Below are 71,172 nucleotides of genomic sequence, written 5' to 3'. Positions count from 1 at the left end.
ATATATATAATAAAAGATCGGGTTGCCTCCCGCAAAGCACTTCATTTAAAGTCATAGAGCTCGACTATCTCATATACCTTCTAATTGATGCGAAGCCATGGTTCTTCATGTGAGAAACCGAAGTGTCCATGCAGCTTGATGTCGCCTCTTGTAATCCATCGTGGTTTGTTTGCAACATCTTCATTTGTCGAAAGTCGACCGCTTGTGCCTTCATTTGCCAATGTCATTGGGGTTCTTACTCTACTCCAAGCCTCTGAATTTTATCATGTACACTTGATGAAAGCATCGCCCAAGTTCCCCTTCATTGTTGTCATCGTCATCTTCTCTATCTTGTTCTCATCGCGTTGCTCCTGCCTCTTCTTCATGGAATCTCTCCTGTATACTCAATAGAACATATACCAAAATATAGATCTATTGAAATGTTTATGAAATTACCTTTCAAACGAGTGGTCATTCATCTTAAACCGAGTCCAAACGAGAGAGTTATGACCGTTTTACTTTAGCGCTGCGTGCTGTCCAGAAAATTTCAGAGTGCACGACCTTCGATGTTTTGGCCATAACTTCTTGTAGGAAACTTCGATCGACTTCATTCTTGATCCGTTGGAACCGGAACTTCATGGGGTTTTTGAATATCCAAAAATATGCCACTATTTGCTTCTGAGGTCGAGCTGGACATTGATGAGAATAATATATTCTTGTGAATTCATCCGAAGATGTCAATGATCTCGATCATGTGGTCTTTAGAGCATAGTGTCGTGCATCCCTAGGCTTCAAGTTCATCACCATTGATTACCAGAAAATATCGCAGCTTCAATAATGTGTCTTCTCCATTGTTCTTGCTTTACCCAAGGTGTCGGGATTAGAAGATGCTCCTGTGCTTCGTGTTGATGATCCGAATGGTTTTGTTCCTTGATAGCATCACTCGATTAAAAGTATATCGAGCATCCCACTGGAGAAGATAGGTGGTGTCGTGGTTCTTCTAATATTGTTGCCTCCAGCTTTGGTTAACTTCAAATCATCATCTTTTGTGTACACAGTCTTCCAATCATCCTTTGACATCATCATCACCTTCTTCGTCGGTTGCTACTGTCTCTGTCCTCGTTGAATTCCCCTTCATCCAGTGCAGAGAATGTACCAAACTTCTACTCCATTGCAAGGTGCATCAAATTATCTTTCCAATAAGTGGTTATTCGCCCCGAGTGGACTCCGGATAAAGAAGTTATGCTTATTTTAGCGCTGCAATCTGTCCACAGGGATTTCAGAACGCGCAGCGTTGAAAGATTTTATCATAACTCTTCACACCGATCTCCAAAGCTAATGGTTTTTGATCCGCTGGAAAGAAGACTTGATGGAGCTTCAAAATAATCTATTAATTTATCATGGTACTTCTCTAATCTTGGACGAAAAACTCATCACAACAGTAACACTTCATAGATGATGATGATCGCACAATTTTCTTCGCGGGCATGCTTCATACCTATTGCTTGAACAAACAATTCTTCCCAAAAACATCAGTCTTTAAAATCAATTGACACGGCGGCGTACCTTATTTATCATCTTTTGTTTTGGGGAGTGGGGACTCGATAGCGGATGCTGGGCCACTAACAAAAGTTAGCACCTACCACTAAAGAGCGAATCTTGATGTTGTTGCCGTCATGTCGATGTGGACGTTGTCGATGTTCCATATCGAGGTTCCTCGATCATCTTGTTGCCGATTGTTGAAATTTATTGAAATGGACTATGGACTTCTCAAAGTCCAAGCTTGGTGTCTAGTTTTTTCCACATGCTTTCAAGGACACAAACAAGAAAACAAGGGGATATGCAATAATAAAAATTAGGGTTAGTCCAAAAAAACTAGATAGATCGCCCTAGGGTTCGAGTTGCCGATCACCGGCAACGGCGCCAGAAAAGCTTATTGACGCTTTTTAAAGCGCCAATTTACGTACCGCAAGCGCACGGATCATGGTAGCTTTTCCCTTAGAGTACTCCCCCAAGGTTAATCATCCATGGATCGGAAGCGAACCGACTAGGGTTTACCATCTAATCTATCAAACCTATCCTAAACATGAAGCAAACATTGCATACAATTTGAACACTTGATAGATATGAATGAAGCATAAGTGTTCATCACACCCACAACCGTAGATGAGATAACACAACCAAGGAGTTAGGGCCTATCGTCTCTAGGTACGGTTCTAGTGAAAAAGATGATCAAAGCATAGATTGCATCTCAACTAAAGGTACACGAAATCATCTCCCAGAAAGGCAGCTCGCAAGCGGCCTAGTTTCCCAAGGTCGCCGGTGAGAGGTGCGTGTCGACGTCTAAGGTTTCCCAAAGCTTTACCCCAGACTCCCATGGTACTCACCATCGATCCTATTCCACATCATGTCGTCGCTAGAACTTTTCCCTCCGCCATGCTATCACCACCACACCAGGGTAATCAACCACTAGCTAAAATATGCTACCTCAACATATCCGCAAGATGTAGACTAATTACCATGAATAGATCTAATCTTACTATGAACATATGGATGCATTACATATGAGAAAGAAAGCATGCATTGAAGTAGACCAAAGTCGAGACAACTAGAATAAAGAGTAGATTGATATCACCATCGTGTGTGTACAAACCCCGACGAATGTTGGGTATGACTCTCGAACCCCACCATGGCACAACCTCGCAGGGAGGCCATGGCGGCTAGGGGTGGCATAAGTCATCTCCTAGGTACCCTCGAAGACTTGCGGCGGCCGTCGTCTCCCTCCGGTCTTAGCCCTAAGTTTTCGTCGAGTTCCGGGTGGATTGGATCCCCTCCCTTAGGCGCCTAGGGGGTTGTATTTATGCCCTTGGGGAGCCTTGGGGCGTGTTCCACCTTGCCTTGCACGAGATCTTCCTTGGGAGAGAAGCAAACTTGGTTTCCATAAAATCAGTCTTGTCCAGATTTTCCTGTTTCGCAGCCCTTCCTTGCCGACGCCATATCTCCTATGTCTGGACTCTAAATAATGCAAATTCGGTATCCAGATTGTGTGCCACGAAATTATCTCCAACTTTGGTATTCATTGCTTTCCTTGGAAACGAAGATAAGATCCCCATAACAGCCTCGGAAGAAAATCAATCTGATTTCGGACTTGTCTGCGCAGCAGGTATTTCGGGGGCCATATCTCCTAGCTCCATGACCCGAATTGGGCCTTCCATATGTCCAAATCGAAGCTCTCATCGAGGCCCACAACTTTGGTATTCAACATTTTTCCATTAGAGGCCGTTTACGTCTCTGAATCCGCACCGAAAGATCATGCTGTTTGCGCGAATATCTCTTGGGCTGAGTTGATCTCATGGGTGAACCTCCAAATCTCAAGTCCATCTTCCTCCATGTTGCTTTTCTCGACATTTTAACTTTCTTCACCTTTACATGTGGGCTTTAGACGTCATTATCTTCGCGATTTAGATAGGGGTGCTTGTCGTCCAAGCTCCAGCATCTTCTGTTTAAGTCCCCAGAGTTTTACGGCTTCGTGCTTTGGTCCTTGGGCTCTCTTGGAAGGTGGATGTGCATGAATGGGTTTCGAATCAACATGGGCTTTGGCCTTCGTCTCTCTCCGTGTTAGTGCTCGATCACATGCCTTATCATTTCATGCTCCAAAATAGGTCAAAAACCTGCAAAAACGAAGTTCCTCCAAAATATATGTGCAAATGTGAAAATGACCAATAATTAGGCCGGGGTTAGGACGATTAGTGACTTTTATATTGAATTCATGCCATTATCAAGGATAAATAAGGGATAAAAATGGTACTTAAGGAGCGCCAATGAGAACCACTTGGGCTTACACTCGATTACTTTATTGCTAAGTTTATAAGAAATATATTCTCTATCTTTCCATTGCCTAAGTTGGAGACCCGCACCTCCTACTACATCTAAGATGAATCTGTTGGGCTGTGGCTTCAAATGGAAAAGGTAGCGGAAGAGTTCAAAATGGGGCTCGATGCCCAGAAAAGCTTCACATAAATGCACGAAGATGGAAATATGAACAAAGAAATTTGGGGTCAGATGATGCAATTGGATCCTGTAATAGCGCAGGAGTCCAGAATAGAAAGAAGAGCAAGGAAACCCCAATCCTCGTTCCAAGTATGAGGTAAAAGCAATGATTTCCCCCCGTATTTTCGTACGGATGATCTTTCCCCAAGGCAAGACGCCATTGGATAACAGATCTGGAAACCTAAAGACCTTGCGACACCAGAGAATCTAAGTCAGATTGAGAACACTTACTTGTGTTCCAACCTTCATCATGGGTTGGCTCTGCAGCCACACCCTTCCCCATGGTCGCTTTCTTGGGGGCCATCCGGAAATCTACGGATCGCTTCACGTGCATACACTGGCGGAAACCCTAGGGCGAAAGCGGGGAGCAAAATGAAGCAAGAACTTTGGATCTGGGAGCTCGAGAGCGGAAAGACAGATCTAAAGCAGTAAAAACAAGTGGCGACGGCGGGGTAAAACCTAAGTCACCGTTTCATTTTATAATGACGGTGGCAAACATGGTAAAAACACCCAACGGGCCAACAGTCCGTTGCAAATCACGGAAAAAACGGGATTTAAAAGAGACATTCAATTTTCTGATATTACATTCTGGAAAAGAAAACACTCACATCCCTAGTCGACTACTCGACACTCTTTTCCTTAACTGGGATTATATTCCAAAATAAGGATAAGTACTCGACACAGTACAACTACTCGACATTATAATTCGAGTACTTTTTCCTAACTAAACTTTACAATGACTCGGACCTGCATGCCCATCGCCTGGATCTCTTGGAGCTTCTAGTCGACGTCTGCTGCAGCTAGATCGGCCCGAGGCCATGACAAAGTACAAACTTGTTATTCCCACTAAGGGAACAATGATACTCGTACTCTGGGAGAAAAGTTTCAAGAGTATGGAGGCAGATTACAGTAATCACCTCGCAAGTCCTCTTATAGCATCTTCTGGAGAAACTTCTCCTTCTCCCAACAGGCAACCCCAAGGATGTGACATAACAAGACTCAACCCAGCGACCCCAAATCTGCCTCATTGGAAGATATAAGGACATGATGTCCAGCATGGATCCGATGAGAACATTGGGGAAGCAGGAGGAGGCAGTAGAGACTTCTCTTGTCACTCGCAAGTTCTCTTCTAGCATCTTTTGCTGGGAAGAACTACACAAATCTCAGGAGGGCGAGAGCAAGAACACCAAGGAAAAGCCTGCTACACTTCGGTGCTTCTGCTAAGGGCCTCTCCTCTGCCTTTTATAGCCACAAGGGGGCTTACTGAGGAGAACCCGTGAATCAATAGTGCACGTTTCACGAACGCATTCATGGCTGCATTCACGGACGCAGTCAAAGATGCAATAATGCAAATTCTCCAAACAGTAACATCCCACGTGAGCACTGAATAGAGAGCTATACATCCCGGGCTTTATTCCTGAAGTTATCTCAGGTGCAATTAGTGTGGCGGATCCAATTGTATCATTTTTTTGGGATTTTACCCGAAAAAGAGGTCTTTTCGGATTTCGGATCTGCTGAATCCTGCAAATAATCTGAAGGATAAAATCTGATGCCACGACTTAAATCCTTAATTCCAAATCTACACTCGGGGGCTACTCGCAGCAAAAGGGATTTTGATTTAAGGCTCGGGGGCTGTTGGATATAGGCATCAGAGATTTATTTTTCAAATTTTTTTGAAAAAATAAGAAGTAAAAAACTGAAGTGACCCTCAGCCTGATTCTATGATTCAACCTAAGGCTCAGGGGCTACTCCATATGGAGCGCGAGAACTTCGCGCACCATATATGTTCAAGATTTCGGGGCTTGAGCACCTCACAGCCTCGAAGCAAACAGAAGTACTTGAAGGACTACTCGACGTACCTGAAGGAAGGACCAGAAGCAACCGAAAGGACGTTTTGACTACTTGAAGTACTCGAAGATGCCCAGCCAAGTACTCGACGCCTGCAAGACTCAGCTACGAAGAGCTCGGGGGCTTGTCAGACCCGGGACAGCGGGACTGCTTATAGATATAGAATGTTCTAGAGTAAGGGATAGCTCATGGATGTAACTTACCTCTTTTGTAACTACTCGAATAGGCGTAGGACTAGCTGCAGTATAAAGAAAACTACCCAATTGTGTTGTAGTAGGATTCCAACTGTACTCGGCTAGGACTTTACATGTAACCCTGTCCCCCTGAATACACAAGGGTGGGCAGGGACCCCCTCCAAACGATCATCAACACCTAAGGCAATATATACCACACAGGACGTAGGGTATTACGCAAACTCGCGGCCCGAACCTGTCTAAATCTTTGTGTTCCTTGCACCATCGAGTTCCAGAGCCATCGATCCCTACCTACAAACCCTACTGCTAAGGGTATCCCTGAGCAGGCTTGGCGGTAAACACCGACACTATCTGTCAGACCCGGGGTAGTGGGACTGCTCATAGGCATAGAATGTTCTAGAGTAAGGGATAGCTCATGGATGTACCTTACCTCATTTGTAATTATCCGAATAGGTGTAGAACTAGCTACAGTACAAGGAAACTACCCGATCGTGATGAAGTAGGACTCCAACTGTACTCGGCTAGGACTTTCCAGGTAACCCTGTTCCCCCGGATATATAAGGGCGGATAGGGACCCCCTCGAAACACATCTACACCAAAGGCAATACAAACCACCACACAGGACGTAGGGTATTGCGCAACTCGCGGCCCGAACCTGTCTAAATCTTTGTGTTCCTTGCACCATCGAGTTCCAGAGCCATCGATCCCTACCTACAAACCCTACTGCTAAGGGTATCCCTGAGCAGGCTTGGCGGTAAACACCGATAGCTGGCGCGCCAGGTAGGGGAATCGTCGAGTTCATCGGCGAGTTCGATGGCCACTTTCGCTTTCAGCACCATCATGCCTCCCAGAGGCGTCACCTTCATCTTTGGCTCCTGGGTCTGCGTCACCAATGGTTCAGGTGGCTTCGATAGCCACTTAACTAACTCTCCCACGCCGAAGAGCTCCACATCGGAAGACTCCAACAAGCTCGCCAGATCTCATGATCACGGCGTTATGTTGCTTCCCGACCATGCCAAGAAGATCGAGTCAAAACTCGAAATCAACTCGAGTTCTACTCGGACTCAGATTGATCTCAAACTGAAATTCACTCGGATTGGGACTCTTATCGCGCAACCCGTCTTTGGTTTGTGCAATTCATCATCTGTTTACAAACAGATGATTAGATCCTCCTATGAAAATAGCTTGGATTGCATACTTCACGTCGAAAACCAATCAGCCACCGCTAGCCGGGAGGCACCCGTTTTTGACGTCTATCCAGATCCAGTCAAGTCATCTCAAGATAGCCTGGATTTCATCACCAATGCGCTGGCTAAGATGCAACTCAAATCTTGCCGAGATCATACTCTAGCAGAGCTACTCGACAACCTGCGCGAAGTCGGCAGCATTGATGATCTCCCGTTCCAACACGGCACTCCCCTTGTAACCGAGAGGGAAACTGGCTTCGGTGGAACTGTCCTAGCTGATTACGGATTAGACCTGGAAATCTTCTCTCGCGAATGTTTGGTTCCGGTAATCATCCAGCACGGGGAAGCTCCAAGCCACCATGATCCAAATGAAGCCTTGGATCAGATCTCAGCTGACAACCTGACCCAAGACGCTCTAGCTGATGAAGACGAAGTCACTCGTACAGCCTGCAGGGAAAGGAATCAACGCAAAGAAGTGTGCAGGACTCGTGTGGCCGAATGTGCTCATCTCCCACCACGCAACCTCAACAACGAATTCAAAAATGTTGCGGATCCCATCTTCAGAACACCGATCGCCGCAATGACAGAAGCAACCCTGCGACTCATGACGATGCCCCAGAATCCAGAGTTGGAACGAATCATAAATCTCACCAAAAATGCTATTGAACAACTCGAGGAACAGAACCCCATGTCCTTGCTTCGCGGTACGCGATCAAGGGCTACCGCAACAGCAATACCTCAAGCAAGCCGTACCCCTGGAGGCCACCAGCGTCAACAGCAGCAGGAACAGCAGAACCGAAGAAACCAAGAGGATCAGGAAGTTGCGAGTAGTCATCGCCCCAGAGATGGCCAACCACAAGCAAATCAAGCTGCTGGCCCTCAGCCAAACCGCAACAACAACCGTGGGAACAACATGGAAGAGGTAGCCGATTCCATCGTGGACGCACGGGACATCATCAACGCAAGACGCAGAGCACAGCTTGCAGACAACTCCGGTCGTTTTCCCGCCCTCAACAGTGTCTTCGACAACGTCAAGTACCCACAGGATTTCAAGCCGACAAACATCCAGAAGTACGATGGTAAGCAAGACCCTGCTCAATGGTTACGTTTATATTCAACTGCTATTAGTGTTGCAGGGGGAGACACCAACACCAAGGTCCTCTACTTCCCGATGGCCCTGGAGCCCGCACCCCTCACGTGACTCGAAAGCTTGAAGCGCGAGTCCATTCACTCGTCGGATGACCTCAAGAAGGCCTTCATCAACAACTTCCAAGGGTCGCTACACCGTGTAACTACTCGACACGCCCTGACCATGTGCAAGCAAGAACAAGGCGAGTCGATCAGATCATACGTCAAGCGCTTCTTCGACACAAGAGCCACCGTTCCCAACGTCGCCGACGACGACGTCATCGACTACTTCCAGAGCGGCATCAATGTCCAATCACAATACCGCGACTTTGGGCGTAATTGGCCCAAAACAGTGGTAGATGAAGAGGAGCAAGAACGCAGCCGCTTTCCCCGCTGCAACAACGACAATAACGGGAAGCGCCACAACGACCGTGGAGGGCCCAGCAACTAGCGGGATCCTATGCATAAGCATAAGCCAGACGGCACTGTCGGCACCATGGATCGCACACCGCGTGGTAAGAAGGGCGACAAACCGCAGGACCAGTTCGACAAGATACTTCACAACAAAAGATGCCCAATCCACCCCAAGAGCAACCACTCGATGTGGGAGTGCACGATCCTGCGCAAATCCTTCCAGTCGGCACCTGAAACTACTCCAAAGAAAGAACAAGACAAAGATGATGAAGACGACAAGAAAGGCCGTGACGATTTCCAACAACAGCAAAACGTCGTCAATGTCATATTTGGAGGAGACTCTAGCTTTTCCAAGCGAGCTCAGAAGCTCCTACTCAGAGAGATCCTCTCAGTCGAACCAGCAATTCAGAGGCCACTCAAATATAGCGAGGTCCCCATTACCTTCTCCAGGGAGGATCAGTGGACCAGCTTCTCTGAACCTGGAAAGTTCCCGCTAGTACTCGATCTAGTCGTTCAAGGCTCCAAGCTTACTCGAGTACTCATCGACGGCGGAAGTGGGCTCAACCTAATCTTTGCAAGCACATTGGTAAAGATGGGCCTCAACTATATGAGCCTGCTTACTCCAAGCAAGGCTCCGTTCTACGGCATCATCCCCGGAAATTCCTCTACTCCAATTGGCTCGGTTACCCTCCCAGTCACATTTGGTACAAAACAGAACTTCCGGACAGAGTACATCAAATTCGAAGTAGCTGACTTCGAGTCCTCTTATCATGCTATCTTGGGAAGACCTGCACTAGCCAAGTTCATGGCAGTGCCACACTATGTCTACCTGCTCCTCAAGATGCCAGGCAACACAGGAGTCCTTTCACTACGGGGAGACCTCCTCAAATCCTTCGAGTGCGACAAGGAAGCAATAGATCATGCTTCTACTATCCAGATTCCTGGCTCTGTCAGTGAAATACTTGTCGCTGCTAAAGAACTCTCACTCAAGGAGTCCATGCCTTCCAAGAAGCCAAGCCAATCATCAGTTAAACCAACCAACGGTGTGGGCACTAAGACTATCCATCTACAAGAGGGAGACAACTCCAAAACAACTATCATCGGAGCAGGACTGGGTGACAAATAGGAACTCGAGCTCGTCAACTTCCTTAGGGCCAACCGAGACGTATTCGTGTGGAAACCAGTGGATATGCCAGGGGTGCCCAAGGAGTTGATCGAGCACACCTTGAAGGTCGACCCTAAAGCAACACTAAAAAAGCAACGGTTATGGTGGTTCTCACCGGACAAGCGAGAAGCCGTCAAGAAAGAGCTGGCAAAACTACTCGCAGGTGGGTTCATCAAGGAAGTCTACCACCCTGATTGGTTGGCCAACCCTGTGCTCGTCTAGAAGAAGAATAACAACGTGTGGAGGATGTGCGTCGACTACACTGATCTAAACAAGCATTGCCCGAAGGATCCTTTCGGGCTACCACGTATTGATCAAGTAATAGACTCGACAGCAGGATGTGTCCTGTTATGCTTCCTCGACTTCTACTCAGGGTATCATCGGATCGCCCTAAAAGAAGAAGACCAAATCAAGACGGCCTTCATCACCCCTTACGGGGCATACGCCTACAAGACCATGTCCTTCGGGTTGAAGAACGTTGGCGCTACTTACCAGTGCGCAATACAGCTGTACTTCTCCGACCAGCTACATCGCAATACGGAAGCTTATGTTGACGACGTCGTCGTCAAAACAAAGACCCAGGATCAATTCATTACTGACCTGGAAGAGACCTTCAACAGCCTCCAAAAATTCTGCTGGTAGCTCAACCCAACAAAGTGCGTCTTCGGTGTACCCTCTGAAAAACTACTCAGATTCATCATCAGTAACCGAGGAATTGAGGCTAATCCAGAGAAGATTAATGCCATCATGGCCGTGGATGCCCCAACTACCATCAAGGATGTCCAGAAGCTTACAGGCTGCATGGCAGCCTTAAATCAATTCTTGTACAGGCTTGGCGAATGGGGATTACCCTTCTTCAAACACCTAAAGTGACAAGATAAATTCGAGTGGACTACAGAAGCCGCGGAAGCACTCGAGAATCTCAAGCAATATCTCCAGTCACCGCCGATTCTAACAGCTCCACTGCCCGGTGAGGAATTACTCCTCTACATCGCTGCGACTACCCATGTAGTCAGTACGGCGATAGTAGTCGAACGCTCGGAGGAAGGCCATGCTTACGGTGTTCAGAGACCAGTCTACTTCATCAGCGAAGTACTCTCTGAATCAAAGGTTAGATACCCATCAATTTAGAAACTTCTGTATGGAATTCTAATCACCTCCAGGAAGCTCCGGCATTACTTCGACAAATACAAAATCTCAGTCATAACTGACTTCCCATTGGGGGATATACTCCACAATCGGGATGCCACTAGACGAATCTCAAAGTGGGCAGTTGAACTGGGAGCTTTAGAAATCAACTTCAAGCCAAGAACAACAATCAAGTCACAGGCACTAGTCGACTTCTTGGCTGAATGGCGGGAAAACCAAATTCCAGCACCCCAGAGCATTGGATGATGTATTTAGACGGCTCACTCAAGATCGATGGAGGCGGTGCAGGAGTTTTGTTCATCTCCCCCAAGGGAGAACAATTGAAGTATGTGTTCTAAATCTTGTTCAAGGTCTTCAACAATGAAGCTGAATACGAGACATTGCTACACGGCCTCCGACTAGCAGTATCTCTCGGCATCAAGCGACTACTCGTCTACGGCGATTCTCTACTCGTCGTTCAACAAGTCAATAAAGAATGGGACGTCAACAAGGATACAATGGACGCATACGTTGCAGAAATCAGAAAGCTCGAAAATAAGTTCTCAGGATTGGAAATCCACCAAGTCGATCGTAACAACAATGTGGGAGCTGATGTCCTCTCCAAACTTGGGTCCACTCGAGCAGCTGTTCCACCAGGAGTTTTCGTCCATGAACTTCACCACCCATCAGTCAAGTAACAAAGCCAACAAGCTACTGACACGAAGGCCCCGGCCACAGTCAGAGAAGTGCTGATGATTGAAGCAGACTTGCGGACTCAGTTTATCGACTTCATCAAGGAATTCAAGCTTCCACCACATGTCGATCACAAAAGCGCTGAAGCTGCCCACATCATCAGGCGTAGCAAGGGTTTCGTTCTCATCGGCGACAACCTATACAAGTGCTCTTCTTTTGGCATCCTCATGAAATGTGTTACCCTTGAAGAAGGCAAAGACATTCTCAGGGAGATACATGAAGGAGTTTGCGGCAATCACGCCGCGTCAAGGACACTAGTCGGCAAGGCTTACAGGTCAGGATTCTTTTGGCCAATAGCCGTTTCAGATGCAGAAGACCTTGTCAGACGATGCCCAGACTGCCAATTCTTTGGCAAAAGGACTCACGTTCCAGCACACAACCTGATAACAATCCCTCCATCATGGTCGTTCGCCTGTTGGAGTTTGGACATGATCGGACCATTAACCGTCGCTCCAGGAGGATTCAATCATGTGCTGGTAGCAGTCGATAAGTTCACCAAGTGGATCGAGTACAAGCCCATTGTCAAGATCTCATCAGATAGAGTAGTGGACTTCATCTCTGACATTATCCATCGGTTTGGTTTTCCTCACACAATTATTATAGATCTTGGCTCCAACTTCACGTCACAATCTTTTTGGGATTTCTGTGACAATTCCTGCATCGAGGTCAAATATGCTTCCATGGCTCACCCTCAGGCAAACGGTCAAGTTGAGCGCATCAATGGCTTAGTACTCGACGGCTTGAAGAAAAGACTCTACGACGCCAACACCAAGAAAGGTGGCAAGTGGATTCAAGAGTTACCCCATGTGGTCTGGGGGTTGCGAACGCAGCCTAGCAAAGCAACTGGACAGTCTCCTTTTTTCCTCACCTATGGATCAGAAGCTATACTACCTGCAGATATCATGTGGAAATCTCCAAGAGTGGAAGCCTATCAAGCAGGAGAAGCAGATGAAGCTCGACAAGTTGAGTTAGACTCAGTCGAAGAGGCCAGAATCAATGCCTTAACTCAATCGGCTAGATATCTTCAAGGAGTTAGACGCTATCATGATCGCAATGTCCAGCAAAGATCTTTCAACATTGGAGATCTAGTACTACGTAGGATTCAGAATGAGACAGGACTACACAAGTTAAATTCCAGATGGGAGGGCCCATTCATCATAACCAAGGTTACAAGACTAGGATCATACAGAATCACTGATGCAGACGACAATGAGGTACTGAATTCCTGGAACATTGAGCACTTGCGCAAGTTTTATCCTTGATCCAAGCAGTTTAATGGTGTTAGCGGATTTCTTTAATAAAGCGAGGATCCTTGTTGGCATATCGACTACATTAAAGGCAATCTGACAAGCATCACTAGTTCAGGACAAGCTTACACAGTTCTCCATCAGGACAACTATACAAGCCGCATCATTTCCCTTAATATAAGGGCACAACCTACTCGCCTAGCTCGAGAAGGTGAATGGATACCTTTACTAGTTGTCCATCTTGGGTAACTCGATGGAGTTCATCCTAACAGGTCAACTATGAGGAACTCCAGCCTTGTTGAAAAGGCAAAACTACTCGCTCGCTCGAGTATGTTATGGATACTACTTCAATTTGTCCATCTTGGGCAACCCAACGGGGTTCGTCCTAACAGGTCAATCTTAATAGTTATTCTAGTCTACAAGTTAGACACCTTACTCACCTCGCTCGAGTAAGTTTCAGATATCTTTTTGGCATTTACATCTTCGACAACCCGACGGGGTTCGTACCTAACAGTTTTGCCTTAAGGATTACTCCAGTCCTTGGCTAAAGGACACCTTACTCGCCTTGCTCGAGTAAGCCTTGGATATCCCTATGATATTTACATCTTGGGCAACCCGACGGGGTTTGTACCTAATAGTTTTGTCTTATGGATTACTCCAGTCCTTGATAAGGACACACTACTCGCTTGCTCGAGTAGTTTATGGATACCTTCACAAGTTTCTCAAATCAGGTAGTCTGACGGGACTCATCCTAACTGAATTACTCCATGCGGGTATTCTACTTGATTGGTCGACTAGTTCACACTTATCCTAAAGTATCAGATTATGCTTCTGAAGACACACCAATAGGATACAAGCTATGAACAACAACAAGAGCTCACTGAAGATTATAAGAGTTGTTACAAGCAGTCTACTCTGCCATGTTCTTCATAATCTCCTCCGCAATCACTTCTAATTCCTTACAATACTCTCGAAATTTCTCATCAGAGCAATTGGGAGCTATTCCTTTAGCTATCGGAGCCAAATTAAAGTGAGGCAAGTACGACTTGACAACTCCTATCATGTGGGTTAAATAAGTCTTGGAAGTAGCCGTCAAGACATCAAAAACCTTCTGGGGTGCTTCTTCCAAGCGCTCTACCAAGGATTTGCTATTTGACGACCCTCCTTGTTGACGCACCTTAGCGCCCCAATTTATGTACCGCAAGCGCACGGATCGTGGTAGCTTTTCCCTTAGAGTACTCCCCCAAGGTTTATCAATCCGTGGATCGACAAAGAACTACCTAAGGTTTTCCATCTAATCTAACGGATCTATCCTAACATAAAGCATGAATTGCACATATATAGTAAACCTCTGATAGATATGAGTGTTGTGTAAAGGTTGATCTCATCCATGAACATAGGCGTAACCGTAGCAAAACCAAAGACATGACTAGGCCTACCGTCATCTAGTTGTAGTTCAAGCTAACGAGCAAATAAATCATGCATCTCAATCAATAGCATCTTTAAATCAAAACCTCCAATCCAACCCCTCGGGAACCCCCCTACTCAGGCCACGCCCTGTCACGATGCTCCCTTTGGACAAAAGCACCACGAAGCATGCTAGACGTGTCGAACCCCCTTGGGTAGATCCGGTATGAACTCCTAGCCACCATAGCTACAAGAACACCCCATGTAATCTATCTCGAGAATAGATCTAGGAATAAGTGCACCCAAGGCAAGAACGAAATCAAAAAGGAGAGACATGATCGCTAATAGATTCGGAAAACATGATTATCATTACTCACATAATAGATGTGTTTGGATCAACACCGCCGTGCGCACCCATCGATGAATCCAACTAGCTCATGAACTCCGCCATGGCACAACCACGCAGGGAGACAATGGCGGCTAGGGGCGGCCTAAGCCATCTCCTAGACAACTTCGAAGACTTGTGGCGGTCGTCGTCTCCCTCCGGTCTTGGCCCTAGGTTTTCGTCAGGTTCTGGGTGGATGGATGCCGCGAGTTGAATAAGGTGCGAGCTATTTATGAGCCGAGGAAGCCACCGGTCGAAGGGGAGGCCAAACCGCCTCAAAAACAGGCTAGGCCGGCCGGCTCATGGGCCTAGGCCGGCCGGCCGGCCTACCCTCTTTCGGGCCTGCCTCGGTCTCATCTTTCCCGTGTAGACTCCTCGCATCTTCTAGAGTTTATTTCCTTCACGATTGCACCCCTTTGGATGTCGTTATCTTGGAGATATCTTCAAGGAAAGGAAAGAATAGGAAATCCTTCCTTAAATCTTCATTTGCTTTGCTTAATCCCGAAGTATCTTGATCTCATCTTCGTGGGCTTGGTCCTTTGGGCTCTCTTGGAGGATGGATGTGCATGAATGGGCTTCGAATCAACATAGGCTTTGGTCCTTCCTTTGGGCTTTGGCCTTCGTCTTTCTCCATATTAGCGCTCGATCACGGGCCTCATCATTTCATGCTCCAAAATAGGCCAAAAACCTACAAAAACGAAGTTCCTCCAAAATATATGTGCAAATGTGAAAATGACCAATAATTAGGTCGGGGTTAGGACGGTTAGTGATTTTGATATTAAATTCATGCTATTATTAAGGATAAACAAGGGATAAAATGGGTACTTAAGGAGCACCAACATCCCCCCATGCCTAAACCTTGCTCGTCCTCGAGTAAGTCCAGGAGCTTTGCTTATAAAGAAATCAGCGTTGCCCCTCAATGTCCTCTCTGCACTTAGTCATACATAACAAGACATATTGCTCTCTCAAGTATTTAGCATTTAAGTACATGTTGTGACCGGCTACTTTTTCATTATGGAAGATAGACTAGCAATTAAAGAACAAGCCACAATAATAAATAAATGCCATGCTCTCAAACTTAAGCAAACTTCAAACCTTTACCTTGTTTCATCGTGAAGAGTTTTCAAAAGAATGCATATCAAACATAAGTGAGGTTCTCTTGCAAAAGATCATGGAAACACTCATCTCATCAAGTCGCTCAAGCCTACATTAGATTGTCTTCAACCTATTCTACTCATATATAAAACTGGAAGGCATATGTGGAGCTTGGTAGGTAAAAACAATCCTAGCAAAACATTATACTTGAAATATTATCAAACTAAGAGAGAGATCTAATGGAATTACCGAGACTAGTCAAAAAGGCCATTGGAAAATAATGTTGGAGAGGGAGAAAGATGAAACACACACATTTAGATAAGTGGACATGTGCAAGTGGCAAATGGATGATCCCGAGACACAAATAAAGTTCTCGTTATCGGATTGCACATGGTTGGAAGATTTGAGTATGGAATAATTCTTCAAAGTAACTTGGAAAATTAATGAAGCCAAAAAGAGCTAAGGAGCATTTTATTCTTCTCTTTTTTCTTTCATTTTTCTATTTTTCTCTTTCTTTCTTTTTTTATTTCTTTTTGCTCCTTAGAACTTTTGATAACATAGAATACTTACCCAGCCATCCCCCCATGCTTGAACGAATGCTCGTCCTCGAGTATAAATAGTGGGAGAACCAACTAGCTAGGGTAAGTATCTCAAATTCACCTTCTTCTTCGAAGAACCGCTTGAATCTCCGGGGAGCCTTGTCTCCCAAAACTTTTCTTTATATGGTGCCCTTGATTCTTTTGATTCCGTCGAAATGATAATCCATACTCAAATTGGGTTGTGGTCAAGGAGGTAATCACAAAAAGATATTTTTTGGTTTAGGGTGGATATCCAGCGAGGTTTGCAAAATTCTCGAAGTAGAAACTCACAATTCATGGATAAATAGGCTAGCAAAAAGAAGGTTACACAAAAAAAACAGAATGACCAGCTTCTTAGTCTCATACCAAAGAAATCAATCTTAATCCAACTCATCAAAATATAAGTTTGCAATCTAAAGGTTTCATCATGAAAGAATATGTATGTATAGGCTTTGGTAGGTAGAACTTTGCAAGAGATTAACAAATGTAGATAGCATAGGAATTAAGTTTTCAAATTAAACAACACAAGGTGTAAGATCATTGGTAGACTTAAATCAAAGAGCAATATAGAATATGTGGGACTAGAATTTAGTCATTTAACCTCCACAAATAAAAGTGCTAGTATTTAATCATTTTAATTCTATTTAATTGAGAGCAAATGGTCAAGTCATATACAACATAGCATAGGTAAAACAAAGCAGTAACTTTTATCATTTTTCATAAGCAAAAGGCATTGCCAAAATGTATCAATGTGGTGAGCACAAATTATGGTGATCCTACACTTATTGAAAAGAAAAACAAAACAAGGTTGTCCTCCTAGAAGCCATGTGATAGGTTGAGAGATATATACAAAGGTTGCATCTATGGTTGAAGGCATATATGTACAAGCATTTAGAAAAAGAGAGAGTTGAGGAAGAATTACCGTCCTTCTCGATGCTCGTAATGAAGTGTAGCGCGACCTCCCCCATACTTAAGCATTGTGCTAAGAATGGAAGAAGAATCATGAGAATCTTATGGCAACCGTGATTATCTTACTCCATGATATCTTTCTTCCTTGTCTACGAAATCCCCCCCATGCTTAGCATGATGCTAGGTGTGGAAGGAGAAGATGGACCATCTTGCAATTCTTGAAGTCCTTCCCTCATGTGTATGAATATCATCTTCAATGTGTCTTCACCTTTGTTGCCTCAATTTCCTTCAACTTCTTGTACTAAGTCATGGTCCCAATCATTGCTTCACATCATCGTCGCCTCCTTCAATTCCTCGTTGTCCCATTGCTGCCTCATCTTCACGAATTTTTCTTCAATTTCCAGAACAGAACATGTACTGAAACATTGCTCCATTGTGAAGTACACGAATTTTCCTTTCCAACGAGTCCTCATTCGCCCAAAATTGATTCTGAACAAGAGAGTTATGTCCATTTCATCCCAGAGCTGCAATTTGTCCCGACGAATTTCAGAACGCGCAACGTCCAATGTTCTTGCCATATCTCCTTGTACGGGTCTTCAAATTCATTGATCTTGGATGTGTTGGAACGGGAATTTCATGGAGCTTCTGAATATCAACTTTTTCTTCCTTGTACGTCTCTGTCAATGTGCAAAATTTGATGAAAATAGCGGGGCTTGCTCTCGAACTTTGGAGATATTGACGAATTTGATTTCTTCTTTGATCACAAATTCATGGGAATGCTTTGTCATGCCTGCAAAACAATCAAGTGCACACACTACCCCCGGGGTGACGGTCAGGAGTAGAGACAAATGCTAACAAACCAACCATCCCTAGAATCTGAACTTGTGGGATAGCTAGCTTAGCGAAATCTGATGAGTGTACGTGTGTGCAAGTGTAAATGCAGATAAAAGGAAGATATATAAACAATGACAATGTTTGCACCAAGTTCTAAACACCATGTTTACAACTAGGGTTCTTAATTTTCTATATAGCCATAAAGATATAACCGAGGTCAAAACACCATGTTCATTTCAAGGTTAAAAATTCTTCACGACGCAAGAAAGGTAAAGCGCATTGCAAAGCTTATAAATCAACCTAAAGCAACATGAGAACAAAATGGATTGCTATCTTGGTCAAAAGAGCTTAAAGATGGAGGTCCGCAAACAAGTTTAAACACCACATTTACACAAGATTGTAAAAGGTAAATGCTATCATGATAAGCATTACATGGATAGGAAAGCATACATCAATAAGATTGAGACCAAGCTTAGCAAAATGAGGGCATGAACAATGGAATGGATGCAAAGTGCAAATGCAAAGTTAGCAAAAACAAGTGTTAGCAAAGTTGAAAGGACAAGTGTTAGCAAGGTTGAAAGGAACAAAAAGCCTCCGCGACACTTCATAAGAAGTGAGGCTTTTTGTCAATGAAAAGGGTATTTATCAAAAAAGACCAAGCAACCGAGCTAACAAGGTTTTAGAAGTAGGTTTATGGGTTTCCTATAATTTTTGGCTTAAAACAAAAATTTTGAAGAGAGAGTGTTGAGTATAGAAATTCTATCTAAGGTGGTTTTAAAAAACTAGAGAGAAACAAAAGTTAGATTTTTTTGAATAAAAAACATAACCTATGGTTTTAGGATTGCTCTATGAGTGGTTTTCCTAAGAGTTTTAGGATCTCAAAAGCGAGGCTAGTCAATGTTTTTTAGAAAAGGTTTTTTTTTAATACAACATGCAATGCAATGCAAGGGTGAGACAAACAACATGGTATGCAATGCAACACGGGGTGGGTGAACAAAATTATATGACATGATGAGGTGGTCTAAAACAAAACAAAAAAGTTAGCCTAAGTTAACTAACCACAAGTTTAGAATCAAAGGGTGGTGCAATGCTTCATAAATCTCTCTAAAAAGACACAAAGAAAAAGACTCAAAACACTAATAGGCACACAAAAAGGTCTACAAGTTTCCCAAGATCAAATAACAAAGTGCTCCCTCAATAACATTTAGAATGAACAACATGAAGTTGTGGTTTTTGTTAGAGCAATGGTACAATGTTACTTGATATTCCGATTAAAGAGTGCAATGTAGACGGTCATATTAATATATATAAAATAAAAGATCGGGTTGCCTCCCGCAAAGCGCTTCATTTAAAGTCATAGAGCTTGACTTTCTTACCTTCAAATTGATGCGAAGCCATGGTCCTTCATGCAAGAGGTGAAGGTGTTCCATGCAGCTCTTATTCCACTTCCCATGTTGGACATGATCAATCACACTTAATGGAAAATTTGTCCAATCGTCTCTCACATCATCGTCACCTCCTTTGTTGTCCTTCGTCGCTACCATTCTTTTCACGGATTTTCCTCTCTATCCAGATTGGGAGTTGTGCCAACCAATTGATCCAATACAAGGTGCACGGAATCTTCTTTCCAACAAGTCTTCATTTGCCCAAAACGCATTCCAATTGAGGGAGTTATGCCCATTTTTCCCGTCACTGCAATCTACCACGTGCTGATTTCAGCATGTGCATCTCCGATGTTTGAGACATAGCTCCACCCGTGGGTCTTCAATTGTATTGATCATGGATGCGTTGAACCAAGGACTTGATGGAGATCATGAATATTCAACTTTCTTGCATTGTAAATCTCTGGACTTGTGCACAAAATTGATGAGGCTTAGCGACGTCCGTTCTTGAAACTCGAAGATGTTGATGATGGTGATCAAAATTTTGGGCATGGTTTCCCTCCTCATCATTTGAGTTTCATGTCCTGCATGGTTAGTGAAATTTAGGGCTTCTCACGACATGTGCTCTTTTAGGGTCATGAGCTTGACCAAGCGCAAAGCAAGATCGAGATTTGCAATTATTTGTAAACATATGCAACATAATCACATCATCAATTAAATTTCATCAACAAGGCATGGTGTAATTAAATGCAGCATGTGTTTCTTGCATAGCGCGGAGCTCATTATTAGGCAGAGGTTCTTTAAGCGTGAAATTAACATTCTCAAGAAACTCTATCCTATCATCATGAAAAGAACAAGGCATAGAATTTAAACTTTCATTCCGACTATCGGTTCGAGTATGAGATTTTTAAAGATTATCAACAAAACCAATAGAAACTCGAGAATTCAATGTATACCTTGGCCTCGGAGCTTTTTCATACTCATTGGAGTCATGGTGCTTTGTGCGAGATGTCATCTTGATGCACTCTTCGTGGTCCATCGTGGTTTGCTTCTCACGTCTCCATGTGTTAAATGTTGCGCTCTTGTAATCCGTCGTGGTTTGTTTGCAACATCTTCGTTTGTTGAAGGTCGACCGCTTGTTCCTTCATTTCCCAATGTCATTGGGGTTCTTCCTCTGCTCCAAGCCTCTAAATTTTATCATGTACGCTTGATGAAAGCATCGCCCAAGCTCCCCTTCATTGTTGTCATCGTCATCTTCTCTATCTTGTTCTCATCGCGTTGCTCCTGCCTCTTCTTCATGGAATCTCTCCTGTATACTCAACAGAACATATACCAAAATATAGATCTATTGAAATGTTTATGAAATTACCTTTCCAACGAGTAGTCATTCATCTTAAACCGAGTCCAAATGAGGGAGTTATGCCCGTTTCACTTTTGGCGCTACGTGCTGTCCAGAAATTTTCAGAGTGCACAACCTTCAATGTTTTGGCCATACCCGCTTGTAGGAATCACCGATTGACTTGGTTCTTGATTCGTTGAAATGAGAACTTCGTGGAGCTTTTGAATATCCAAAAATATGCTGCTATTTGCTTCTGAGGTCGAGCTAGACATTGATGAGAACAATATGTTCTTGTGAATTCATCCGAAGATGTCAATGATCTCAATCATGTGGTCTTTGGAGCGTAGTGTCATGCGTCCCTAGGCTTCAAGGTCATCATCATTGATTACCAGCATATCACAGCTTCAATGATGTGTCTTCTCCATTGTTCTTGCTTTACACAAGGTGTTGGGATTGGAAGATGCTCCTGTGCTTCGTGTTGATGATCCGAACGGTTTCCTTCCTTGATAGCATCACTCGATTAGAAGTATATCGAGCATCCCACTGGAGAAGATAGGTGGTGTTGTGGTTCTTCTAATCTTTTTGCCTCCAGCTTTGGTCAACTTCAAATCATCATCTTTTGCGTACACAGCCTTCCAATCATCATTTGACATCGTCATCACCATCTTCGTCGGTTGCTACTGCCTCTGTCCTCGTTGAATTCCCCTTCATCCAGTGCAGAACATGTACCGAACTTCTGCTTCATTGTAAGGTGCATCGAATTATCTTTTCAACAAGTGGTCATTCGCCCCAATTGAACTCCGGATAAAGAAGTTATGCTTGTTTTATTACAGCGCTGCAATCTGTCCAGAGGGATTTCAGAACACGCAGCGTTGAAAGATTTTACCATAACTCTTCACACCGATCTCCAAAATTGACGGTTCTTGATCCGTTGGAAAGAAGACTTGATGGAACTTCAAAATAATCTATTATTTTCTCATGGTACTTCTCTGATCTTGGACAAAAAACTCATCACAACAGTAACACTTCATAGATGATGATGATCGCACAATTTTCTTCGCTGGCATGCTTCATATCTATTGCTTGAACAAACAATTCTTCCCAAAAACATTAGTCTTTAAAATTAATTGACATGGTGGCGTACCTTATTTATCATCTTTTGCTTTGGGGAGTGGGGACTTGATAGCGCATGCTGGGCCACTAACAAAAGTTAGCACCTACCACTAAAGAGCGAATCTTGATGTTGTTGCCGTCATGTCGATGTGGACGTTGTCGATGTTCCATGTCGAGGCTCCTCGATCATCTTGTTGCCGATTGTTGAAATTTGTTGAAGTGGATTATGGACTTCTCGAAGTCCAAGTTTGGTGTCTAGCTTTTTCCACCTGCTTTCAAGGACACAAACAAGAAAATAAGGGTATATGCAATAATAAAAATTAGGATTAGTCCAAAAAACTACATAGATCGCCCTAGGGTCCGAGTTGCCAATCCCCGGCAACGGCGCCAGAAAATCTTGTTGACGCACCTTAGCGCCCCAATTTATGTACCACAAGCGCACAGATCGTGGTAGCTTTTCCCTTAGAGTACTCCCCCAAGGTTTATCAATCCGTGGATCGACAAAGAACTACCTAAGGTTTTCCATCTAATCTAACGGATCTATCCTAACATGAAGCATGAATTGCACATATATAGTCATGTCCGTGGATCCGTGGACATGAGTGTTGTGTAAAGGTTGATCTCATCCATGAACATAGGCGTAACCGTAGCAAAACCAAAGACATGACTAGGCCTATCGTCATCTAGTTGTAGTTCAAGCTAACGAGCAAATAAATCATGCATCTCAATCAATAGCATCTTTAAATCAAAACCTCCAATCCAACCCCTCGGGAAGCCCCCTACTCAGGCCACGCCCTATCACGACGCTCCCTTTGGACAAAAGCACCCCGAAGCACGCTAGACGTGTCGAACCCCTTGGGTAGATCCGGTATGAACTCCTAGCCACCATAGCTACAAGAACACCCCATGCAATCTATCTCGAGAATAGATCTAGGAATAAGCGCACCCAAGGCAAGAACGAAATCAAAAAGGAGAGACATGATCGCTAATAGATTCTGAAGACATGATTATCATTACTCACATAATAGATGTGTTTCGATCAACACCGTCGTGTGCACACCATCGATGAATCCAACTAGCTCATGAACTCCGCCATGGCACAACCACGCAGGGAGGCCATGGCGGCTAGGGGCGGCCTAAGCCTTCTCCTAGACAACTTCGAAGACTTGTGGTGGCCGTCGTCTCCCTCCGGTCTTGGCCCTAGGTTTTCGTCAGGTTCTGGGTGGATGGATGCCGCGAGTTGAATAAGGTGCGAGCTATTTATGAGACGAGAAAGCCACCGGTCGAAGGGGAGGCCGAACCGCCTCGAAAACGGGCTAGACCGGCCGGCTCATGGGCCTAGGCCAGCCGGCCTACCCTCTTTCGGGCCCGCCTCGGTCTCATCTTTCCCGTGTAGACTCCTCACATCTTCTAGAGTTTATGTCCTTCACGATTGCACCCCTTTGGACGTCGTTATCTTGGAGATATCTTCAAGGAAAGGATAGAATAGGAAATCCTTCCTTAAATCTTCATTTGCTTTGCTTAATCCCGAAGTATCTTGATCTCATCTTCGTGGGCTTGGTCCTTTGGGCTCTCTTGGAGGATGGATGTGCATGAATGGGCTTCGAATCAACATAGGCTTTGGTCTTTCCTTTGGGCTTTGGCCTTCGTCTTTCTCCGTATTAGCGCTCGATCACGGGCCTCATCATTTCATGCTCCAAAATAAGCCAAAAACCTGCAAAAATGAAGTTCCTCCAAAATATATGTGCAAATGTGAAAATGACCAATAATTAGGTCGGGGTTAGGACGGTTAGTGATTTTGATATTAAATCCATGCTATTATCAAGGATAAACAAGGGATAAAATGGGTACATAAGGAGCGCCAACACTCCTTCATCGACCACATCCACAAGAGCTTGAGCTGCTGCAACCAGTCGAGTATGGTGTTCTGGAGAACCTGATGGAAAGGTTTTTCAGTAATTATTATTGACCAAGAAAGATCAAGAGAAAAGATCGAGTACTTACAAGTTTGGGCAGCCTGCACTTGTTGTTGAAGCTTGGAATTTTCTTCCTGCAGCCTTGATTTTTCTTCTTCAAGATTTTTTATCTGGAGCTTCATATTACAAATCTCCAGATGATGCTGTTGATTTGATTCATAGAGCTTATTACGAGCCGCCAGGGACTCACCCAGAGGTTTGGCAATCATGGCTCTCCGATCCTCCAAGACCTTTCTGTTGTCCACAGTCTTATACAGAGCATGAGACTTTAAGAAAGATCGATTGGCTACATCATGAGACATACAAGGCGAATCTGGTCAGATATCAACAACTACTCGACAAAGACAAATAGTGGCAGAAGACTCACCTTGGTGAATTTAAAGCTCCACTGCATACAATCTGCAAGTTTCTTCATGTTGTCTAAAGACAACACGGATCATCAAACAGTTCCTTTCCCAGCTCTTCTTGGGCTGACTGAGGCATAGACTGGAATGGTACCAGTCGAACGGAAGGACCTTTTTCTGCTCCACTACTCCCAGATCCACCAGTTTTGGAAGCTCCCTCAGCAACCTCAGAAGTATTAGATGTTTCAGGGCTTGGCTCGCTTGGTTTCTCAGCTGTGTCTACACTCGGGCAACTAGCAGTTGGGTTCTCGATCAACCCGATTACAGGAGAATCGGGGGCTGATCGACTAGCTTCTTCCAAACCACTCGACATCGAGTTGCGGAAGTCCTGGACTTGATCTTTTTTATGCGACGAAAGATATTGGACCCTAGCCAAGCAAAGATTCTGAATAAGAAAGCTGAGGCAAACGAGATACAATCAACAAAAGGTTATATACTTACTGGCCGGCATCGAGACGAGGAACATTCATCTGCAACATTTGTAGAAGTCGGAGGCATACAATACCAGGATTTATAATTCTTCTGCAGAAAGAAGCCAAAACTTAGACAGAAGATCGAAAATGGTTAACCACAAGTACTCAATATGGTATCCAAAGCACGTACCCAGGCATTCTCGGGAGGATTTTGTGCCGAGAAGAGTGTTGGAAGCGTCAAAGACTTATCGAAGATATCGAGTACTTTGCAGCATCTCTTTATCACTTCAGACTGAGCCAATGGTTCCGAGGACATCCTAGTGGGATCCTGCGTACCTTCATATCTAAAGGCAGGATGTTTTCGCAGCTGGAGAGGTTGCGTCCGGCGACTGATAAATGAGAAGACCACATGATCTCCAGTGACTCCTTTTTTCTTAATAATGGCAATCGCACGAAGAATGGCTTCAACTTGCTTGCCACCAGGTCCTCTACTAGACCATCTCTCCTGGACTTGAGGGGCACCAACAGTCCTTTCTGGAAGTGGGGATTCAAAGTTCCCAACATGGAACCAGAATTTCTTCCATTCGGCTCCTTGATCCGCAGGATCATAAGTCAAGTACTCGCCTCAGTTCTCAGGGCGGAGTACTAATTCACATCCCCCGACGACGTCGGGATTGGCAGCATTAGGGATTGGAACAAGGAAGAAGAAATGTTGGAAAAGATGGAAATGGGTGAGAAGTCCAAGGAATGCCTCACAGAAATGAGTGAAAATTGAAAGATGCAAGATGGATTGGGGAGTGAGATGGTGTAACTGAACTCCCCAAAACTGAAGAAGTCTATAGAAAAATTCTGACACAGGAAGAGTGAGACCACGTTCTACAAAATCACGAAACATAACAGTCTCAAGAGTACCTTCCATAGGGTAATCTTCTTCCTCACCAGTGCGCCACTGGCTTACGCCCTGTTCTTGGAGGAGACCCATATTCTCCAACTCTCGGACCAGTGGTTCAGACAACTTGCTTTTATGCCAACCTGTGGACATATTGGCGACAGTTCCATCCTCAACTTTGGATTTGTTCTTCCTGGGAGCCATCTCAAAGTCATGAGTTTTGGCTCGGGGGCTACGAGAGGGGATTTTGGATTTTGACTGAGAAGAGGCAAATGTGAAATCTGAATTTGACGGCGGCCAGCAGTTCAAGGGGCAAAACCTTTGGAAGTTTTCAACCGGCTTTATATGGTCTTCAGGGGTAATTTTGTGAATATTTGGGATGCCAACGGATTCTTTGCTTCTCAGGGAAGTTTTCAGTTTTTGCCACGAGTTTACATTGATTCTTAAATTTAAATGGAGGGATTTAAATTCAAGACTCAGGGGCTGCGGGATATAGGCATCAGAGATTTATTTTTCAATTTTTTTTAAAAAAAATAAAGAAGCAAAAAGACTGAAGTGACCCTCAGCTTGATTCTGCGATTCAACCTAAGGCTCGGGGTCTACTCCATATGGAGCGCGAGTACTTCACGCACCATATATGATAAAGATTTCGGAGCTTGAGCACCTTACAGCCTCGAAGCAAGCGGAAGTACTTGAAGAACTACTCGACGTATCTGAAGGAAGGACCAGAAGCAACCAGAAGGATGTTCTGACTACTTGAAGTACACGAAGACGCCCAGCCAAGTACTCGACGCCTGCAGGACTCGGCTACGAAGAGCTCGGGGGCTTGTCAGACCCGGGGCAGCAGGACTGCTTACAGACATAGAATGTTCTAGAGTAAGGGATAGCTCATAGATGTACCTTACCTCTCTTGTAACTACCCAAATAGGTGTAGAACTAGCTGCAGTACAAAGGAAACTACCCGATTGTGTTGTAGTAAGACTCCAACTGTATTCGGCTAGGACTTTCCATGTAACTCTGTTCCCCCCGGATATATAAGGGCGGGCAGGGACCCCCTCCAAACAATCATCAACACCTAAGACAATACAAACCACACATGACGTAGGGTATTACGCAAACTCGCGGCCCGAACCTGTCTAAATATTTGTGTTCCTTGTACCATCGAGTTCTAGAGCAGTCGATCCCTACCTACAAACCCTACTGCTAAGGGTATTCCTGAGCAGACTTGGCGGTAAACACCGACATGTACCATTGTGCTTTCTGTAAGTTTGTTTCCAGACCTGAGGCTTCACAAAATTGCTGCAGGATGTCCAAAATGGCCCTGATATCATTGGCTGAGAGCTGAAGAAAAATGACTACATTATCAGCGTATAGGCCTTGTTTCGATCACTTTGCATTTTATTTTTTTGGATTTTTGGAAGAGAATATTCGACATTTGAGTATTAAATGTAGACTAATCACAAAACTAATTACAGATCTCATATGTAAACTACGAGACGAATCTAATGAACCTAATTAATTCATCATTAGAGCATATTTACGAGACGAATCTAATGAACCTAATTAATCCATCATTAGAGCAATTTAGTGTCTAATCACGTCCTAATTAGGCTCATTAGATTCGTCTCGCGATTTATAGTCCATTTGTGTAATGCGGTTTATTTTTCGACTACATTTAGTACACCATGCAAGTGATTTATAAAAAATTGCATTTTGGCTTTATGGATCTAAACAGGGCCATAGTGAAATACGATGCTGCAAGTTTCTTCTAGATAGTGGTTGCAGGAGACCCTCTTCTTAGGCTTTTTTTTATTAGAGAGCACAAAACATTCATGACAAGGATAAATAGTATTGGGGATAGTGGGTCCCCTTGCCTGAGACTATGTCTATGCACAATTCTTTCACACAAGTAAGAAAGGCCAGCGGCATATCTAGCCGCTGGGCAATGTGCCTTGCTGACAAGCAGAAAGTGCCATTGTGAGGGAACGGCATCCACTTATGCAACCAGTGGATTTGCATAGGGCTATGGGCTTTAGCTAGTCCCGAATTCGAGCTCCAAGGCACCCGGGAATGATATGAGAACAAGTCCAATAGCTCATCGCCGGCCTAGTTGTCCCGAGCTGGTTCCATTAGCTGCAAGTGAGGATGGCGCGGGCGGATGAGGTCGGGGTGTGGAGAAAGCCGGGGGCCGCTGCGGGCAAGGACGGTGCAGAGGAGATAGGGGTACAAGGATACGGCAAGGAGAGGGCTGGAGTGGATGTGTGAGTGACTCCAATGAGTGGCAGCATGAGCTCACGATTGAAGGATTGAAGGGTTGGTGGCGTGTGGGCAGATAAGGAGGGGAGGCGTGCAACCTCGCCGAGGATGGAGGCGGGTGGGCAGAGGATGGAGCTAATGCTAAGCTGACAAATCATGGTGTTGGCATGCAAGCGGAAGGGGAGGCGGCAGTGCGCGGGCGAAAGGGGTGGGGGATGAGCGGGCGGACAGAGCACCATGCTGGTGGATGGGTTGGGGACAGCGGCATCTGGACGGGTGGGAATGGCGCGTGCGGCGGGAAAGAGCGATGCCCAATTGCCCAAACGGGCGAGAAAGATCTGCGCGCATGCGGTAGGATGGGGAGGAGTGGATGACGTGGAGTGGAAAGTGATGGGTAGTTTGGTTATTTTACAGACATAACAAATGGTTGCACTAAAGTTTAACTTTAGTGCAACTATTTGTTTGGATCACTTAATGTAGTCTAAAGTTTAGTCGTAAATCAAAATAGGATCTTAGCCATTCTTTATTCAAATTTTGCTATCTCGGTTGGCGTTGACCTTGTCGAGGGCATGCTATAGTGGCCTTGTGCTCTTCAAGCGCATTTGTAGCTTCAGCTCTTTGATCGGGCTCCAAAGGCCTTCGAATTTGGAACCCGCTGTGCTAAAATGAAAATCATGGCAATCGAACACAGTCTAAGTCTCAACCACGTTTGTTCCTGATAATCTAGAGATTGCATAAATGTCGAAGGCTAATAATAATCCTCGACGGATCTATATATCTATGATGCTGTTGGTTGCTACAGTGCTAGTTCTTTTGCTCATGCCACTAGCATATACTATGTTCCGATTGGCTGCGGCTAGCGTTTTAGTCAGACTAGTATGTAATTAGTGTGGTTTTATAACATCACAAAGGTAAATGTAGGATTACAAGCCCAAACACCAACCATATGACTATAGAAAAACTTCCTAGGTAATTCTTCCATCCTAAATTATTAGTCGTTTCGATTTTATTGGATTCCTATTTTTTACTATGCTCTACATATATTATGTCTAGGTGCAGATCAAATTTTATAAATCTAAAAAATCAAAATAACTAATATATAATTTGAAAATGAGGGAGTAGTATCTAATATTAGCTTATTTGTATATCAAAACTGGCGAGTAGAAATCAATTCCTGATATCTCTATTATGGCTTTATTTCGGCGCTATCCGAATCCAAACTATATCCAATACATTACTCTCTTTATTTTTTTCCCTATATATCTGGATCGTCTGGATGCGGCTTCTTACATCCCTATCACATCTGACTAAATAGTTTTGTCTCGGCAGGACGACGAAGGGATGGGAGCAAAGAGAGGATGAGCAGGCAAAATAGAGAGACTGATGGCAAGTTTATGCTTCTCCAAGTGTTGGAAGAGGTACTTTTAAATATATTTAATTATAAAATTAAATTTTATATGACACGCTGAGTTACTTTTTGCGCTTAGTGTCAGGGGCAGCTTTCTTATCTCCAAGTTTTCAGACTTATCCACCCGAGCTGTTAGGAGCATCTGCAGTATCTTTCTAAATTTCACTCTCTAAATTATCATTTGGAGAGTTATGTACATAAAAATCACTCTCTATACATCTTCACTCTCCAATAATTTTTCTATATCTTGTTTACACTCTAGAGAGCTATTTTCGCTATTTATCTTTGACTAGCGAGAAATCCGGAATAAATGATGTCTATATTTGGATAACCACTTAGAGGAGCTCTTGGAGGCTATTTTTCCATCAAAATCTATATTCCTAATAATTAGGATGAATATAGAGAGTCTCTTGGAGTTGCTCTTATACCTGCATAGCTAATTCAGGTTTCATTTACGGTCGTTTTTTGTATTTCACCTTTTGATTTTAGATACATTTGGATCCAAATGCTAATAGGTGTAAATGATAAACTTTAGCAATAGCTCATCCAAACAGAATGTATGGGTAAACTTTAGTAATAATTTAAACTTTAGCAAATATATGAGTACTAAGAATTGCTATTGTTTAGCAATGAACTTTAGTTCATTCAAGCAGGCTAATAGAGGAAGATGACTTGGGCCATGTCCTAAGAAAGAGATGCTACCATTGAGCATCATAATGACGCAATCAGGAGGATTGACTAAAATTTTTTTAGGCCCCATTTGGATCCTTAGAAATTGAATTCCATTCTAGATAATGTAGTTATATGTGGCATATATTTATATATTATTGTTGGTCACATGGGAGAGATATTTATGTATTTCTATAGGGAGCGAGTCTAAGAGTGTGCAATAAGTTGCACATTAGAAACATAGCATGAGGATCTATAGAATCAATTTGGCAAAATAACCAAATAATCCTTGAAATATGGCGTTCGGCTCAATGTGGTCCCTGAATTATGAAAATATCCAATTCAGTCTTTGAATTATCACAACCGGTCCAACTTGATCCTTGAATCCGACATGGCACACAATGCTTGGGGTGGCGACCTAACAGGTGAGGGAGCGATCTGGCTCAATGCGGGCTGGGTAGCGTCAACAAGCTGGCTGGCAGCAGCGTGGATAGTGGCGGACGCTGAGTTCAAAGTTAGGGGGTCTTGGTTCTTCCTCCTCCATATCTCCACTCATTTCTTCTCTTTTTTTCTTCATATTTTTCTCTTTTCCTCTCATCTTTCTCCTTTGATTTTAGTGAAGCTTTTTTTAAGAGGGGGTGGGGGTGGGGCTAGATCTGGTCACGGGCCACCCGACCCGATAAATCCGATCCAACCCACCCACAAAACCCGACCCGATCCAACCAGACCAAGTGATGGGTCGGGTACGGCCGAAATATTTGACATGAAACTAAAAAAGTCTAATCTAACTTGGAAATTACACACAAAAATATGGACCAACCCGAACCTCATCCGACCATGTCATGGGTCGGGCACGGGCCAACATTTTTGACCCGAAAGCCAAAGTGACCAGACTCAACCCAACGGATGATCAGGTCTAAGTGGGGCTAGATAAATTCGTCTCTGGGCGTGGAGGGTGGTCGCGGGCGGTGACCTAGCTTGGGCAGCGTAGGGATGCTATTAGCGAGCTTCCGAAGGACGGAACTAGAAGATGCTTGTGTTAACCTGCTCTATAGATGGAGGGTAAAAATGATATTTCATACTCCAAGCTGACTGGACAATGACTGGAGGAGTCTACGTGGCGTGGCACGTTGGATTCAACAACAAAGTTGGATAGAATTGTTCAGGGACTGGACTAGATATTTTATAGTTCACGAGCATCAGAATTCAGGAATGATTTTGATTATTTTGCCAATCAATTTCCATCTCCCACCTCCATAAATTTAAGATAAGTATATGTAAGCTTTTGAAAATTATGGAATATCACATTCAAGACAAATAGCCTACTCCATTAAGTAGATTCCAATTTCCTCAAAATAGAAGGATACAAACGGGGCCTTAAGAGGAAAAGAATATACTGCTGATTATGGGTTGTGGCTAATGTCCTCAAGTAACGAACAAACAAAGCTCGTGCGCCGGACGGATAAGCTCCCTCCCCAAGCGAGACAAGCAAACACCTTTTTGTCCTTTCGCAGCCTGCCATCGATCAATCAATTCGTTAACCGGTGGCTCGTTTGCGCCGCCCCGTGCGCAGGGTTCCAGCCTCAGGCCCGCCACCGGCCCCTCCCGCTCCCGAACGCGAAGGCCGGCGCCGCTGGGCCGACGGCATCCGCCGCGCGCTGGGTACCATGGCACGGGCCACCGCCCTGCGGGGCCTGGTCGGCATTGCGGCGGCGGGCGGGCGCCGCGTGCGCTCCTGCGGCCAGCGGCGGGACGCCGGCTGGCGTGGGTTCCGTGCGGGGACCTCCGGGGCCACAGCGGCGGCGGGCCCCCGCGGCTCCTCGCCTTTCCGTTCCTCGGCGGCGCGGCAGGCGGGGTCGCTGCGCGGCGCGGCGGCTGCGGCGGGGCGCAAGGGCTGGGTCTCCGGCGAATTCGAGAGGTGGGCAATGCAGGCGCAATGATCGCGCCAATTGATGGGTTAATATGCCGTCTATCTTTGTTCCTAAATTCGAATCAATCAGTGTTATGTTATCCATCCATGTGTGCTCGTGTGGTGTCGGTGCATCAGGGGATAAACGTTTACTTGATAGATAAGTGTTGTGGACTTGTGGTGCGTGCCTAAATTGCCTATGTTCGTGATGTTACAGGGATATATTATTAATTCAAATTGATTAGCTTGACGCGTAGAATATTACATGGCAGGTCCATGGTCCTTTCCATCAAATAGTCATCTTACAAACACATTTTTCATAGTGGAAGCTTGAGAGCTCACTGCAATGCTGTTGCAGTTGTGCAACTAAATATTTTACAGATATCTCTTTTTGTTATGCTATTGGCCTTCAATATATAATTTTAGCTTGCTGGCTTCAAGTAGTTACATTGTTCTCGCAATACCAACTTTTTGTGCTCAACGGCTCACATTTCTCCAAAATCTACTAAAGATTCATACATTATTTGATCAACATAAGGTCAATAACTTTGTTGGCAGTGAGGATGGTAAGGTCACCTGTGGATATTCAAGCTACATAGGGCGGAGACCTACTATGGAGGACTGCTATGCCGTTAAATTAACTAAAGTTGATGGGCAGCCAGTTAGCCTGTTTGGCGTATTTGATGGTACCATTTTCACTCATGCCTTCATTACTTCGCAACTCCTTGCACATCATATTTAGTTGATGTCTTAGTCCACTAGGTCATGGAGGAAACCTTGCTGCTGAATATCTGAAGGATAATCTTTTCAAAAACCTTATGAAGCAACCTGACTTCCTGACAGACACAAAGCTTGCAATAAGTAATGTCTTTTACCTTCTGTAGTGTCTTTCATCTGTTATCCTTTCTAATGCTGCAACTCTGATGTTCTTTTTGTTTTTGGTTACTTTTCACAGGCAGAACATTCCTTGAAACTGATGGGGATATCTTAGAAACAATATCTAGTTCATTTAGAGATGATGGTTCAACAGCTTTGGCTGCGGTTCTGATTGGCAATCGTCTATATGTAGCAAATGTTGGTGATTCACGTGCTGTTGCTTCAAGAGCTGGCAAAGGTAAAGTGGCGGCAAGAAAGAAAAGACCAAAACGTACAGCATCCACTTTTCTCATATTTGAAAATTAATATCCATTTTGTCATTATTCTCTCTCTGCTTTTTGAATTGGATGTTTTAAACTAATTAGCTTGTCCCAAGTGTCATATTTTTTAAAACGGAGGAAATATTTGTTTTACCAATTTTTGTATATTATACCTGAGCATGATCAATTGAACTGGTACTCTGCTGAGCTTCAGTCACCAAGGGGAGTTGCTCTTATTTCTATTCACATGATTAATGAGCTGGAATAAAATTTTATCAACGCAACACTGCTTCATTATGTTGCTATTTTCCATTGATAAGCTTCCAATGACTTTAGAATCTGTCAATGTTAATTATTCTTGATGGGACAACACACTGCTGAAGATACACGCTAACACACTAGTTTCACGCAGAAACACACTAGTTGCCGCAAGCTACTTGGAACTGATCAACTTGATCAGCTCCTCCTTAAGTACCTAAAGTTGCCTCCGGTCAGCCTGTAAGCATCCGGCTATGGCAACTCCTACTATACAGCCCAGTCAGTCCTATACAACAACCTGCCAGCAGCCACACACACTCCTCTTGTGAAGAGAACAACCAGACCACTCTCCTTTGGTGCTGCTCGAACTCTTGAGGGAGCTAGGCCCTCTCCTCTCTATTTATAGCACTAGATGCACACTACTACACAGCCATAGTGGCTTACATGCCAAGGCAAAGACTTGACTTGACTCAACTTGGTCCCTAAGGCAAAGACTTGGATCCTAAGGTAAAGACTAGACTTGACTAGACTTGGACCCTAAGTAACTTACATGTACCTACTGCACTACTAGTCAAGATTATTGCTAACAATTCTTTGGTTTATTTATGTGTGAAGAGTATGTTAAACTTGGCATTATTTCTGTGCTCTATAGCTGTCCCACTGTCAAAAGATCACAAACCAAACAGGAAAGATGAACGAAAGCGAGTTGAGGATGCTGGGGGTGTTGTTATATGGGATGGTAAGCCTTTTTAATCCTCAGAACACTCTTATTGTATTTAGCCTGCTTACTTGGATAAAAACAATATATTTAGACTGAACCTCAAGCCCTCCAGTTTTAAGTAAGTCTGATATATGATACGTTAGGACATTATGTTACTTTAATGGCTCATCATTTGCCTGTGTCTATACATGTTTTTCCTGTTTTTCAAGTACTCAAATCGTTGAAGGTTCTTTATAAGTATTGAGTGGTTGCTGTAATTCTTCATTTGACATTAGCACTTCCGCAGATACATGGAGGGTTGGTGGCATTCTGGCAATGTCCCGTGCATTTGGCAATCGTATGTTGAAGGAATATGTGATAGCCGAACCTGACATTCAGGTATCCATTTGAAGTCTAATTAAAACTTTCAGTAGTTTGGCAGTCCATTGATACCTAGGCAAGGGTTGTTGTGTTGGTCTCTTAGAACTGGATCCACTAACAGGATAAATCAAGCTACTTAACAAGCTAAAAAACATCTTACACTAGTTCATCCTTGATTCTTTGATTTACAGATGTACCTTTGTATCAATGTATCATTATGTTGTCTGTAACATGAGTCAGTATTAATGTTGTTGCAATAACCATAAAAATTGAGTATTACTGAAATATGATGAGAAGCCCCTTGAGAAGAAGTTTGTTTAAAGATTTCATTTTTTCGGATCTTTTAGTGGATCTGCGTGGTATGTGGGAAAGAGTAAAGGACTCTATTCATGGAAGGGAACCTTTTTCCTTTACTGGTTTTCCGTGGCAAGGGAAAGGTTGGAGCATGCTAGCATGGTTTCTCATGATGAAATTTGTCACACGGGACTACTTGGCAAGTGCTTGGTATTTCTGGAGAGATAGGCATCTGAGTCATAAAACATCTAGACATTGAAGATACTCTGGAACTAGAATAACTAAGAAGACTGTCATGGTTTCTGCCTATCATGCTACAATGAGGTGTGGATCGTAGATTTCTTTCATTTTAGGTCTGTATCTTTTAAAAGGGCATAAATATTAAGCTGTCAGTAGGACCTCACTGAAGTCTCGAAGTGATATTCTGGAGTTTTTGTTCTCAAGTATTTGAAGCTCATGATTAGTCCATTTGAAATTTTCTTGATGTTCTCGACTTGCATAGGAAAGTCTTCTGAAAAGTTCTTTTTAGCAATTTGATTCCTTATGTCAGATAAGTCCGATGGAAAATTAACCTTTGGTAACATCTATGAAATGCAGGAAGAGGAGGTCAACATTGATTTGGAATATCTAATTCTTGCTACTGATGGTCTTTGGGATGTTGTGCGAAATGAGGTATCTCCTTGAATTCCAGCTTCTAACAACCAGCTATGGCAACCTGTTGGTTCTGTAGTTGAAGTAACCATACCACCAAGCTACTGGTATAATTTTGGAGGGTTGCTCTGTTCTCAGTGAACTTGATCAATCTCTTCATGCAAGGCCCCCCTAACAGTTATTAACATGCATCCAGTGTATCCTGTCTCAAATGGTCACACACAAGAAGAATGTTCACAGATTGAACACAGTGAACAAGGGCTTTTTTCATATCAGCGTAGGGTGATACTTTCTCCATTGCTAATCAGGGTTTATATCGTTTGTCAACAAGGATGCTGTTGCTCTTCTGAAAGCTGAAGATGGACCTCAGGCTGCGGCTGTGAAGCTGACAGAAATTGCCTACTCCAGGCACAGCACAGACAACATCACATGTGTCGTTGTGCAATTTCACCATAACAAGTAGTCGGTTTGGACAGTTTTTCGTCTGATGGTAGTACAATTTTGTATGCGTTAGCCCCAAAAAATCCATAAAACATAGTTGCTTTTGCCTAATATATGCGGTTGCTGCAAGACATTAGCAACCCTGAAAGAGATTCGCTGGATTCATTCTTTTGTTCTGTAGGAAAGATAACATCCAAACAATGAGCATGAGCTCGAATGAAATTTCTTCAGTTACTTTTTATACCAGCTTCACAGAAGCATTCTGCACTTCGTATGTTGTTTGCTTTGTGGTGGTTCTTGGGTGGGAAACGCTGCACTTCATATGTTGTTTGCTTTGTGGTGGTTCTTGGATGCGAAGCTGAAATGGTTCCGGTTTCCATGTAAACAGCTGTTTCTGTCCTTCTTGGTGTTCCCTGTTCCGCGCTTCCGGCGCTGGATTGCAAATTGCAATAATACAATGCCATATAGTAAAAACCTGAATTTTCAATTTGTGAGTTTTCAGTCAAAACATATAGTGTTCTCAGTTTTTGGAGGGATTGTTTGCATCCCGGCGTCTTATGGAGAAATTGGTGTAACAGAATTGGCTAGCGGAATTGTATGGATGTTATGTGGCTGAATGTAGGAAAATTTATCGAATTTGACAAATGAGATCTGCGTCTTATTCTTTTGGGACGTCAAAGTTTTTCGGCAATGTGATTTCAGATGATGAACACCAAATTCAGTTGAGCAATGAGCAGAGATCCAAGGGAGTCTGACAGATCTCAACCTTTAATCAACCATGATCGAACGGTTCACGAGAGCTCTTGCGCAAGTGACATCTCCTGGGAGAGCCTGGACCTAAAACCCCTGATCGGCATCCCAATTCCGGTTTTCTCACCTAAACCCTAACGCGCCGCCTCCGCCCGCCGCCATGCGGCGCCACCACCACCTCCTCGCCCTCCTCCGCCGCGCCGCCGCTTCCGCCTCCACCGCATGCCAGCGCGCGGACCCCCTCCTCCACCTCAACCACGCCCCACCCCGAAATGGCGCCGCCGGGCTCTTCTCCCCGCGCCTCTTCTCCTCCCGCGGCCGCTCCGTGGCCGGCGCCGCTAAGAGCCTGGTGGAGGACGAGGCGGACCTCAGCGACTGGATTAGCGACCTCAAGACCGATTCGTGCCACCTCGGGCTCAGCAGCGGCGACGAAGGCGACGCTCCATCCACCCGCAGGTCCCCCGCCGGCGCCTCCAGGGGCGGGCGGGGTGGGCGGGACTCGAGGGGTTCGTTCTCGAGGTCGAGGTTTGGCGGCGGTGAGTTCGGTGGCGATAGGCGCGGCGGCTTCGAGCGGAGGGGGAGGGTAATGAGTAGTGACCTGGATGATGATGAGGATGATTCCGGGTTTGGTTCCTCAAGGGGAAGGCGGGGGCGGGGTGGGAGGTCGTCCGGGCTTGCGATGAGAGGAGGGAGGGGAAATGGGTTTGATGACGAGGCTGGGTTTAGGTCTCCTAGGGGGCAACGAGGTCGTGGTGGGAGAGGGTCAGGTGTGGTGCGGAGGGGCGGGAGGTACAGTGATTTGGATGATGGTGATGATGCTGCTGGATTTGGGCCTTCCAAGGGAAGACATGGTCGTGGTGGAAGGATGTCTGGTTTCTCGCAGAGAAGAGGAAGAGGCAGTGATGACAGTGAGGAGGATGATGATGATGATGATGCCATTGGGTTTGGGCGTTCCGACAGAATGCAGCATCGAGGTGGCAGGAAAGGGGGAAGGGCAGAGAGTGTTGGACCACATCAAGGCCGGAACAGGAGTGATTTGGGTGTGTCGCGGAGGGGAGGGAGGTATAGTGATTTGGATGATAATGACTATGATCATGACATTGGATTTGGATCCTCGAGAGGAAGACATGGTCGTGGTGGAAGGATGTCTGGTATGTCGCAGAGAAGAGGGAGGGAAAGTGATTTGGATGACGACAATGACGATGATGATGTGGTTGGCTTTGGTGATTCTGGTGCTAGGGAAGTGAAAAAGTTTGATTTTGGCTTGTCAGAGGATGATGATGAGGTGGGGGAAGTTGATGAGGATGATGACCCATCAGGTTTAGAAGATGATCTTATTGATGATGAGGGCAGTAAGGAGTCTGGATCTTTTAAATTAGACAAAGAAGAGGCAGTCAAACATAAGAGTATAGCGGGCACAAGTACTAGAGGCGGTGATTCTTATCTGAGCCAGAAAAGGTAGCTCTTACAACTATGAAATAATGCTGAATAGTATTTATTCCTTTAAGCTGAGCTGTTTCTGTTAATTGCTAGTATGCCTCTCTTTGGTACATAGGTAGATTGGTTCTCTTTTTCTTGATGTAAATTATGCTTACATTATTGATAGATGACCATCTTGGCAATATGACAAAAATGGTGGTTCGTATTTTCTAATTGCCAAGTGCATATCATGTTTACTTTCACCATCTGTAATCTATGGTACAATGAACCTGTATGATGTTTGACTGCATCACTTCCATGTCAACAACAGCTACTATATTGTTAAAAGCTTCTGCATCTACTTCCAACTTGGCTGCAACACGTCCTACCATTCATGTTGTTTGGTGGGTTTCTTTCTTAGTGTAACAGGTTCAGTGGTCCACTGAATGTAGCAGCATTATTAGAAACTAAGTATTTTGCTGTCCTCAAAACGTGGAGAAACTATGCGTGGGCTTGAGGATCATTCTACAAGAGTACTATGAATGAGTTTTTTACTATAAACTGAGCCATGGTCGACTGCATCTAGCTGCACTCACAGCATTGGTATTTGAAATACACAAACAATGCACATTTTGAATCCAGAGCAAGTGTCATTGGTAGTCTATTTAGCATCTGCTTGCTATAGGGATTAGGGAATAGAGTATTAAAGATGGAGCTATGGAGGAATGATATCGGAATGGATTGCATTGTTTATATCCTCTGAGATTGTAGGTCAAGGTTCTTAATGATATTGATCTTGGTATTTTAAGTTATTCCTATGAACCCTCATGTTGGTTTCTTTGAACTTCGAAGAACAGTTTTGTGATGAGTTGTCTTTGTCGCAAAATTTGGAGGGCACAACAAATTGATAATATTTTCTGATGCATAGGGTAGCCTAGGCAATGAGATGCTCTCTGGGGCAAGGCATCCCTGATGCCTAGCCAAAAGTGGAGGGGGAGGGCTGGAGAGAGGAACCCAGCGGGTAGCACGGTTCTCTTTCCTTCTACCACATCCTTGTCAGCTCTAGTGCCGTGGCTGGTGCAACTCCCAGATTGTTTCCAGTGCAATTGCTGGCGTAGATCTGGCCTTGCTTAACTGCGGCATTGGTGGTCTGGAAGGAGTGTCGGTGGGGCTCTGTTTGAGTTGGGGGAAGAGTCTGATTCATGGGCTGATGGTGTGCTCATCGTTGCTCCTGCAGGGTGGTGTCATTCAGGACGGGAGTGGCAGCGCAGAAGGGTGAATCGGTTGTGTGAGGTGGGATGGGAGGGGTTCTTTATGTGCTGTTGGCTTGGGTTGGGCTCATCTAGTGTTGCGGTTATGGCCCATTGATAGGCTTGTTTTTCCTTTTCTTCTCTAATTTTTCTGTTTGTCGCCAAGGCTCGCCTTAACCCTTTAAGAACATTGATTGATTGATGTTGCTACTGCTACTTTATTTGAGCCAAGCATTTTTACAAATCTTTGTCAAATTTCTCTGAAGCCTGTAATTTGTAGTAGATGGCAATGATGTTGCTTACTGAATCTGTACTAGTTCTGCACTGTGGTTTGGTTAAGTTATATTGGCATATTATATTCCTATGGGCTATGATTATCAATGAGTGTAGATTAATTGCTTTTCTCCTGAATAGTTCATACATGTACTGCAAAAGGTTTACTTATAAGCCTCTATGCTGATGGATATTCTTCCATTTCCTGACAGGTTTGATGAATGCCCACTATCTCCCTTGACACTAAGAGGTGTTAAGGCTGCTGGATATGACAGAATGACTGCTGTCCAGGAGGCTACTCTTCCCATCATACTTCAAGGTTCATTTCAGTATTCTTTAATGTATGTTTGACATTTGTGAATTTACTTTATGATATTAATCTTGTTCAGCAAATATATTAAATTTACACAAAGGGACATTGTTGCCCGCACATTTCTAATTTGTAATTTCTCGCCTTCTTGAGTTTCAGATCTATTTACCTACCTTTTCCATTTCTCTAGAATTCCTGCTTTAAATTGCATAAGCTATCCATGTAGCTTACATATTTTTTTTAGCACCTGTTAGTCTTCCTCAATTAGCTTGGGACTAAAATGTTCTGTTGTTTTATTGTTAGTAAGGTGAGATCCCTTGGTGTATGCTTTTTGCTGATGATGTGGTGCTAGTTGACGAGAGTAGGGCAGTGGTTAATAGGAAGTTAGAGCTGTGGAGACGCACGTTAGAGTCGAAAGAGTTCAGACTTAGTAGGACCAAGACCGAGTACATGATGTGCGATTTCAGCGCGACTAGGCATGAGGGGGGAGACGCTAGTCTAGATGGGCAAGTGGTGGTCCAGAAGGATACTTTTCGGTATTTAGGATCGGTGCTACAAAAGGATGGCGACATTGATGAAGATGTTAGACATAGAATTTCCGCTGGCTGGTTGAACTAGCGGCAAGCTTCTGGCATCCTTTGTGACAAGAGGGTGCCACAAAAGCTAAAAGGCAAATTCTATAGGACAACAATTCGTCCGGTGATGTTATACGGTGCTGAATGTTGGCCTACAAAAAGGCGACATGTCCAGCAACTGAGTGTAGCAGAGATGCGGATGTTGCGGTGGTTTTGCGGGCACACAAGGAGGGATAGAGTCCGGAACGAAGTTATTCGGGATAGGGTCGGGGTGGCACCAATTGAGGAGAAACTTATCCAGCATCGGCTAAGATGGTTTGGACATGTCCAACGAAGGCCTCCTAAGGCGCCGGTGCGTAATGGGGTTCTTGAGCGGGTCGATAATGTAAAGAGGGGTAGAGGTAGACCTAAACTGACATGGGATGAGTCGGTTAAGAGAGACCTTAAGGATTGGAATATCTCTAAAGAGATAGCTTTGGATAGGAGCGCTTGGAGACTAGCTATCAATGTGCCTGAACTTTGAACTTATTTCTTTCGGGTTTCATCTCTAGCCTACCCCAACTTGCTTGGGAAAAAGGCTATGTTGTTGTTGTTGTTGTTGTTGTTTTATTGTTAGTGAATCATCCATGTAGTTTATACATTTCAACTTTGAAGTTCTTTGAACCCGTTTGGAAAAGCCATTCTCACAGTTGATGTGAGCATGTTTGGACCCTGCTAAGTGCTAACTGTGTCGACAGTTACGTTATTATGCCTTCAACTCATAAGCTTGTATAGAGTATGGAATCCTAGCATTACTCTGAGCTCCCTGGCTTGACGGAGGTTTACAAGAACATGGAATAGATGCTGAAGTTCTCTTTGTCTATCTATCTGTATGTCCGCCTACGAGGGTCACATATGCAAAGATTTGTTGTTAAGAAAAAAATTGAATGGCCTATTTTTCCCAAGTGTAAGCCACCAAGGCCTCAAAATTTTGTTACCGTGGCACAATTTCTATGCATCATAATTATTCGGAGATAAAAATATGGAGAGAGGAAACAAGTTTGAGAAATTCTAGTTATCTGTGTCCAATGGTTCAAGAAAACAAATATTAACATTGAATGTATGTAGTTTTTAAGTAGTATATCATTCCGAGAGGAAGGCAATCGGAACTGCACTAATTATGAAATGCATGTGTACAAAAAAATTTATGCAGCACATGATTCTGAAAGCAGTTTATTTCCCACTTAAATTGTATATTTTCTATTCAGTTCTCACACAAACACGTCTTCTCCCTGTAGGGAAGGATGTATTAGCCAAAGCAAGGACTGGAACTGGAAAAACTGTAGCTTTCTTGGTAAGTACCCTGCTGAATAGTGAATATTATGTTTCCTCCCATTGAATTGTAATGTACAACTGTTTTACCTTCAGCTTCCGGCCATTGAAGTTGTCTCAAAATTACCACCTGTCGATCGTGATCAAAAGAGGCCTCCCATCAGCGTTGTTGTAGTGTGCCCTACACGTGAGCTTGCTGATCAGGCTGCTGCAGAAGCTAACAAGCTTCTTAAATTCCATCCATCAATTGGAGTGCAGCTTGTAATAGGTGGCACTAGAATGGCTCTTGAACAGAAGCGCATGCATACTAACCCTTGCCAGGTGATTCAAATTATCTTGTTGAACTGAATAATTCTGCTGTTCTGTGTCATTTGTTCTGATATCTAACCCACAAGCAATGGTGAACTTCTGATTTACAGATTCTAGTAGCTACTCCAGGAAGGCTTAGGGATCATATGGAGAACACACCAGGGTTTGCTACAAGGTTAATGGGAGTCAAAGTTCTAATTCTTGATGAAGCTGATCGCTTGTTAGATATGGGATTCCGATCTGATATTGAGAAAATAGTGGCTGCACTCCCAAAACAACGTCAAACACTCCTATTTTCTGCGACAGTTCCGGATGAGGTATCACTGTAGTATACTTGTAACTCATTACTGCTTGGTCAGTTTCCCATGTATTTCTACTTTCCATGCTAGGTTCGTCAAGTATGTCACATTGCCATGAAAAGGGATCTTGAATTTGTCAACACAGTTCCAGAAGGAAGTGAAGAAACACATTCTCAGGTATTCGACAAACCGAATGTGTATTGATTGCTCCTTAGTTTTTAAATAATGGTGTGATTATGATTACCATATTCAGGTGAAACAAATGCATTTAATTGCACCACTAGACAAACAATTCTCTATCCTATATGGTCTTCTAACTGATCATATCTCCGAAAATGTTGACTACAAGGTAACCGTTAATTGCTACTGTCATCTTTATTGTTTCTTTTAATTCTTTATATGTTCTGTACAATGACTGAGGAAACAAATGCAGGTGATTGTATTCTGTACAACAGCAAAAGTAACAAGCCTTGTTGCTGAGCTTTTGTCTGAGCTGAAGTTGAATGTACGTGAGATCCATTCCAGGAAACCTCAAAGTTACAGAACCAGGATATCAAAAGAATTTAAGGAGTCAAAAGGTCTCATTCTTGTTAGCTCTGATGTATCTGCCCGGGGTGTTGATTATCCCAATGTCACACTAGTTGTGCAGGTAACTAACCTGTTGTACTTTATTTACTTACTGTTGCAAATATAGATATATGCACTTTATGATACAAATCAGAAATTATGAAATTCCTAAATAAATCTGCTTACCTGCCATTGAGAAAATTCTTTCTCCATGCAGCTCACAGCTAGTTAATTGGAACTCTGAACTCATTATTAGCTTGCTTATCATTTTACCTGCACATAGTTTCGAATTGAAGTGTCAATTCTCCACCAATATTGCAGTTGGGGGTGCCAACAGACAGAGAGCAATATATTCATCGACTTGGTAGAACTGGTCGCAAAGGTAATGAGGGGGCAGGAGTCTTATTATTGGCACCATGGGAGGAATATTTCTTGAGAAGTATCAAGGACTTGCCTATTACAGAGGCAACACAACCATTAATTGATCTGGACACTAAGAAAAAGGTACTTAAAAGACTCCAGTTCACATCTTACTGTTGTATCTCTCCATGCATTGACATTGGTTTTTTTTGTTAACATGACCACTTATATACATGTATATGATTTGAAATGTGCATTCTTAATATATTTCGACAGTCAACTAGCAGTTCATTTCTATATCTATGTATTTTCCGAGAACCTTGGACAAGATACTGTCACTATGAATCTATGATGATTCGCTAAAGATCATAACAATTGGGCTAATCGATCAGTACAATTGTAGGGATGCATATGTTTAGTTTCCTGAGATATATGATGTTCAATGCAGTTCAGGTTATAATTTTGTAGTTCACATCAGCTGTGTACTTAAGGAAAAGCTTTGCTTCCTGAATGATATGGATATTTTAGAAATTCGTCGACAAGACCATAACAGCCAACCGATTTAGGGATAGTTAGTATTTTCACCAAATTTATGTTTTGGATCTAACTATAGAGGATTTCTATTTTGGACCACAACAACCTATCCACATATAGGGATAGTTTTTTTTTAGGAAAAGCCATCATGGAGACTTTGACCGTAAAAAATAGTGTTAGTATATTAGGCAACTCCGGATATGGTTAGTTTAGGATTGATTGTAATCCTGGGATAACCTTCCTTATCTCTAGGAGAGGCTACTTGCCCTCCAGTCCATGTACTCTATATATACTGCCCAAGGGGCTCAATGCAATACATCGACCACATTATACGCATCCTACTTTCCTATATGGTGTCAGAGAGTCACGATCCTGTGACCTAACTAGGCTTCCGCTGCCGCTGCCGCTGCCACTGCCACCGCGCCGCCCTCGGGGAGATCGATCTCCGCCGGGGGTAGCGCCCTCATAGGATGCCTGGCGGATCCCTCTGATCCGCCGTGCCTGTCGTCGTCAAGCATAGCAAGGGGACCTACCTCGCCGCTAGGATTTGTCACCAGCGCCGCCGTCTTCGCCTCCCCCACCGAGCGCCCCGCCGGCCACATGCCCCCATCTACTCCAACGCCGTCGCCACCCCTGTCCTGAGCGCGACCTCGTTGCAACTTGTGCTGTCGCCACCCCTGTTCTGCGCGAGTCTGTGGCTGCACCTGCGCGAGTCCGTGGCTGCGAAGGAGAACCGTGGGGGCGCCGCCGCCGCCGCAAGAGGGGGCGCTCGACAGTCGTGCGCCGCCCTTCTCCCGCCGGTCCAGCCGCGCCGCCTACGGCTGCGGATGGACCCCGCGCCGCCTGCAGCCACGAATGGACCCGCCAGGGTGGTGGCTCGGCCCGATGCTGTCTTCATCGTCGCCAGGCTCTGGTGGCGCACCTGCCTGGTACCCATGGTCCTCCTGTTGTTGTTTTTCTTTTCCGATCTAAGATCGGTTTGCGTCGCCCTGCCATTCGTCGCCGCATCGTCGTCGACGCTCCCGAGAACAAGGTTGCTATTGCGTGCCCTCACAGGCTGCAGCATTGACGCTCATGGTCAAGCCATCATCGCTGGTGTCGCCGCCTTTTCAGGCAGTGGCACCATCCGCTGCTGGTCCTCGTCAAGCTGGCACTCGATCTGAAATGCTATCAGGTTATCAAATGAATCCAAAACTAGGATGAATGGCTTGTCCAGTTAAATGATGTGGCAACTGCTGAGTATGAAATTATCAATCACATTTGTAAGCACCCAATCATTTTTCAAAACATTTTGCTGAGCACTATGTTGTCCTATCTGATAACTGCTTAGTATTGAACTATATAAAATAGGTAGAGCTTCGCATGCCATTGTTTCTTTAGGATAATAATCTGGTCGCTGACATATTGCATTATGCTACATTACATGTTTTCTTATTATGTGCAGGTTGATAAGGCTCTTGCACACGTGGAGGTTAAGGACAAGGAATCTGCCTACCAGGCATGGCTTGGTTACTACAATTCAAATAAGTTCATTGGACGTGACAAATACCAGCTCGTATCACTCGCCAATGAGTTCAGTAAAAGTATGGGTCTCAACAACCCTCCTGCAGTGCCTAAGCTTGTTCTCAGGAAGATGGGTCTGAACAACATTCCAGGTCTGCGAGCAAAATAGTTTGGTACAATGAATCCAAGCCATGTTGGCGCATAGTCTAACATCCGATAAAACGCCCGTATTGGTAGGAGTTTTGGAGCTACCTTAATAAAACAAGGTTTACAATACATGTCATGCTCCCAGAAGTTCTAACTTTCGTAATGTTGTTTCATTCTTTTATCCTGTAAGGGCCTTGACAAAGCACCTACTCATAGCTTTGGAGCACCATATTTCTGTGTTGGAGGAGGCCACGTGTACTCAATCCATCCTTTAGTAAAAGCCAGAAGACCTTGTATCTGTGCTGGCAGCATCAGTGGGAACGGAGAACTTGGCTTTATGATCAATGGGGATGGAGAACTAGTTGCCGGTACTACCCATCCTAGCCCTGCTAGTGGGTCGGGTTGAAACGGGTTGTATGGGTCGGGTTTTTATATGGGGTCTATCTGGATGGGTTCAAATGAGTTTTAGACTTTTGTGGGGCGGGGCGGGGCGGGGCGGGTTTTCTAAAAAACCGGGTAGGGATGGGTTCTCGTGCGAGCAGCCGAGCACACGGGCGCCGCCACCCTCGCCGTCCCGCATCGCCGCAAGATGACGGCGCATCACCATGAGACGAGGGACCTTCTTGTCCTTGCGCACACCGCCGGCCACATCCGCCGCGCAGAACACGAGACTGGTGAAGCCGACATAGTCCATGGGCCGGCGCCGGGGCCGCCCTGCACGCGGCGGAAGAGGAAGAAGAGCCCCACGAAGGCGAGGAAGGGGAAGAGGAGGTTGTCGACGAAGGCGAGGAAGCCACCGGGCCCTGCGGCCTCGCCCTTGGAGATGGAGATGTCGACGCCGTTGGTGGCGAGGACGTTGATGAGGTCGAGGTCGTTGGGGACGACGACGGTGGTGCGGCGGACGTCGACGGCGGTGAGCTGCAGCAGGCCGCCATCCTTGGAGAAGTGGACGCGCTCCACCTTGCCACGCTCGACGGCGGAGCTCGCTGTAGCGCCACTGCGCGCCCTCGAGGAGGTCGGAGGAGGAGGGCTTGGAGGCCAGCACAAGCACGGCGGCACAGGTGCGGCCAGGGGGCGCGGGGACGACCTGGAGCACGAGCGCGGACACCGCCGCCACCGCCGGACTCGTGCCGCCACCGCCGCCACGGACTCGCGTCGCCACCGCCGGCCGAGCGGAGGTGCGTCGGGGACGGGAGGCGGCCTGGCGGAGGCGCGTCAAGGTCTCGGGGATGGGGCGCGCTGGCGGACGGGGCGCTGGCCGCTGGCCCCCTGGCAGACGGGGCGGTCGGGGATGGGGACGACTCCCGAATCGGGAGGGTGGCCGCTGGCCGGCGGCGTAGGGGCGGGTTGGAGCGGGCGGTAGCTGCGTCGGGGGAGGGTTGGGGCGGGTTGAGGAATTGCCCGGACAGCTGCGGGTTGGGGTGGGTTAGGGGTGGGTTTTGCCCCATTAGCAGGGCTAACCCATCCAATGCCAAGACCCATGTTGATGTCATTAATAAACACGTACCAAGCATACAATCAACTTTGCATGTCGCCATGCCTGTGGCTCTCGATACTTGAGGCTTTCTACACTGGTGGATCTCTATTTTTCTCCTCTAAAAGAAATATTATTGTCTAGTCATCGAGATTCTCTACTCTATTTTTATTTTTTCTGCACTCGTTTATCCTTTATATCTTAATCATCAACATTTTTTACTCATACCCATCCTTTGTACAGTCACTGACTAGTGGGACCCACCCCATCCCCATGTCCACCTCTCTCCATGCTTCTCCGCGGCGAGCGGCCCGGTCTCCCTCTCCCTGCGCCGGACCTTCCTGGCGGCCGAGCTCGCCGCCCACGCTCCTCGCCTCCGCAGCCAAGCTCGTCGCCATTGCGGCGTTCCCTCGCTCGAGCCGCCGCGTCCATGGCCGGCTTGAGGTGGAGGCCCGTGGCCGACCTTCCCCGGCGGTCGAGCCCTCCGTGGCCAGGGCGGCAGGACAGGGCGGTGGATAGTGGCGCGCGGATGCGAACGCGGACCGAGAGGCGCGCAGACGTGGACGGCGAGGCACGCGGATGCGGACGCGGACGGCGAGGCACGCGGATGCGGACGTGGACGGCGAGGCGCGCGGAGGAGCTGAGCAGGGCGGCCGAGTCGAGAGCCCGAGCAGGGCGGCCAGCGACATGGCGTGCGGCGGCGCGCCGCTCCCGCCGGCGATAGGGCCGGCCGGCGGCGGGGCAAGGCGGTGCGGCCGCAGGGCAACGCGGGGCAGCACAGGGGCGGCCCTCGACGGCGCATTGGGCCAGCGCAGCGGTGGAGGAGCCGATTTCGGCCGGGAAACGGCCGGAATCGCTCGGGGAGCAGCGGCGAAGGTGGAGGAGGGGCCGACGTAGCTTCTTGCGGGAGGAATCGAGGGAGGGCAGCCCAAGGAGGCCGGGATCGACGAACGACGACGGCTCTGCTCGGCTCGATCCGAGGTCCGGCAGCGTTCCGGCGAGCTGGGCGGCGGCAATTGGGCCGGTGAGCACCAAGGAGCCGAGGAGGTGCGGTTTGAGGTCTTGGCTCATGCGGAGGGTGGCCGGAGGAGGGGGTACGGCGTGCAGGGCCGGCGGCGGCCATGGCGGGCGGCGGCGGCGGCTCTGCACGTGGCCGCGGATGGGCACTAGCAGGAGCGGAGGACGCGTCGGGAGACGGGCCGGTGCCACATCGGCGGATAGCGAGCACCCGGTACCTACGCTCAGATTACCGGACCAGCGGACGTCGTCTTTCTTACCGGAAGCGATAGAGTGCGCCGCTGCAGCGTTTTTCTCCTCTATCCCATCCTGGAGGGAGGTATAGCGGACGCCGGTGCAGATAGCCTGACACCATAAGGGTTGAGTAGCTAATAGACTTATTTTTAAGAATAGAAGCATAGCTTTGTGATATACTGCTGTTGCTTAATTAGCACAATCATCTAGCAGGCTTAGAAATAGAGCAAGGAATGGCAGTAATCGTGTACATTTATGTATAAATTAAAATTGCAGGATAATTAATCCTCAGGCATTTGGGGTTAGTACATGCATAGACCAACTTTATCTTCGTTGCAAGGACAGGACGATGACCGAGTACATGGTCTTCTCCCTCTGAAGGTGCTTTGCAACATTACGTGCGTATTCTCTGAACAGCTCATCCAGCGCGGCTCCACCGAAATGGCTCGCAACCAAGGGCTCCATGACTGCTCTGATGCTCTTAGCAACATTCAGGGCACTTTGGAGGCTATCTTGGACAATATGATCCCCAGAGTCATCGTAAGGATCCCAGTTGGATTCGAACAGTTCGGCAGAGTTGATGTCGAACAGCTCGCTCTTTCTGACCACTGCCTTCACTTCATCAACCGATGGGCCGTAAACGGGGAGATTGAAGGCATCAAGCTTTTCCTCTTGCACAAGGCCCTATTACAATATACGTGGAACTCAACAAATAGTATAATTTTATTTTATGATAAATTAAACTTATCAAAATTTAGAAGCCAAAGATTTTGCTACACAAATTACAAGCGATGTATATATATTATCTACTCTTCAATATTGCTATGTACAAATAAAGACATAACTTCTTTTGTTTTTATGACCAAGATTTTCTTCTTATTTTGTAGACGTGAGTATAGTTATCATATAGGATTACCATGCTGAAAGTCTGAAATCATCTTGTTTTATGTATGTGATACAACAATAATTTTGTACTGCCAACCATTTTCAATCTATTCTGTTCATCTGTTGTACCTTGTGAACGAGAGACTGAATAGATTGTGCAAATAGCCCACAAAGATGGTTCAGATCTCCTTTATAAATATCCTCATTCTTCCTCCCAAGAAACGTCAGCACCATCTGGCCACCAGCATGCCGCAGCTTGAGGAAGAGCAACAAGTCCGTCTCGAACAGCTCTTGGTACAGTTTCACCACAGATGACGGTGTAGTCTTCGCAATGTAAATGTTTCCTTTGTTTAGGTAAGGTTTTGCGTTGACATCGAGACCATCAGGAAGCTAAACAGAAGAAAGACACTAATTTTAGAACGTTGGTGGTTATAAAAGCTTAAAAGCTGAAGGTATAATAACATGTAGGGAAACGGGTAGGCTACGCTAGCATCACTATCGCATAAACCCAAGATACTTGCGAGTAGAAGATCATAGATCGTTACCACTAGACGCGCAGCGCAGCGGAAGAAGTCGCGCGTCGATGTAGATGAAGTAGTCGATCACATCCCACGAACCGAGCTCCTCGTACTTGATCCCGGCAGCCGATCAGCGCAGCAGTCGCAGCAGCGCCTCCACGGAGTCCACACGTACGGGGATGAAACGCCGGGCGTCGGTGTGCTAGCACCGCACGCACGGCAAGGGCGGCGGCCGAGAGAGAGGGAGGGGCGGCGGCTAGGGAGGTGGCGCCGCTCAGGTCATCTCCCCCCTAGCCCCTCCCTCATATATAGGGTGTACTAATGGGCTTCTATCTCATAGGCCCATTAGTAACCCTAATCCCTCTTGGATCAATATCCACTTGGGCCTTTAAACCGTATTGTGATGATGGGCTCTTGGGCATATCACCAACAATCTCCCACTTGCACTAGAGACAATCATACATGCAAGCTTTCCAACATTCCAAACCCCTTAAGTGTGTGACCCGTTAGGTTCATGTGTAGGTGGTCGTGATCGGAAATCATTTCCGAATTACAAGTCAATAGCGGCACCTAGCAGGGCATAGTGACTCACAAATACACATAAAGATCATATCGGCTGAACCATAGATATACTCATACACCGATTCCTTTGCCACACGATATCAGTCAAGCTCAAAGCGAGATGCGTGCCACCTTTGTGATAGCTCGACCATTCTCTCAATCTAATAGTGGATTCTATTCATAACTAACCTTTAGTCATCATGATTAACTCTTTAATCACTTTGGCATGGCCATGCACTTTCAAATCCAACTATCTCGAGGGGCCCAGAGATATCTCTCCCGTTATCTAGGAGGGGCAAATTCCATCTTGATCCGCTCACATCCCATTCCATGTTTCATGACATACCTGTAAGCTGCTTTTGTAACTACCCAGTCACGGAGTAGCGTTTAGCAGCCCCAAGATGCACCACTACACACAGTGAGAAACAATGGCGATCTTAGGTCTAAGGATTCAGTAGGTATAACACTCAAGAACAACTGATGGCACATACAAAATAACAATCCCAACATTGTCTTGGAGTGGGTCAATCCAACACCATGTTCACCAACATGTGTCCACATCATTAATCCGATATCTCCATATCTATGATCCGTGAAACATGATCATCAATTAATGCATGTGCTAGTCTCAACGTCGTTGTTGTCCCACACAACGACATAAACTAGGGATAATTTAGAATCATATCATTTTCAACAGAGTTTCACGAACAAGTCACATACTTGATAATCAATGTAAAATAATCATCCATGGAACAAATAATAATTATTTATCATTACATAAACATACTCATGACACAAAATCTCCCACGCACACTAGAATCACTGATGTAAGTATCTAATACCCATAGATCTCATGTGCGCCTCATGCTTTGGTTGTGGGAGAGGCTTCGTCAACGGATCAGCAACGTTTGAATCCGTGTGCACCTTGCAAACCTTCACATCACCTCTCTCAACAAAGTTACGGATGAGGTGATACTTCCGCAGTATATGTCTGGACTTCTTAGTTGTTCTAGGTTCCTTTGCTAGTGCAACGGCACCACTATTATCACAATAGAGGTCCACTGGACTGGACGCACTAGGAACAACACCCAAGTCAGAAACAAACTTTCTGATCCAAACAGCTTCTTTTGCAGCTTCGGAAGCTGCAATATACTCGGCCTCTGTCGTCGAATCAGCCACCGTATCTTGCTTGGAACTCTTCCAGCTCACTGCCCCACCATTGAGGCAGAAAACAAAACCGGATTGCGATTTGGAGTCATCTTTGTCTGTTTGAAAACTAGCATCGGTGTAACCCTTTACAAGGAGCTCATCTTCGCCTCCAAATATTAGGAACATATCCTTAGTTCTTCTCAAGTACTTAAGGATACTCTTTACAATTGTCCAGTGAGGTTCACCGAAATCTGACTGATACCTGCTCGTAACACTTAGAGCAAAGGAAACATCTGGGCGCGTGCAAAGCATAGCATACATGATCGACCCTATGGCTGAAGCATAAGGAATCGTACTCATCCTCTTTTGCTCATCAGGTGTCGTAGCACACTGACTCTTGCTTAGAGTAATGCCATGTGACATTGGCAAGAAATCTTTCTTGGAATCTTGCATATTGAACCGATTCAATATCTTGTCAATGTACGTGTCTTGGCTCAATCCAATTAGCCTTTTTGATCTATCTCTATAGATCCTAATACCCAGAATATAAGCCGCCTCTCCTAAATCCTTCATCGAAAAACTCTTTTTCAATGAGGTTTTAACGGCTTCAAGCATTGGAATATCATTTCCGATCAGTAATATGTCATCCACATATAGGACCAGAAACACAAGTGCGCTCCCACTAGCCTTTTTGTAAACACAAGGCTCATCTTCATTCTTGATGAAGCCAAACCCTTTGACTACTTCATCAAAACGAATATTCCTACTCCGAGATGCTTGCTTCAATCCATAGATGGACCTCTGAAGCTTACATATTTTCCCAGCATTTTTAGGATCGACAAAACCTTCAGGCTGTGTCATATACACATCCTCACTTAGATGTCCATTAAGAAAAGCGGTTTTGACATCCATTTGCCATATCTCATAGTCATAATATGCGGCAATTGCTAGGAGAATCCGAACAGACTTTAGCATTGCGACGGGCGAAAAGGTTTCCTCATAGTCAACACCTTGAATTTGTCGGAAACCTTTCGCCACCAATCGTGCCTTATAGATGTGAATATTTCCATCCATGTCTAATTTTTTCTTAAAAATCCACTTACAGTCGACAGGTCTTACACTGTCAATCTGATCGACCAAGTTCCAAACTTGATTATCATGCATGGATTTTAACTCGGATTCCATGGCTTCAAGCCATTTGTCGGAGTCGGGTCCCATCATTGCTTCTTTGTAGGTCAAGGGCTCATCATTTTTCATCAATAATACATGGCGCTCCTCCGTAATAAGGAGGTTGAGCTTGTCAGTAGCGCGACGTGCCCTTATAGACCTTCGTGGGGCTAGTGCCTCAACTACGGGTTGTGCAACATCTTGCACATCCCGTGGATCTTCAGTGGGTGCTGAAACAGTTTCGGGTGTTTCCTGAATTTCTTCAAGTTGCACCTTGCTCCCACTAAATCCTTTTGAGAGAAACTCCTTTTCTAAGAAAACACCATTGCGAGCGACAAACACTTTGCCTTCCGTCTTATTGTAAAAATAATATCCTTTGGTTTCCCTAGGATACCCCACAAAGAAACATTTGTCTGACTTTGGAGTGAGCTTATCTGACATCAAACGTTTGACATAAGCCTCACATCCCCAAACTTTGAGAAAAGATAATCCGGGACGCTTCCCAGTCCATATCTCATATGGTGTCTTCTCAACAGACTTACTTGGAACCCTATTCAGTGTGAACGCAGCAGTTTCAAGAGCATAACCCCAAAATGATAATGGAAGATCAGCTTGGCTCATCATGGACCTAACCATGTCCAACAAGGTTCGGTTCCTCCGTTCGGATACCCCATTCCATTGAGGCGTTCCGGGCGGAGTTAGCTGCGGAATAATTCCACATTGCTTCAAATGATCACCAAATTCAAGGCTCAAATATTCTCCTCCACGATCAGATCGCAGAAATTTAATTGTCTTGCCTAATTGATTTTGTACTTCATTCTGAAATTCTTTGAACTTTTCAAACGATTCAGACTTGTGCCTCATTAAGTAGATATAGCCATATCTGGCTATTGAGCTCATTGGTCCACATACATCGGTATGTACAAGTCCCAACAAGTCACTCGCCCTCTCACTCTGACCAGTGAAAGGCGCTTTTGTCATCTTTCCAAGCAAACAAGACTCACATGTGTCAAATGATTCAAAATCAAATGAGCTTAACAATCCATCTTTATGGAGTTGTTCAATGCGTTTCTCATTTATATGACCTAAGCGACAATGCCAAATAAAAGTGGGATTCAAATCATTTGGTCTAAGCCTCTTAGTATTAATGTTACAGACAGATTTATCCTCAAGATCAAGAACATATAATCCATTCACCAATGGACAATGAGCATAAAAAATACCATTGCAAAAGATAGAACAACGTTTGTTCTCAATTACAATCTTAAAATCACCAACTTCTTCCAAACATGAAGAAGAAATAATGTTCTTGCTCAAAGCAGGAATGCAATAACAATTATTTAATTCCAAAACTAATCCGGAGGGTAGAGACAAGTGGTAGGTGCCGACCGCCAACACCGCAACCTTTGCGCCATTGCCGACCCGAACGTCCAACTCGCCTCTTGCAAATCTTCTAGTCTCACTTAGACCCTGCAACGATTTGCAAGTGTGAATCATCGATCCAGTATCAAATACCCATGATTCACTAGAAGATAATGCAATATTTATTTCTATAACATTTATACCTGAAGTGGAAGTCTCACTTCCCTTCTTCTTTTTCTTTTCTTCCAAGTACTTCTTGCAGTTCCTAGACCAATGTCCCTTTTCATGACAGTGGAAGCATTCATCTTCAGAAGTAGGGCCAGATTTGGCCTTAGGTGCTGGCTTTAGCTTAGAGCCCGAGGACTCACCACCGGAACTCTTTTTCTTGCCTTTACCTTTGGGATTAGGAGGCGTCCAACGCTTCCTCTTTTTGTTCCCCTTCTGAATCATCATCACATGATTGGGATTCTTCTTAATGCTCTCCTCTGCTGTTTTTAGCATCCCATGCAACTCACTCAATGTTTTATCCAAGCCATTCATCTGAAAGTTCATGATAAAAGGCTCATAGCTCGCCGGGAGCGACTGGAGAATAACATCAGTAGCCAAGTCTTGGTGAAGTTCAGAACCAAGTCTATCCAAAGTCTCAATGTAACCAATCATTTTGATCACATGAGGACTGACTGGGCTACCTTCTGCCAGCTTGCACGCAAACAAGGACTTTGAGATATTGAACCTCTCAGTCCTGGCTTGGTTCTGAAACATCCCACGCAGCCCCTCGATCATGGTATGAGCATCCGCATGCTCATACTGCTTCTGCAGATCAGGGGACATGGTGGCGAGCATCAGACAGCTGACATCAAGTGAGTCATTGCAGTGCTTCTCATAAGCTCTGCGATCAGCAGCAGTTGCATTGTCAGGGAGATCATCAGGATATGGCTGCTCAAGAACATACTCCTTTTTCTCTTGCCTGAGAACAATTCTCAGGTTGCGGTACCAATCAATAAAGTTTGTTCCATTCAACTTTTCTTTCTCAAGAACAGAACGCAAATTGAAAGCGGAATTGTTACTGGCAGACATGATCTACAACATTAAAGTAAAGCAAGATTTCAGCACTATGTTTATGTAAAGACTTTCATTAACTGATTTAACAAAAGACAACCTACTATATCAAAGTCATCTTCCCTCTAATGACATATAGTGGTTCAAGATCCATAATCACTAAAATTCTAGTGAGCTTTAGCATCACGGCTAGAAAAGTAGTGATACAGGTAAGTAACAAATTACTAATCACATCTCTATGCGACTCTTGTTTATTGGGTGGCATCCAATGCCCCGGCCCCAACCCTATGCCTTAAAGCCCAAAACTGTTTTGATAGCTTTGCTGAGTAAACCAATACTATGCTTGTGAATGTCCGACATCCACCCTATACAAAAGTGATAGCTGAGGGTACTCTACTTTGGTAAACCTACCACACAACGATCAAAATTTATAGGTGCAACTATTGGTAAAAGGCATCAAAAACTCAAACTTTTCCGAGGGAAGCTATTCTATCATGATTAAAGCATCCACCATATGTAAAAGCATGAAAGAATAGTATGACAGGAAAATAAACATCACAGGCATATAATCATATTATATTGTGAATAGTATGGCCTCTTGCATCACAATGGGCTCCATCGCCATGGCTCCAAGGTGACCTCCATTGCCATCCGTCCTGTCTTGTGGTGATCATCATCGCCATCATGATTGAAACCTCCATGAAAAGATACTAAGCTACTACATCTAATAGCTAGTGAAATAATTACATGAGGATTCAAACATCACAAGTCGACACGCAGGTCGTTATACAATAATGGTGCAACCTCAACCCGGTTGTGTTAACTTGCGACACGCAGGCCGCACAAATCATCACATACATCATCACATGACATTGAGGCCATACCATTCACATCACACCCTGCAAAAACAAGTTAGGCGTACGACGTGTTCTACCAAAGTAGCGCTTGGGAAGCCGCTACAGCGAGAAAGCAACGGCGGTCCCCGCGGGTCTTAGGGCAGCGCCCTGAAAACCTCATGGAATTACACAGATCGCATCTATGGAATCCCTATGAAAATCTCATCAGAGTGATCGCATCACCTCAAATCCGAGCCATTCATAATGCCTCAATTTTCACTAGGTCAATCACCTTGACCGTGCAAACTTTGCACTTGAGAAGACTGCATCTACACATGACCTTGATCTGTTGGTTCAATCTGCTGACTATGCACACAGTTAGTCCCGATGGTGATTCCAGCCGGTAGGGACATATCGTATGCATAACAGAGAAAGAACACAAACTAATCTTTTGTCACATGCCGCGCAATCAACTCGCTCCAGTTTTAACCCCTTATGACCAATTGATCTAATCAAACCGTGCAAAAGTAATAGATCCAATCTACTACAACAACATATCACCTATATGCAAAAGATCCAGACCAAAAACTACGCAAGATGGCTCTGATACCACTGTAGGGAAACGGGTAGGCTACGCTAGCATCACTACCGCATAAACCCAAGATACTTGCGAGTAGAAGATCATAGATCGTTACCACTAGACGCGCAGCGCAGCGGAAGAAGTCGCGCGTCGATGTAGAGGAAGTAGTCGATCACGTCCCACGAACCGAGCTCCTCGTACTTGATCCCGGCTGCCGATCAGCGCAGCAGTCGCAGCAGCGCCTCCACGGAGTCCACACGTACGGGGATGAAACGCCGGGCGTCGGTGTGCTAGCACCGCACGCACGGCAAGGGCGGCGGCCGAGAGAGAGGGAGGGGCGGCGGCTAGGGAGGTGGCGCCGCTCAGGTCATCTCCCCCCTAGCCCCTCCCTCATATATATAGGGCGTACTAATGAGCTTCTATCTCATAGGCCCATTAGTAACCCTAATCCCTCTTGGATCAATATCCACTTGAGCCTTTAAACCGTATTGTGATGATAGGCTCTTGGGCATATCACCAACATAACAACTCTAAACAAACCCGAGAGCGCCAATGGAGACAATACGACGAGTGAAAGAGATGAACGCTTTGGGAAGGGAAAAGCCTAGTGTAGTAGGAACCAGGCAACCCAGCAATGTAAAATTGAGGTGTTGTTCCTCCCTTGTGCTCCGCTGCAATCGACTCCTTGAAGTTTCCAAGTGAACCGAAGATATAGTTGAAGTCGTTTCCGGGTAGATCATTGAGGAAGAATTGGACCTCCAGTTGCTGCTGGTCACTCATGGCTTTGATCACCTCAGAGACGAAGATGAGTGTGTTTTCTCCTGAAGAGCAGCCTAAGTCAGCAACCACCAGTTTTGGAGTGAGCACAGCGGAGCATATTTCTTTCACGGCCTTCTCAAGAACTTGTTCAGTCGCCAACAAAGCTTTTCTCTATACGCATGGTGCGCAAAATGAAATATGTCAGAACAGAAGAATCAAATAACAGTAAGTGAGCAACTTTTGTGGATAAAGAGAATTATAAAGAGATTGGACACAAACTTGAAGCCTGGAGTTGTTTCTGTAGCTGCTTTCACTTTCCCCTTTCGCCATATGGAAGTCAGTATCCATCTTCATAGCTAGCCACCGAGCGCTTCAGCTCAGAACCTTTCGTGGAGCAGAGCCGCACAGATTGCAAATGAATCAGTACAGGGGCACTGAATATATATTGGAAAACCCGTGCCGTATTAGAACTCTTTCTAATTATTAGTTAAAGTTATACTCGCTCTTTTAACTTTTTTAAATATACATTATATCTAGATACATAATAAAAAATATAACTAGTAAATAATATCAGTGCTCTATATCACAAGATGAGATGATTCTTTTTTATAAGAATCACAAATATATTAAAAGAGCAATAGTTTTACAAACAGATTATGGAGTCAATTACACCCCACTCCTTAAAAGTGACACGTGTCGTCGTACTGGTTCTGTGTGCCACGGCTGCGGAGCACCATCGCCACCGTTGGTGGTTTGGTGGCCATCAACAAAGATGAGGGCGAAGTGAGTGGCACCACGTGTTTGGCGTGTATATTTACTTACCATTCCCTCCTAAAGGAAAAAAAATAAGCCTCTCACATGGTTTGCCTGCTTACCAGTTTGTTCTTTTGCTTACCGGGGGCAGTAGTGGGCTGCGGTGCTTTGTGGTCTTCCCTACACATAGAAAATATATATGCTAAGAGCAATTTCAGCAATAATCTCTACCTTAGGATCTCTACTTCCTGAGCAGGAACTTCCCCAACTTTCTTGGGGCTAGTTCTTTACACACAACTCTAGCAAATGTTCTATTTCTTCCTAAAATTGAGTCATGATATCATCATAGTTGGAGAAAGACCCCTGCGAGCTGCAAAGTTACATGTTGACGCAAAACTAGGGCCAACACACGAACGCACTCGAGCGTGCAGCGAGAAGAGGCGCGCGTTGCAGCGCCGCTGCTCAGACCGGTTATAGCAACCGGTCAGACCGGTCGTCGCTGGTGAGATCGGTGACGAAGCCTACGAACGCTAGCCCGAGAAGACCTGTCGGGGCAAGCACACGCAGTGTTGTTTTAGGGTCGGCAGGCCACCTAGAACGCCCTCAATCGACGTAGAGACGAAGGAGGAACAACAAGTAGTAGATTGGAAAAGTTAGGGCAAGAGAAAATAAAAAAATAAAAGTTGTATTGTTTGATCGATTGGATAACCCTCAATCGGGCGTGACCCTTTATATTTATAGGGTGGGGTGGACTTATCCCGCAAAGAATCCTAATTACAGATCTAAACCAATGAAAAATTCTAATTGTACTCGGATTCCGGATAGACCGGTCAGACCCACCGGTCAGACCGATCGGGGTTGCTAGACCGGCTACATTGTCCAGACCGGTCAGACTGCTCGTAAGCACTGGTCAGACTGGTCTGTTCGACCTGTGCCAATTTTGGTCATCAACACCATGCTACACAAGTGCCCCCATTATTCAATGGTATAGGCAATAAGGGGAAAAAGGAAACAAACAGTGAAGATAAGCATGTCTTCACTAAACACAGCGCACAGGGAGAATAACACAATTCAAAGCACTAGTTCAGAGTCCGCATACACTAGTTCAGACTTCAGAGCACACGTACGCTGAAATTGAGACTCCAAATACATTGAAATTCATAATCCTAACAAGATAGACACTTATTCAGTATGCAGGAAGCTACTTCTCTAAACCAAAAGCAAAGCAGCAGCCTTTCTACTGTTCATCTGTTCAGTATAGGAGCTCGAGTAGGGAGCTTCCTAGAGTTGCTCTATCGGTTTCATTTTCTTTGTAATATTCAATAACAGATCAAAGCACCAGGTAACTTTTTAGAAATCTAACACAAGTATTCATCTGATTCAAATGAAACAGAGTGATCCCAACGCTCCATGGAACAATCAGTTCCCATCAAATCGTACTAGTACTTTCTTTTCGGGTCCAGCTGGATGCTGAACGCCAAGACAGTCACGAACATGGACTCGAAAACATCACCACGTACGGCCACAGAATCTAAACCGAGAGCTCGATCTTGACAGGGAACGACACCGACGACGACGAGTCGCCGTTCTCGACCAGCACCTTGCTCACGCCGGACGGCACGACGGTGTACGCGGTCCTTCGCCGGCACCAACACCCTCCGGAACGCCGCCACCTGCTTGATCGGAGCCTGGGCCACCTCCGGCGGCGGCGCGGTGTACACCAGCACCACGTGGGCGCCGTCCCTGCCGCCGGCGTTGGTCACGCTGACGTTGAAGCTGACGGTCTCCGTGCAGGCGTGGCCGTTGACGTTGACGGCCTGGCAGGCCGGCGTGGTGGCCACGCTGGGCTTGTAGCTGAGCCCCTTGCAGTGGCCGCCGGGCACGGAGATCGTGACGGCGCTGCCGTTGGTGCCTGTCTCGTAGAGGAACTTGGTGTAGCTGAGGCCGTAGCCGAAGGGGTAGAGCACCTCCGGGCCGTCGTAGAACTTGTACGTCCTGCCGGGGTACCCCAGCTCCGGCACCGGCCGGAACTCCATGGAAGTCATGGGGATCTGCTGGATGTACTTGTTCTTGAACCATGTCAGTGGCAGCCTTCCTCGTGTTCAATAAAAAAAGAAGTTAAACCAGTATTATTTTTCAGTATTGCAGAGATAACAAATACTAGTAGGACATTATAATCCACAAGAAGAGGTATTTTTCCTAATTAACCTGGATTATATCTTCCGAAGATGACATCGGCAATGGCGTTCCCACCTTCACCGCCAGGGTACCCGGCCCAAAGGATGGCGCCGATCTTCGGGTGGTTCTGCGCAAAGGAGATGTCGATGCCGCCTCCCGACAGGATCACCAGGATGATCGGGTTCGGCGAGGCCGCAGCGAAGTGCCGGATCTCCTTTGTTTGGTTCTTGGGCAGGAGAATGTCCTCCCTGTCGTTGCCCTCCCTCTCGATGTGAAGGTTTATGCCACCGAAGTAGATGGTCGTCTTCGCCCTGTGCGAGATCTAGACGTCCTTGCTTATACCTTGGCGCGGCGTCACGTACCGGCATGGCGGTCCTGCGTACGATTCAGAAGTTGTACATGATGGGTGAAACTATTTCTCAAATTAAACGTGCCATTTAACAAGGCTAATTAAATCTTATCGATCGTGTGGTTACAAATAAAAAACTGATTTTGTAAACTACTAGCTACTTGACGCACACTGACCTGTGTAGTCCCCGTCCATGACCTTTTCCGGTGCCCGGGCGTGTGGCCCGTGCACGGCGACGGCGAGGATCTTCTTGGCGTCCAGCGGCAGCAGGTTGCCGCGGTTCTTGAGGAGCACGATCCCCTGCCTCGCGCCGTCGAGGGCGAGGCCCTTGTGCTCGCCGGTGCAGATGTCCGTCTCGTTGAGGGCGGCGTACTGCGGGATGTTGTCGAAGTAGCCGAGGCGCATGAGGGTCATGTACTGGTTCGTGAGCGCGTTGTCGACGTCGGACTCGCGCATCTTGCCCTGCGCGACGGCGGCGACGCCGTACACGCTGAGGAAGTCCCTGAGCGGGCGGCCGCCCTCCTCGATCCAGCTCTCGCCGCAGTCGAGGTCGAGCCCCGCCCTGACGGCGGCGGCGCTGGAGTCGGCGCCGGTGAAGTGGAGCCAGGTGGCGTTGTCGGTCATGACGCGGACGGCGTCGCAGTCGGAGACGATGTAGCCGTGGAGCTGCCAGTCGCCGCGGACGGTGCCGGAGAGGAGGCGCGCGTCGGCGCAGGCCGGGACGCCGTTGACGCGGTTGTAGGAGCACATGACGCTGCTGGCGTCGCCCTCGCGGACGCACATCTCGAAGGACCGGAGGAAGCTCTCGGCCATGTCGCGCTCCGAGATGCGCGCGTCGAACGTGAAGCGCGTGTGGTTGTGCCAGTCGTCGACGTCGTACGCCGCGAAGTGCTTGCAGCAGGCCGCCGTCTTGATGGGCCGGGCGTGGGGGTCGCCGGCGCCGCCGCCGTCGCCGTGGCCCGGGATGTCCTGCATGCCGCGGACGAAGTTGACGGCGTAGCGGCCGGCGACGAAGGGGTCCTCGCCGGGGGTCTCGAGGGCGCGCCCCCACCGCGGGTCGCGCACCACGTTGATGTTGGGGCTCCAGTACGTCAGCCCGCCCTTGCCGAGGTTGTACATGGCACGCGCCTCCGTCGACACCGCCTGCATCGATCAACAGATCGTTCGTTCGTGCAGTGCAGGTCGATCTATTAATGAAACCAAATTTAATCTTCTGAAGAAATCAAATTTGTAGATCGATGAGTGAAAATTTTTGGATCGAAATGATTATTGAAGTACCTGGCCAATAGCCTTCCAGAGCGTCTCGTTGAAGGAGGCGGCGCTGTTGATGACGTTGGCGAAGACGGTGCCGTTGTTGACGGTGGCGCGGCCGGAGTGGTTCCCGGGCCTGCTGCGGAGGTCGTCGAAGAGCGTCGTCGGGCCGGTGCTGGAGAGCCCGTGCAGCGCCTCGGACCACCACTTGTAGGGCGGCAGGCCGACGCGGGGCGCGCCGCGGGAGACGTCGCCGAGGTTGCCGACCTTCTCCTCCACCGTCATCCAGCCGATGAGGTCGCGCACCCGCTCCGCGTACGGCAGCGACGCGTCGCAGTACGGGAACGCCGACATGTTCAGGCCCAGCTCCGCGAACCGGTCCGCGTCGCAGACCTTGCCGTAGGCCTTGCCGAAGGCGGTGACGTTCACGGTGGTGGTGGCGGCGGCGGCGGCGGTTGTTCGCGACGAGCAGTCGACGGGGATGGTGCCGCATAGCAGCGAGGCGGCGAGGATGAGGAGGAGATGCGACGCCATTGTCAGGAACCTAGCTATCTTTGTGGTGTTGGTTAGCGATACGTGTGTGTATACGTATATATAGAGCGAGTAAGTGCGAAAGAAAGGCAGAAAAGAGAGGAAAATGGGCGGGATCGTAACGAAGTTTCGAATTTCGGAGTGCTGTTTCGCTTCGAGTTTTAGAGGGCCGGCCGGCCGGGAGAGAATCAAGGCGGTGCGTGCGGCGAAGGTGGTAGGGCGAGAACGAGCCTGCCGGATGCGCATCGTTAGGGCCGAAGGTGGAGAGAAGAAAAGATGAACTAGCTAGTGCCGTATCATTTTACCGTAAGGACGAATTGTTCTTTAAAGATAAAAAATGATGCAGATTAATCGGATCGGTGGAGAAGTGGAGTTCAAACATGCATGTCTCTCCTCTCTCGTAAGATTTTATTTGGATTCAAGTGTTAATGGGTGAAAGGGCTAACTTTAGGACTAGTGTATCTAACGAGGAGTGCTAATAGGGTCGCTAAAGCTTACTCAAGACTAAAAAACTTTAGCAAAGGTATGAGGTATGAGTGCTAATGGTGCTAAAGTTTAGTACTCAACTTTAATCTCTCTAAACAATTGTTGAGGTCAATCATCGTGGAAGTAAGAAGTTTGACACCTAAATAGATACTCAGTTCCAAAGAAGCAGGCTGTAAACTTACAGCTAGGCAATTTCAATATAAGAATAAAAAAATTATAAAAAGGACAAGTGGGCTATACATTATTGATGAAAACTAACTACTATAAAAATAAGTTGAGAGGTAGACGGTAAGGATCCTTGCAGCCAGCAGCCGACTCTATTATTAACTTTGCTCTAACGCCACTCCTCCCGAACCCATCCTTGCACAATCCCTCTATCACAAAAAAAAATCCCCATTTTACTCCGACAATTTTGGAACACTAAGACTGACTTCAACAAGAGATGGCATTTTGGAGAGGCAAAATGATGTTTGCATCGCATGAATATCCAATTTTCGGTGGCGGTCTCCAATAGAGAGGAGGCAAACGCGAACGCCCGCCGCGCCGAGCAAGAAGACGCCCACCGCTCCGCCGTGGTGGGCCGCCGCCGCGCGCCGCCGCTCTCCGCCACGCCGCCCCACACGGCTGCGGCATCGGCGACGCCAGCCACCGAGCGCGTCCGCCATCAGCTGGGTGACCAGCACTGCGACGGCCGTGGTCGAGGGCGGCTCCGTCTGCTCCCGTCGTCCCAGCGCCGTCGACATCCTCCACGCCCGCCCGCCGATGTCCTCCACGCCACACTGCCGGTCGCCCTGTGCGCCGCCCACCTCGTGAACGCCGGCTCCGCCACTGCCCCGTGCGCAGCCCACCTCGTGAACGCCGACGGTGAGGAGGCCGCGCCCCTCCATCCTCGCCACTGCCGCCGCTTCCCCCGACGCAACCGCCGCCGCTTCTTCGACTGGTACGCGGACCTGCTCCGTGCGGCGCCCATCGGCGCCATCGAGGCATGGGGGCCCTTCGGCTCGACTGGCTCGCGCTGCCACCAGCGTGGGCGGCTGGCTCGCCGGCCGCGGAGGTAGAGCAGGAGAAGGGGCGGCCTCAGCGGGCGCGAACGGGGAGGCCGCCGTGCTCGGGACGGGAAGCAACACGGCGCGGCGGACGAGGATGGGGTCGCCGGCGCCGGCCCCCGAAGCGGCGGCGGGAGGTTGCTGGTCGTCCCGGATGATGTCGAGGAGGGTGCGCGCCGCGGCAGCGGCGGCGGCGGACGACGAGGGCAGCGGCAGCGAGGCCTTGGCGGCCATGGCGGAGGCGAGCGTGACCGCCGCCCGGCGCCCCGCCGCGAGGTCGTCCTCGTCGCGGAGCTTGAGCAGGTCGCGGAGGTTGCAGGACCCCGCCGCCCCCTCCCTAGCTCCTCCTCCACCGGCGAACCGTGGGGACGCCGCGCCCTCCCTTCCCCTCCATCTGCCGATGGCGCCTCCCCTCCCTTCATTCTCCGGGAGGAGCGGCGGGTGCGGGAGGAGACGGCGGCGCGGCAGAGCGTCTCCACGAATGCATCGGAGGAGAGAGGGATTGCAATTTTATCTCTCCTCTCTCCTCGAAGGCACTTTGCCTCGCGGGTTTGGCTCGTCTGTTGGAGGCCATGCCTGGCGACGGGAGAGGCAAAATGCGTTTGCATATCATTGTTGAAGTCAGTCTAACCCCAACATCTAATGCATAGGACAGCATAAACTCACTTTAGGACCTTTGGTGCAATGGCCATACCACAACACTTGGCGAGATCTAGAAGGGTGATGATGGACAACCCTGCATAAACTCGTTGCATGCCACACCATCATCGTACATATATCGACGGCCAGCGCCTTCACTCCCAATACAGTTGCTGCTGCCACGACATATATTGGGGTGTAGCAACCTACCATCTCCTGCGTGTAGGACCTCCAGCCGTGCATTCACCCTCGTATCACTGACACTAAGGGCACCGCCACAATCCAGTCGTTGGATCCGCGTGCAACTTCAATGTAGGCAGCCAACCATGAGTCCTTGGTTTATCTCATAAGCAGTGAGGAAAAGGTCTCAACTGGAGAAAAATAAGAGAGAGAAAAAGAATCCAAACCGGTTTTTCAAGAGGAAGAATAAGGATGGACAATAATTGTCACACCCTAAATTTCTATTTTGGGTCGTGAATAAAAAATCTGAAATAAAACAATTATTTTAATTATATTTCTAAAATTTATCTAACCTTTAATTAGGTTGTTATCAATTTAGATATAAAAAGAAAAATTGATTTCTAAAATTCTAAATCGATCTGCTGACTGCACAATATTTTTGATGAAAAATAAATTTAAAATTGTTTCAAACTCGATTAGATTTTTCCTTCCATCCAAATCCAATTCTTAAGCTCTTAATCAATTCCTAAACCTCTCTTGTCCCGGATCTTCTTTTAATTCAGGCACAAAATACATGTTTCCTTTTCTCATTTTCCATTGTTATCTTTACCTCCACGTGAAAACCAGCCCAGGCAACAACCACATCCTGTACGTTCGTTGATTACCTCATGACTCCTCGCATGACGTCCTTAATATAATTTCATCGATCCAAGGCTAACAGAGATCATCACGTATGCACACCTGTCAGATAGACAGCTGGCCTACCGAGAACTAATGGTGATCAACTCTGAATGATGAGCCATTGATAAGGTTGTCCACACCGGATACTGGAAGCCATCCGGTACCCGGTCCTGCAGCACGCTAAGAAAGCCGATAGCAAGTCGACCGGTGTGATCGGTGCTAAGACCGGTCTGACCTATGTGTCCAGTGAGCTTGGGAATTCCTCCGGAGCCAGGAATAAGAGAAGGCTGAGCTTCAAGGAGCTCCTGGCCAAGTATGAGAAGGAGAGAATCGCTCAGAATCAGAAGGGGCAGCTGAACAAAGTCAAGGATTCGAAACCCTCATCAAAACATCAAGAGCAACCGGATTCTCATCCAAGTCAAGGTAATTGTATGCTATTCAATGGGCCGATTGCTTCATGGTATTGCTGGTATCTTTATTTTTATACGCCCCTGAATTATAGTAGGATGCATATGCAATCATATTATATTCAATATCCTACTGTGAATCCAAATCATGCTTCACCACAAAAATCGGTTGTTGCAATAATCTGGTCAAAAAAGATATTGATTGCAGCAAAGTGGATGAGAAGGGCGCGAAGCAAGATTCAAAATATTTACAGCCAAGGTGGTGTCTCTTAGGCTTGTCTCATACTTAGAAGCGAAGGCTGAAATATTTGCGTAAGAAGGAGTCAATGGAGCAACAAGTAGAGCATGCACCAAGAAGATCAACTAACATGAGAAAAGTATGACAGCCAAAACAAGTTGTTTCTACGTAAACTTGAATAGAGAAAGTTATGACCGATAGTTATTTATCGACCTTAGCACAAATAATAGCCGATGTAATGATACTCATCCCCCTTAGACAACTTTGGCTCAAAAGAATGTTTTTTGGCAAGCAAGTTTTACAAAAAAAAAAAACAGAGGGGGCATATGTTGATAGACAAAATTAGCATCAACCGGTCTGACCGGTCGGTACACTGTGGCCAGGCCGGCAGAGACCGATTGGTCTGACCAGTCTAGGAGGAGTCCGACTGTAATTAGAGTTCTTTTTAGATTTAGATCTGTAAAATAGATTCCTTGCGGGATAAATTTATCCCACCCTATAAATATAAAGGAGCACGACCGAATCATCTAATCGATTAAAATCAATACAACTTCTATTTTTATCGTCTTTATTTATTTTCCAAACCCTATCTTTTTCAACCTTCATTGCTGTTCTTACTTAGACTCCGCGATATCTGAAGGCGTTCTAGGTGGCCTGCTGATTCTAGAACAACCCTACGTGCGCCTGTTCTGACGGGTCCCTCCTAAGCGAGCGCTCGTTGGTCGTCGCCGATTCACTCCGGCGACCGGTCTGACGGTCCCTTAGACCGGTCTGACCACTCCATGCAAGAGGCGTTATATCCATCTCTTCTTCACGCCGCACGACCCAGCATGTTTGTGTGTTGACGCGTAAAAGGCGTCAACACGCGCGTTGCGTAGCAGCAAGGCGGAGAGCAGAGCAGCGAACAAGGCGCGCGCGGCGAGCTGCACTTCGCCGGCGGCAGTGGCTGCAGAGGTCGAGCGCCGCTCGACCAGGTGGAGGCGCGCGGCTTGCTTTGCAGGCCTGCCACGCAAGGCCCACGTGCAGGCAGGGGCGGCCCAGGCTGCGGGGCAGCATCCCAGGCGGGGCTGCAAGGCACGGTCCAGGAGGCAGGCCTACGTGGGGCGCCAGGGCAAGCTGCGAAGCAGATCAAGTTCGGCCCAGGTGGGGTGAGGACACAGCCAAATGTTCGTTTCTTTTCCTTATTTCCTATTTATTTTAAGCGCTTTAATTTGTGTTAATTTTTTTGTGTCTTTAGTTCTTGATAATCTTTGCTTGCTTGGTTAAGCTAGTTTTATTTAGTTTTTGTTCTTTCTAATATTAGTTAAAGTGCTTTAAATGTAATCCAACTTCTCTTTCAGTGGAAATTTTTTGTACACCATATTCTCCGTGCTGCTTCCACTTTGCGTTAAAGATTCTTACTCGTTTCAGGATCAGCGTGGCACCAGTTAACTTGTGTCATCTTAGCGATTAGAAAAAGATAACTCGTGTCATCTTAGCGATTAGAAAAAGAGGTATTTTGGGCAGTGAATTGGAATCGGTTTTTTGGAGAATTTTTGAAGGCTCCTATTCACCCCCGCCCTCTAGTCGTCCGTTTTGGTCCCACACCTACGAATCAAACATATCAAGCTATACATTGTGGTTTGCAATGGCCATGATTATATCCTCCAATGTCTGAACGGATCGGACTATAACGAAGCTGTCTGCATCTGCTCTTGAACTCTATGCCGTGTCAAAAGCGCGGCAGGAGGCTCACGCCCTGGCTTAATGCTTATTAAAAACTTGGCTTCTTAAGTGCAGAGAGAAAATATTAATTCATATCCAGCTTGCGCATGCATGCCTCCTTCGCTTTTAATAATCTTACCAATGCATTAGTCATCAGCCAAATCAAAATAATCGGCCAAACTTGATATCACTGCAGCTATATAGTAGCCGAATTGATCAAGACCAAATCCTTTATATGTCAAATTTAGTATAGTAGTTTTCAAAAAAAAATTGGTATAGTCAACACGTCATCGTCGACACACAACTATACCAAGTGGCATGGCCATTTACTACTTGATCGTACTCGATCGGCAAGTGATAATTAGTAGGAGTACCTTTCAAATTGGTCTTGATTTGCATGCTGTACTGCAGTCTGTACTGGCTTATCAGTTACACACACACTCTCCTGTTTGGTTTGTGAACCAATTTATTAAATTTGTTAGACATGTACGCATATATATAAAGGATTTGGTACGGTTAACTTTTGATGAGTCTTAGAAAAATGGGATGGAAGCCTGTGAAATAGCAAATATGAAACAATACATTATGGAGTGAGTTTCATCCAAGTTTCATTTGTATTTTGATGATTTGGCACTCTTGGAAACAACAAAATGAAACCTCCCGTTGGAATTAGGTAGAAGACACGCACATTGAGCGCCACTGGACGGACGACCCAATCATCATTAGGAAGCAATAAGGTGTACATATACACATGCAAGGCATACACATAATGCCAGATATATACTACTAGGTGCGTACGTAGAAACAAAGTCACGAGGAGACTCCATGCTTTATTTGACTAGGGAAAACGGAAATACAAATCACAAGCCCAGAAAGTAGCAGCTTATAGGAAAAAGAAAAAGAAAATGTTCGAGTAGCTTAATACCCTGCGGAATCAAACTTGACGTACGTACGTAGCCTTGAATAAGGGCCAGAAAGGAATAATAATAATGAAGGAAAATAGTAGATGCATATATAATGCGTTGCCAAATGCCAGGTCAATAAATTAATCCGTCGTCGACCTTGTTCCAACCATCATCACCGAGACTCCCAGCTCTTTCATCTTCTGATGCCCATGCATGTTCAACAGCTTGGCGTGCCGAAAGTTCCTTGTGCTCAAACTCAAAAGAATATTTGGTTTTCTTGACATAGTCTCCGAAATAGTCAACCGAGCCGCCCAGCTCTTCGACATGCTGCTTGCACCGGTTGGCTAGCTCACAACAGTTTTGCATCTCCTCGATCTGGATCTTCAGCTTGACGATCACAGCCTTCAGTTCGATATTATCTTTGTTCATATTGACGTTCTCAGCCTTCAGTATGGTATTCTCTTCTGTCAGTTTGATAATCTTTTGTTCCATCTGTGTAGTATCATTCATTTTCTCGTGATGACGTTGAGGAGCAGGATGGATAGTCACTAGAACTTGGGCTTGCACAATGGTCTGAGACATGAAACAACAACAATGACATGTGACGGCTGAGCAAGATATATATAATTAAGGAACGACTGACGTACGGTATCTAATAACAAAAATAAAGATCGACGAGCAAAAGTGTAGCTAGCTAGGCTCCGTCATGAGTACCGAGTATAGGTGTTGGCTCATTGCTTCGGACATATCCTGCGTGGAAGCAACTTGCAGGGCAGGTAGCGCGCCGTTCCTGGTCCTTTTGAGCATGCCTTGGAGGTACGCCTCCGCCTGGCCCCTTACCACCTTCTCAGGAAAGGAAGCAGTGCCGTCGTAGCTGGCACGTAAGACAGCGGCGTACAGAATAGCCTGCAGATCCATCGACAAGATACTATATATAAGATCTTGGCGGCACATCGAGCATCAAGTATATATATATATATATATATATATATATATATATATATATATATATATATATATATATATATATATATATATATAGACACACACACACGTACCGTGTAGAGGTAGTGGTCTATTTGTTGGCTCATGTCACTCTGCGAAGCACTCTTGTAGAACGAGGTGATTCTGTCTTCCTTGGCCCTGCCGAGCATCAGACTGAGATCATCCTCCATGGCAGGCCACTGAGGGTGGTTCACAATTTTCAGGGCTAGGTCATCATCGGTGATGGTCGGATCTCGCCAAACCAGGAGGCGGAGCAGCATTAGCATGATGAGAAAGACCAAGACCACACCAGCTATGGACGTCGTCGTAGCTCGGGCTCTGAAAGCACTACAGGTGTTGCGGGCCATGGCGGTTGCGCGCTGCCACCAGTGCCACGAGAGCCACGACACCGGATGTGGCTTAGCGGCGGCGGCAATACCTCCATCGCCAGCAATGTCTCCATCTCCTCCTCCATTATTTGCTGCAGGATGAGCTGCAGGAGCCGGATGTCGCTTAGCGGTGGCGGCAACAATACCTCCATCGCCAGCATTTTCTCCATCTCCTCCTCCATTATTTGCTGTAGGATGAGCTACAGGAGCCAGATGTGGCTTAGCGGTGGCGGCGGCAATACCTCCATTGTCAGCAATGTCTCCATCTCCTCCTCTATTATTTGTTGCTGGCCGAACAACAGATGGGGCTGCAGGAGCCGGATGTGGATTAGCGGTGGTGGCGGCAATACCTCCTCCATTTGCCGCAGGAGGAGCCTGCACGTGATATGCATGTTAGTATATATATGAAATTCACGAAAGAGTTAGCAACTTCACGAAAGAGTTGGTAAATAAAGTGCATGTATATACCAGAGCTCGAGCCACCGGCGGGTTCTGTGCGGCGGCCTTCCCTGCCTTCGTTTTCATGGCCAGTGTCATGTAGTAATCAGCAATGTTCCCGGGCGATCCCATGGTGGTGGCGCGCTCCATCTGATGGCTCGACATATAGGAGCAGATGTAGGCTTGCCCCGAGCCTTCCGCGAGCTTAAGCTTGTCAACCATCATCTTCACTTCTTCGTCAAAGCTGCTGCTCAGGCCGGAGGTGTTCTTCAGCTGCTTCCACTCTACCATGAGCCACTGCGCCCAGTTGCCACCCTCGCTGCGTAGCTTCTTGTCTTTGGGTAGCTTCTCTAGCAGGCTAAGCAGCTTGAAGCGAGTCACTTGCTTCAGCACAGCCTCGTCTCGCTGCTGGACGTCGCCGTCGTCGCCGGCGGCGGCTGGCCTCTCAATGGACAGTTGATGGTTGTTCTCCCCGGTAGTGGTAGTGGTGGATGCACCGTGACCTCCAGCGTTGACGAAGTAGGTGTAGGTGCCACGGGCCGTGAGGATCACCTGCTCCCCGGCAGCCGCAGCACGAGGCAGACGCAGGTGGACGATGAAGTTCTTGACCTCGCTTTCATAGAGCAGGGGGATGCAGACCTCCCCGGATGCTCCATGTTCCTTGATGCTCTTGTCGTAGCCGCCGGAGTCGATGCCCACGATGGTCACCCCGGGTGGGGCGCTGAGAGCGATGGCGGCGTCCACGGCGACCACCGTGGTGAGGCCACCCAGGCAGACGGCGAACGCGTCCGTGATCTTGTCGAGGCCCTGGTCGATGTAGGAGTAGGTCCCACAGGAGACCCTGGCGAAGGCCAGAAGTGGCATGGGGTCGTGGGAGTTGCTGAA

At 46.3% G+C, this 71,172-nt stretch overlaps 3 protein-coding genes and 1 pseudogene across 8 annotated transcripts; 2 read left to right on the top strand and 2 right to left on the bottom strand.

Annotated features, from left to right (window-relative positions):
• The first annotated feature begins 31,621 nt into the window (after positions 1-31,621).
• Positions 31,622-36,187, top strand: LOC120669741 (probable protein phosphatase 2C 56). Of its 4 annotated transcripts, none has more exons than XM_039949579.1 (8): positions 31,624-32,068; positions 32,618-32,745; positions 32,822-32,920; positions 33,015-33,206; positions 34,106-34,192; positions 34,461-34,552; positions 35,426-35,500; positions 35,788-36,187. In XM_039949579.1, exons 1-8 carry the CDS (start codon positions 31,818-31,820, stop codon positions 35,827-35,829), a joined length of 966 nt encoding a protein of 321 aa, XP_039805513.1. In that variant the 5' UTR covers positions 31,624-31,817; the 3' UTR covers positions 35,830-36,187. The 4 variants fall into 4 exon arrangements, with proteins under 4 accessions (XP_039805514.1, XP_039805513.1, XP_039805511.1 ...); XM_039949577.1 differs by having other exon boundaries at positions 31,629-32,068; positions 35,811-36,187; XM_039949578.1 differs by having other exon boundaries at positions 31,631-32,068; positions 33,015-33,173; positions 35,811-36,187.
• Positions 36,188-36,767: 580 nt separating this feature from the next.
• LOC120669740 (DEAD-box ATP-dependent RNA helicase 31-like) lies at positions 36,768-45,898 on the top strand. 3 transcript variants are annotated; one of them, XR_005672770.1, is made up of 11 exons: positions 36,831-38,128; positions 39,825-39,931; positions 41,775-41,830; positions 41,905-42,129; positions 42,228-42,434; positions 42,507-42,593; positions 42,670-42,765; positions 42,850-43,065; positions 43,305-43,487; positions 45,322-45,613; positions 45,718-45,898. XR_005672770.1 is itself a non-coding variant. In XM_039949576.1 (10 exons), exons 1-10 carry the CDS (start codon positions 36,831-36,833, stop codon positions 45,547-45,549), a joined length of 2,703 nt encoding a protein of 900 aa, XP_039805510.1. In that variant the 5' UTR covers positions 36,768-36,830; the 3' UTR covers positions 45,550-45,708. The 3 variants fall into 3 exon arrangements, 1 of the variants encoding a protein (XP_039805510.1); XR_005672769.1 differs by having other exon boundaries at positions 45,322-45,620; positions 45,676-45,898; XM_039949576.1 differs by lacking the exon at positions 45,718-45,898 and having other exon boundaries at positions 36,768-38,128; positions 45,322-45,708.
• A 2,588-nt stretch (positions 45,899-48,486) lies between these two features.
• On the bottom strand, positions 48,487-57,546 carry LOC120669008 (anthranilate O-methyltransferase 1-like). The gene is made up of 4 exons (XM_039948836.1): positions 57,408-57,546; positions 56,910-57,299; positions 49,267-49,527; positions 48,487-48,936 (listed from the first exon to the last, which is right to left on the bottom strand). The coding sequence occupies exons 1-4, from the start codon at positions 57,480-57,482 to the stop codon at positions 48,577-48,579; spliced, it is 1,086 nt and encodes a 361-aa protein (XP_039804770.1). The 5' UTR covers positions 57,483-57,546; the 3' UTR covers positions 48,487-48,576.
• Positions 57,547-59,213: 1,667 nt separating this feature from the next.
• LOC120670624 lies at positions 59,214-62,103 on the bottom strand (annotated as a pseudogene).
• Positions 62,104-71,172: the final 9,069 nt, after the last annotated feature.

This window comes from Panicum virgatum, chromosome 4N (genome assembly GCF_016808335.1).
Source record: "Panicum virgatum strain AP13 chromosome 4N, P.virgatum_v5, whole genome shotgun sequence".
NCBI classification, from domain to species: Eukaryota; Viridiplantae; Streptophyta; class Magnoliopsida; order Poales; family Poaceae; genus Panicum; species Panicum virgatum.
Note: the sequence above shows the minus strand (reverse complement) of the source record. Positions and strands in the feature narration are given on the sequence as shown.

Coding starts and splice junctions, on each gene's coding strand:
- LOC120669741 (XM_039949577.1), top strand. CDS start 31,818: ATGGCACGGGCCACCGCCCTGCGGGGCCTGGTCGGCATTGCGGCGGCG. Junction 33,207..34,105: donor AAGAAAGAAAAGACCAAAAC/GTACAGCATCCA, acceptor TGTGCTCTATAG/CTGTCCCACTGTCAAAAGAT. Junction 35,501..35,810: donor GGGATGTTGTGCGAAATGAG/GTATCTCCTTGA, acceptor TTTGTCAACAAG/GATGCTGTTGCTCTTCTGAA.
- LOC120669740 (XM_039949576.1), top strand. CDS start 36,831: ATGCGGCGCCACCACCACCTCCTCGCCCTCCTCCGCCGCGCCGCCGCT. Junction 42,130..42,227: donor TGCATACTAACCCTTGCCAG/GTGATTCAAATT, acceptor TCTGATTTACAG/ATTCTAGTAGCTACTCCAGG. Junction 42,766..42,849: donor CCGAAAATGTTGACTACAAG/GTAACCGTTAAT, acceptor AAACAAATGCAG/GTGATTGTATTCTGTACAAC.
- LOC120669008 (XM_039948836.1), bottom strand. CDS start 57,482: ATGAAGATGGATACTGACTTCCATATGGCGAAAGGGGAAAGTGAAAGC. Junction 57,300..57,407: donor GAAACAACTCCAGGCTTCAA/GTTTGTGTCCAA, acceptor CCATGCGTATAG/AGAAAAGCTTTGTTGGCGAC. Junction 49,528..56,909: donor GTCTCCATTGGCGCTCTCGG/GTTTGTTTAGAG, acceptor TCTTCTGTTTAG/CTTCCTGATGGTCTCGATGT.